The sequence below is a fragment of the Lynx canadensis genome, chromosome B2 (assembly GCF_007474595.2).
Source record: "Lynx canadensis isolate LIC74 chromosome B2, mLynCan4.pri.v2, whole genome shotgun sequence".
NCBI classification, from domain to species: Eukaryota; Metazoa; Chordata; class Mammalia; order Carnivora; family Felidae; genus Lynx; species Lynx canadensis.
The window spans coordinates 42,024,610-42,094,277 of NC_044307.1; the positions used below are offsets into that span (position 1 = coordinate 42,024,610).

Below are 69,668 nucleotides of genomic sequence, written 5' to 3' on the forward strand. Positions count from 1 at the left end.
TGCCATATCAATCAGGGCCCTTTCATCAGCCGGAAACAGCTGCACCCGGCTGTCCCGGCAAGTCCAGACGGGGGTTCCCTGCCCCTCCCAGCCTGCCCCTCTTGCCCCCCTTCCCCAGCTGACAGTCACTCTTACCCTTCCCCGGATGCAGGGGACAGGCTGGGGCAAGCTAGGGACACACTCAGTTTCCCTTCCCTGCTGCCCCTCCCTGGGGTGACACCACATCCTCCCTCCCCCCACCCCACCTGCCCTAAGTCCCCAGGACCTGGGGTGGGGGTAGGAGCTGGAGGGGTGGTCAGGAGAGGACTCCACAGGCGACTGACTGCAGCGGTCAGGCCTGAGCTCCTTACATGCTTTAACTAGAACCCTGGCACAGCAAGGTGGTGGGGAGACCCCAGAGCATGGGGTGCAGAAGGCATTTGTTCAGGGTCACACAGTAGCTAAGCTAATGCTAGAACCCAGAACTTCAGATGCTACTCTCCTTTCCTTACCCTGCAGCCTTCATTTCCCTGTGTATTGAAGGATTGCCAAGGAGTCTCCTGCTTCCCCTCTAGCTCTGATATTGGGGGCCTGCTCAGAATCTCTCCTCCCTCCCAGCTTATTTTCCCCTGCGGAGGTGCCTAGGCTTGCTGGTGGAGGTGGCTGGGGGTCGGGTGAAGGAAAAGGAACCTTCCACCAGGTTCAGCCTCTGTTTTCAACAAGAGCCTCCTGTGGACTAAGGGTCCGGAGGCAGTTTTGTGGGGAGTGCCCGCTTTGGGCAGTGGCCAGATTGGTTTTGCTGGGTTCACAGCTCAGTGGTCTGCCCATTGGATAATCCAGCCTGGAGTCTGACAGATGCCTGATATATTTGACTTCTGCCAGAATACGATTGTTTAAGGCAACCCCAAGGTGTGGGGAGGGTGTGTACGGCTATGGAGGCAATGACCCAGGAAGGACCCGTGAGGGTCAGAAATCAGGATTCCAGGTAGGGGAGGGCTGGCTGAGTCAAACTCAGAATCAGGTATCTGGGGGTCCAGACTGTGGTGTTGCCCTGGCCCAGCCCCCTCTGAGGATCAGGACCTAGGCTGGAGTGCAGAGGGGTCCCTAAGGCCTCAGGGAAATGGCTCTCTTCCCCCTCTGACTTCTGTTTCCTGCTTGAAGGAGTGCAAGGGCCTCACTATAGTAACAGCCAATGTCTTCCCTTTTGGCCAGCATCACCAGACACAGCTATCAGCGAGCTGGGGGAGGGAAGCTGTGGGAGTCTTGGGGTGTGCTCTGGGCTCCTGGGGCTCTTCTCTGGGCTCCATACCCCCCCTCTCCCCCACCCCAGGCTGTATGACTTTAGGTGAGTCACTGGGACTTGTTCTCTCCATCTGGACAATGGGTCTCTGCCCTGCCCTCTCTCGACCACAGGTGGGTGTGGAAATCTCTAGGAAGGAGAGGGTGGGTCTCTGGGACAAGATGGTCCTTCGGCACTTACCCACCCCTCACCCCAAAGCCTGAGGCAGCTGCCTCCAAAGAGACAATTGTCAACCCGTCCTGAGTCAGAACACCTCCATCTCCAGAGAACATCTGACACAGCAGCGGGCAGGCTGTGGCCCTGCCCTCGGAGAGTTTACTGTCATACCCAGCCAGCAGGTACAGGCTGGGGCAGACAGAGGCCCAATTTAGACCTGAGGAGGAGGGGATAGAGGAGCCCCCATAGCTACAGTCTGGACACATGGCTGGCCAGATACACCTGCCTTGTAAAACCACAGAAGGCCTTCCCGGACCAGCCCCAAAGGCAGCCGTGCCCTTTGTCCTTCTCTCATCTCTCTCTGCCTCTCCCTCACGGGCAGGGGAACGTCCTCTGTCTCCCAGCAGGCTGTGAGCACCGGCCGCTGCTGTCCTGGGGTCGAGCACAATGTCTGCCATGAGACATGCTCATTTGGTGCAGGCAGGGATGGCTGGTGGAACCTGACCCCTGCCTGCTTTCCTGTGCCCTGGACACAGCCTCTGGCTGGGGCTCCAATATTTCAGTAAAGGGGGATATTATGAGGTCACGGGCAAGTGTGTTTTGGGAGCCACGTAGGATCCAGAGGAAGAGAGGGTAAGAGAAACATTGTTTCATCCAGAGGAGGAGATGGGGTAGAAACTCAGAAGAAGGTTGAAGGTGGGGTGTTGGATCCCCTAAGAGATCCACTGGAGCTGTGGACCCTTCTCCTCCTTCCCGCAATCCTGAATCCTGTGAGGGTGGCGACTCCTCAGACGTAGACGGTTACTCCCAGGAAACTACGTCCCACATCCTTGCTGGCTCCCTGTCTGGCATGGGGGTTGTGGTCCCAGGACTCTGTCTTTGGGAGAAAGAGCCTGGTGCCTGGGGACTTACTTCTAAGTAAGACCTCTAAGAGAGGTCTTGAGGTCAAAGAAGCATAGTAAGGTCTGGCAGGGGTGCATGTGAGGGGGCGGGGGTCCGAAGATCTTGGACATGGGTAGGCCTGAGTGATGGGGGGTGACTTGGGTATTCCCTATTCTCACTCCTGCCCCTCACAAAAAGTTGCCAGACAGAATTCAGGGTTCCCAGTTAAATTTGAATTTCAGAGTCCTTGGCTCTGGGACCCCTTTCTGCATAAAGGAGGAGAGAATAAATAAATAATTAAAAAACTTTTTTGAAATGTTTATTTATTTTTGAGAGAGAGAGAGAGAGAGAGAGAGAGAGAGAGAGCAGGGGAAGAGCAGAGAGAGGGAGACACAGAATCTGAAGCAGGCTCCAGGCTCCGAGCTATGAGCACAGAGCCCGACGTGGGGCTCGAACCTACACACCGCGAGATCGTGACCTGAGCCGGAAGTCAGACGCTCAACTGACTGAGCCACCCAGGCGCCCCAATAACAAATAAGTTTTAGCACATCTCAAATATTGCATGGGACAATAGGTGTCCCGTATTTTTTATTTGCTAAACCCGGCAATCCTATCCCCACACCCACCATGGCCTTTGTCAGGGACACCTGTCTCCCCAAGGCTGCCTGCAAATGGGGAAGGCCCAGCTTCCAGTGGGCTGGCTGTCCTGCTCCCAGCCAGCCTGAGAAGGCCCTGTGCTGGCTCCGTGGCTGTTACTGCAGGTACAGACAGTGGCTGTGTGAGTGGCAAGGCAGGGTGTGTGTGGAATGGGGGAGGGGAACTGGGCAGTGGCCGAGCCAGAGAGACAAGGGAAAATTTTTCTGTGGGTTCTGTCTTGTCCCCTCCCCAGACTCACCACCACTGGGGCCCTGAGTCACTGGGGCAAGGGGATGGGACAGACCAAACTTTTCCACTCAGCCCCCAGCCCTGCAACATGGCTCACCTGATGGCCCCGCCCATAGAGGGAAATTCCAGTCCTAAATCCTGTCCGGAATTCTCACCCTGGCCAGCCAGCTCTGCACTGGGGGTTGGGGAACTACTGGGGCCAGGGCACACCTATGGGACTCCCTTCTGCATCAAGAAAAGAGTGGCTCGCTTAAGGAGAACTGGTGTGGGCACAGCTGGGGAGCGGTGGGGCTCGGTATGGGGGCGGCAGAGACGTGAAATCTGAGGCTGAGGCCAACACAATGTGTATAAAGGCACATTGAGGCCACTCTGGTTCAGCTGACACCAATTTAGACTGTCCCCAAACCCCGTGTGTGTGTGTGCGTGCGTGCGTGCATGCCCTTCTCACCCAATTGCTGGTGGTGGAGGGGGTGTAATTACAGAGCCGTTGCCAACATAAAGCCCATATTCTCTAGCCTGATGTTCAAGGCCCTTTGTGTTCAGACCTCAAGGCACCTTCCCATGGTTATCCACTGCTGCTCCTTTCGGTGCCCTGGGCTCCTGTCCAGGTCCTCAAACTCAGATGCCTTCCAGGGGCCAGACAGGTAACTGGGGACAAGGGAAGTGGACTGGACTGAAGGGGGAGGTGTGCTACTCAGCTTCTCAATGGTTGTTGCATTTCTGGAATTTAAGATTCCAAAGCCCGTCCTCCCCCACCCCCAGCCTCATTGTTTACCTTCTGGCTCTGGAGATGGACTGCGCCTTTTTCAAGGACGCCCTGCAGGCCAGTGCGGGGTGGGCCAGACAGAACACGTCTGAGGGCCCGGATGTGGTCCACGGGTGCCAGTTTGCAACCTCCCATCTGGCCAAATTGCACCTTTCCTGTTTCGTGTATATGCCCCTCCCACTCCTGCCTCTGTGCCTTTGCTTAAGCTGTTCCCTTGGCCTGGAATGCCCTCTGCCATCTCTGGGCATCCGAATCCCATCCATCCTTCAGAGTTCAGCTCACAGGCCACCTTCCCCATGAAGCCTCTATCACCCTTGCCTCGCACTTCCGGCCTTATGTTAAGGTTATTTATATTCCTGTTGAATCACCTGTCGGGGTTGGTTCTGTGGTCAGGTAACTTCTGACTGCCTGGCCCAGGGCAGCGTTCAATAAAGAATTGTTGAATGAACGTCAACCGGGCAAATGTAACCGCGTCCGGCTCCCCCGCTGCCCTGCAACCCCTTTAAGCCAGAATTGGGCTCAAGTCATGGCTCTGCCTATTTCCTATAGCTGGGTGACTTAGGGCAAGTCACTTGGAGGCTTAATTTCCTCATTTGTAAGATGGGTATGTTAATAGTATGTACATCTGATGATCGTCTGAAGAATAAACGTGCTAATGCATGAGAAGCACTGAGAAGTGTACCAGACACATCCGGTCATCACTCTTGTTATTACAAAGCTCCCATGCTGCCCTCCTCCACGAAGCCTTCCCCAGTCCTGCAGTCGGAATTAATCCCTTCCTCCATCGGGTTCCTACTGTACTTTGCCTTGTGTTATAATTAACAGTCTGTATTACTAACTCTTCCATCAGACTGTCACCTCTTGGAGGGTGGGGCTATGCCTCACTGATCTTTGGTTTTCTCAGTCATTCATGCGGCAGTTACTGAGTGCCTTCAAAAGCCAGGCACCGTGCCAGGGGGCTGGAGATAAGCCGGTGAAAGATACGTCCCTTATAGCACTTGGCTCTGTGTTGAGGTTATTGTTTGCAGACACCTCCTTCTGCTACCTAGTGTCTCCTTGCATCACTGGAAGTGGGCTGGAATGGGGTGGGCTAGAATGGGCTGGAAGGTCAAGGCCCAGCAAAGCCCAGGCTCAGCTGACCGCCGAGGGGCAGCTTTACCCCCAGTGTGGCCTTCTGTGCTAGGAGAGCAAGGTCGAGCTGGCAGTCAGGGAGCAGTGAGCAGGTTGGACATGGGGTGCCTCGGATCCTCCGGGTGAGGACTGAGATGGTGCTGACAGGTCCAGTGACTGAGCTGGGTGGAAACCCCCCAGCTTCTGGGTCAGCCCCCACTCCCTGCACTCCCGCATCCCCAGCTTTCACGTTAGGATTCACTACGTACACCCATGATGCAACCTGGACAGATAATTGTGAATCAGATGTGTACAAGCTCTAGAGCAGGCTCCTGAGTGTGACTTTAGCGAGATCCTTGGCCTCCCTGGGCCTCCATTTCGTCACAGGAGGAATTATGCGAGTTAATACCTCTATAGTTCTTTGCATTATTATGGGTTAGCTGCACTAGGTTGGGAGTTAGGAGCCCCAGGTCGATCCCTGGCCCACTCCCAATGCCCTTTGGGACCTCGGACAAGCCCTTTTCGCTGTGTGGGCCTGAGTCTCCCAGGCTGTAAGATCAGGAGTGGTATGTACTCATCTCCAAGGCTCCTCCCGCCTCTGAGAACCTTTGATCTTAAGATTCTCTCCCTGGGGTCCAGCCTCTGTAAGTGGGGTTTGCCCTCCCTATTTGTAGGGACCAACTTCTCCCTGACAAATGGGGAGTCGTTTCACTCATGTCTGAGGGGTCCCGGCCCCAATTCTCCAGTTCCAGCTTCAGTCTTGGGACTTGAGTTCCCAGTCCATGGCCTGAACCCCGAACTCCTCTTTCGCTGCCTCCATTTGCACATGGGACTAAGCTCAATGTCACCCGAGGAAGCAGTTGGGTCCCTGTGCCTGCACACCTCACCCTCCTACCCCTTTGCCGGGCCCACAGCCAGGGGGCAAGGAGAGAAGGGAAGGTACTTCTGAACTCACCTGCAGGGGTATGAAGCATGAGATGGGCAGGAGGGACAGCTTTGTCTTTAAGGGCCACAGCTGTAAGTGGGGATCTGAGAGTGTGGCTCTGGGAGGCCCTGCCTGAGTCCTGGTGGGCCATGGACAGGAGGGGCCGCCATTATGTATAGGTGGCCTCCCACTTGTACCTCAGCAGGCTTCCAAAGACAGGCGAGAGGGGTGGCGGTGCTGACAGTGGGCTCCCCTCCCCCACCCAGGCCAGAATGCAAGCTCTTTTTACTAACCCTCTAAGTCCCTGGTCCTCATTAAAGACCCTAATCCTCCGTCTGCCGGCTGCAGATTCAGAGGCCTCTACCCCCAGGTCTAGCGGGAAGGGGACAAACAACCATGGTTTCACTGGCCCTTCCCCCACCCCCACCCATAAGACTGGGCTTGGGCACCTGACTGAGTCGTCAACGGGCATCTGAGGGCCACCAGAACCCAGGGTAGAGCTTCTGGGAAGTAGAGGAGGGAGAAGACAGGCCTCTGAGGGGAGGAATCCTAAGAAAAGAGGGAAAAGAGGAGGAGGTGAAGGCAACGCTCTGACCAAGTGGGAGAGTCCCTGGCAAGCGACACTTCTCCCTTTCCCTCGCCCCTTGCCACCCTGGAGATCCCCCACTGAGGGATGCCTACAGGGCAAGCGTGGGCACCCAGGGCACCCTCATTTTCCTTGGGTTTCTCCAATAGGGCTGATCACTTCCTCCCTTGCTCTTGCCTCCCCTCCTGGGGCCTCCAAAGGCCAAGGGGAACACACACTCTAGCAGGTAAGCATAGCAAGTGCTGGAGGAGGCTGGGGCCAGCATTCACAACTGGCTCCTGGGCCAGGCTGGCAACGTTGCCATTGGCCTAGAGCTTCCTTGTGGATGTGGAGTAATCCTGTCCCTTCCCTTTTACCTCCTTTCCCCCTGGATGGCCGACAGCAGCTTCCTAGGGCTCTTCTTTGAATAATGCCTAAAGTGGGCTTCTTCGGGGGGCCCAAGGTTCTCGGGGCCCACCCATCCCCCAGTCTACTGGGTGCTAGCTGGGGGTGCTGGGCCAGGGATTGCTGGGGTCCCCGGGGAGAGAAGACAACCCATCCTTAGGCAGCTTCCAGACTGATGGGCTGAGACACAGGCCTGCAAACAGAAACGTGCACCGTGTGTCATCCACTATTGACTCAAAGGGGCAGGTGGTTAGTCATTAGACCATGGACATAATCAACTATATCTCATCAGCAGCAAGACACATGGTTAAGTAATGTGCCGCCAAAAAGGAAGAACACTGCTAATTAAACTATGACCCAGTGCCTTCTTGTTATTGATTGCAAGGCGCATCCTGATTTCAGTGATGTTAAAATGTCAAAAATGTGTGTCAGAGAACAAAAATAAAAGCTAAAAACATTTCTCTTGGACACACATTTTTTTCCCGCTTCTCCCAGCATTTACTTAGAAGGGTTGTTCTGAGGTTTATGAGATTAAGCATGTAAATCAGCACGGTGCCTGGCACATAGTCAACGGTCACGAAACGCTCTCCATCGTTGCTACTGCTATTACATGTACGTGGAAGTCCTTTTTGCTAATTTTGTACTGTTCAGAGGCCAAGGTCTCTGGGAACACAAGTGGCTAAAGGCAGAGGCGTCAGGAGAGCCGAGGAGGCAGCTTGGAGGAGGCACTATTCCATGGGTGAAATATACAGTGTACCTAGGGGGTTACAGTGTAATCCCCAAGGAGGCATCGGAAGGGGGCTGAGCCCAGAGACCCCTTTTGCCAGCCTCTCAGAGAAGCGCCATCCCGACTCATTACCCCTATCAATCAATCAGTCATTGGGTCAACTCATTCATTAAGACATTTATTGAGCACCTGTGCCTTCACAGGCACTGCTAAATCCCCTCCTCCAGCACCTCCCATGTGGCCCCAGCCTGGCCTCTGCCTGTTAGGACAATCCAGGCCTCAGCTATTTGAACTGGCACATCAAAGGCGGAATGGCCCTGACTCCTCATTAGGGGCTTTTTTTCCATGGATCGGCCAAGAAGGGCAGCTCCTCCCCTCTCGCCATCCCTAATCTCACCCACAACAGGGGAGGGCATCTTCATTTCCCAGACACTCCTAGGCTTTTGCAGATGCTATCCTCTCTGCCAGGACACCCTCAGCCGCGTTCTGTGTAAAGCCTCAGTCCCCTTTGTTACAAAGAGGGCTTTAAGCCTTTTCTCCAGGAAGCTTCTCTGAGAATGCCTGGCCCCCAGTCAGCTATTTCTTAGTGCCCTCGGGACCTAGTCTGTACCCTGCAAACTGAACCCTCGTGTGGTCTGGGCTTTTTTGCCTCTGTGTCCCAGTTCAGATGGCCAGATGGTTCAGGTGAACCATCAGATGGATCAGATGGCCACACAGGATAGGTGACCTGGCATTGGGATACTGCCCTCCTGACTTTATTCTGAGTTTTTATCTCCCAAACCCCTCTGGTGGGCTCCTGGGAATCAGACACTGTGACAGGCAGGAGTGGCCCTGCCCTCAGAGCCTTCTCAGCCTACGGGGCTATGGTATCCTCCTCTGTCACAACACACTCCTCGGATCTCCACCTCCTCCAGTGGGGACCCATCCTATGTCCCCCATCAGACTGGGGTATTCCTGTTGAGGGAGAGAGGCTGTATATGCTAAGCTCTTCAAGAGACCCTTGACTCCCCCCAGCCAGCCACAGAGCGCTCCCTAAACTCTGTCCCCTCTCTCCTACCCAAGCAGGCCCTCCGTTGTTTGTTGTTCAAGTGCAGACCCTAGGGGCCAAAGCCTTTCTCACACCCAGGACTGAGCTGTCCTGTCCTGTCCTTAGCTTTCCAAGAACAGGCTCCATTGAGTGCATATAGTTGTGAAATGATCCTGCTGGGCCCTCCAAGAGATGAGGCCATTTGTGGGCTGAGTGGGCCATTACAGGCTGCCAAGGGTCAGGCTGGGGTCCTGTGGGAGCCAGGGCTCAGGCCTCAGCCTTAGGGAGGGCCCATCTCCTCCCTGCATCAGCCTCTAGGAGCAGGGAGCTTTGGGGAGTGGGGAGCCAAGTCCCTCAGGCCTCCCTCCTACTTTCCTCCCCACTAGGGCTTCTCCAGAGGAGAAGACAGGAAGAAAAATAGACCTTCCTAGCTGTGGGGCGAAACTGGCCCCAGTGGGCCCGGTGCAAAATGAAAACGCAGGTCTCTCGTTCAACAGCAGAACATTACGCTGAGCATGGGGGCCGATCACACACATCCTGCTGGAGACACCCTAGGACTCCTGTGGCCAAGCCCCACACTGTCCCAAGGAGGGGTCTGTGGCCTGAGAGAGGCAGGGTCTTGGCCACTGGCACCCCGGAATGGAGCCTGGGACTCCTGCTCCCTGTCCAGTGCTCGTCCCTGGGCCCCACTGCCCTCGGAAGACCTTCTTCCTCCTGCCCTCCTTGCTTGCTTCTGAGCCTCCTGAAATGCTCTCTGTCCCTCACAATCTCCTTCTTCAAGGAGCCTTTCTTTCCTCTTTAGAGCAGTTTTACCTGCTGATTATTCCCATGCTTCTTACCCCTCCCAGGCTCATACACACAGCTCTACGCTTGAACTTCTCTCTTAATATGTTAGTCTATGTTAATGAGAGAGAACAGCCTCCTTCCTCCCGTGCCCACCAGCCTCTCCAGGTCTCCCTCCTCAGACTAGGAGCTCTCTGAGGACAGGGCAGGCCCTTCATTTGGACTGGGGGCTCCCTGGGGTTGGCAGTTCTGGGCCTCCCTCGAGGCTCTCCTCTGCTTGCCAAGCCGAGATCCTTCTGATGTTGCACTAAGGGGGTGACTGTGCCCTTATGTTGATACCCAGGTGGCTGTGTGTGTTGGGGGTGCTGCTCCTGGCTGTCTGCCACCTTCTCTGTCCTTTCCTGATCAGGGGCAGCAGATCCTGTGAGTGAGGTTGGTTGGGGGAAATGGAGTCAGGGGTGAGGGAAGGAAACAGGGGCAGCAGGAGGCAGTGTGGCTGCATATTCCTCCTGCCAGCAGGGCCCCAAAGGAGAGTGGGCCTCCCCCTCAGGGGTGTGAGGGAGGACGGCTGCTCTTGGGCTGGGGTCAGGGGGAGGGAGAGCAGCCACTCAGCTGAGGCCCGTCACTCAGAGGCAGGGTTTGTGGCATTTGGGCCAGCAGGGGAGAAGGGAGGGAATGTGAGGAATATCCTGACTCAGCAGTCGCCCCCCCCCCCCCCAGGGATGGGCGTTGGGGAGGACTGATTGCTGAGAACATGCAGACGGTGGAGGCCTGTCTGTCCCTCCCTCCCCCAATCCCTGATCTGAATCTGCCCGGCTGCGTTTGGGGAGGAGGCTGGGGACAGAGGTCAGAAACACTGGTGTGCCCCCAAAGATACTGGAGAGGCAAAGAAGGAAGTTGAGGGAGGGGGCTCTGGGTGTGTGTGTGTGTGTGTGTGTGTGTGTGTGTCTTTTGACCTTGTCATAGATGTTGTCATAGCTGTGACTATCAGCCAAGGAATGAACAGCCCTCTTCCCAAATGGAGAGGATTACTCCTCTGTGGGGACAAGGCAGGGGACAGTATGAGGGAAGGGTTTGGCTAAGGAGGGGTGTGGGAGAGGGGGAGGGGCATTAAACATGAAAGATGGTCGCCTGGACCCTGGGCCCAGTTGAGAGGGAGGTAAATGGAAGCTTGCTTTAGCAAATCAGGCGCTCCCTTCCCCAACGTGAACATAAGCTTGGTTAAGGCCGGGGCTGTCTCATAACTTCTCTTAATTATCTGACACCCCTCCACAGGGCTGGGTGCATAGTGGGCGTTCTGCCCAAGGCAGGTTTTGAGTACGCTTACATTATTTTTAAAGCGGTCTTGCAATAGCAGGTACCCCAAATTAAACTCACGCCCATAATCCCAGCTATTTACATTTCTTCTGGTACCTTCCAATGTCTTCGTAGGTTATACGCTTATGCAAGGCTGACTTATGTAAACTCAGCCTGAGTCAAGCTTTTCCAGAGGCCTTGGTGACCGAGAGCACTGGCTGACAGGGTGTAGACTCGCGTGTCACGCTCCTTGCTCCTTCACTCCGAAGTAACCCTTGTTCACGGGCACCCTCACTAGACGGGTTTCCGTCCCCCCACCCCGCCATGTTTACATTGCTGCCAAGCAGATACCTGCTTCATTTATCTCCTGATTTGAAAGGATTCTGACTGATATAAAAACAGACTTACATAAGATCTGCCACAATGGAACACTGACCTGATTTGGGCACTGCACGGGTACAGCAGGGGTTGGTTTTCATGTCCAGATCCCTGCTGTATCTGTAGCTGGAAAACCCTATGTTAACACTAAAAAGCTTTATGGAGCGCCTGGGTGGCTCAGTCGGTTAAGCGTCCGACTTCAGCTCAAGTCATGATCTCACGGTTCACGAGTTCGAGCCCTGCTTCGGGCTCTGCGCTGACAGCTCGGAGCCTGGAGCCTGCTTCGGATTCTGTGTCTCTCGCTCTCTCTGCCCTTCTGTCTCTCGTGCTCTGTCTCTCTCTCTCTCTCTCTCTCTCAAAAATAAACATTAAAAAATTAAAATAAATAAATGAATAAAAAGCGTCAAAATGTCACCGAACTCCAGAATATCGCCGAACTCAGACGACAGGTATCCATCATCTGAGAAAGTCTGTGAAGGCAGCAAGCTATGGTGGGGTCAGAGGAATAATCTGAGTGAATTGGCGTGCCATTGGTCTCCATAGAACGGACACAAGTTTGAACAACAATAGCAAAGGCATTGAGGGATAGTATTCATTCCACTTTGTGAACAAAGATGTTCCTGTTGTTATTTAAAGTGGAAGGATTAGGATCCATTGGGGGAAATCGTCCATAAGCTGGGTACGTGATGCCGCATTTAGCTGTCCTGTGCAGAACCATGGGGGGCAGGTGAGAAGTGGGAAGGCAAGACACTAGAACACAGCATTTTGCTCATGAAAATTCAGTGGTCCTTGGGGGAGGAGGGGGAGGGTGGGTGGCGGAGCTGTGCTGCGGTCTCGAGTGTGTAGGTGTTGGGAAGTCCATTCTGAGAGCAAGTGTGTTAGTGTCTGGTCTCAAGACCGGGGGGGGGGGCGGTGAGGTGTGGAGAGAGAGAGGCAGGCAGGGGCTAGATCCTGCAGACTCCCGTGCTGATGCTGAGCCCAGGCTCCTTATCCTTAGAGAGAAAGGAGAGCGCCTTCCTGGGTGCCCATGTGAGAGACAGCTGGGAAATTCTTCCCTGTGCTAACTGAGATCCCTTTTGCTGTAGTTTCTGACCATCCCGTCTTCGTTTCTCTCCATTATATATAATTGCTCACCGTGCCCAGGGCAGCTGAGTGTAGATCTTCAATCTGCAGTTCCAAACCCCAGATCTGGGCCTGAGGTCTGACAAGTCCCACAAGAGCTGCGGGGATTCTGAAGCGGGATATATAAGGTAGTCAGGGCCATCCAGAAAACCAGAGCCCAAAGTAGAACACAGTAGAGAAGCTGGGACCCCCTCCCACCTCCCTTCCCTGCTGTGGCCTCCTGCCTCCCTTAGGACCTAGTCTGTACCCTGCAAACAGAACCCTCCTATGGTCTGGGCTTCTTTTTTGCCTCTGTGTGTCCCAGCTCGGATGGCCAGATGCCGGCTGCACAGGATCAGGGGGCTGGAGGTGGTCACCCTAGGCGTCCCACATTTCTACAGCATCCTCCACTGGGTGCTTCTCTGAGAGCAACGTGCTGAGAGAGCACTTGTGGGGTGTGGGGGCGGGGGTGGAGGCAGGGGTCAGGGTGCATTTTAATTTCTCGTTAGCGATGACAGCTGTAGAACTCAAGCAATTAAGGAGGAAGACTCCCCCAGGATGCCAGAAGGCCAGCCCCCCAGCTGCGCGCATCTTCCTCCCTTCCTCCTTTTTCCATTACCCCCGCCCTTCCCCACTTGCACACACACACACACACACACACACACACGTGCGTGCGCGCGCGCACACACACGCACACACGCACACAGGCTTCCCTTCTCTGGGCTGGGGAAACTGTGGGCTACAATTGTGGGGAGGAAAGCATTGCAAAGGGGGCCCCTCCTCTGGGCTTCAGTAGTAGGAATCGAGCAAAGTAGGGAGAGGCTGTCAGATCCAGAAGATACCCTCTCCATCATTCAGTAGGGGGTGGGCTGGACTTGCGGAGAGGGGCCCACTCTCTTTGGGGTTGGTATTGAGGTTGGGGGCCTAAAAAATGACCAAGCCATAGTAGCCTTCCCTGTGCTTCTAGACTGAGTGACACCCTCCCACCCCAAGCCAGCCTGACACGTAGGGGTGCAGGAGAAGGGGCCTCAGGTGGGGAAGACAGTGAGAGAAGCTTTTCTTTTATTCTGTCAAGTTGTCCAGGGCATGGGGCGTCTCACAAATTTCCTGTCATCTCACTGGGGATTCCTTCCGGCCCCCCACTCTGGACCCTGTCCATTTTGTGGATTCTTGCTCTGTTCCTAGCTGTAGGGGGAGGTACACGTGTCCGATGCCATGCTTTTATTAACATCAGTCCTACCACATGGGCGGGGGTGTGTTTTTGGATGCAGGAACAAAGCTCTATATTCCCTATCAAAACATCTCCCTCCACCCACCAGCTGATACTTGAAACTCCACCAATTAACATTTGCTTTCTTTAAGACTGTCTCCTTGTTAAATTGCAAATTCTCTTGGGAAAGGAACCCCTTTAAAAGATCTGATAGCTGATATTGATAAATGGGTAACTGGGATGGGGGGCCCCGGTTCTTCAGGATTCTCTGGTGGCGAGGGGTTGGGACAGTAGGTTTAGAGAAAAGGATAGATGTGCTTCACAGCTTCCCCTTGCTTCTGAGTAAGTCTTTAGAGTGGCGGAGAATGACAACTCCTCTCTGACCTGAAAAAAAAAGGAAGCCTCCACATTCTCATGGTCATGACCATGATCACTGATAGCCCTCTACACGCATGGAACACCAGTGATGCTACAAAGATGCCTGACACGTGACCCTTGCTCTCAAGATGCTCACAGCCTGGTGTGGGACACTCAGCTCACCTGAGTGACCAGCGAGGAGCCTGTGGAGGTTTCAGAGAAAGGGCTTACATGTGCCGAGGATTCTCTTAGGGAGATTAGACAGGTAACAAGGAGGATTTGAGGAAGGGAAGAGGAGATGGTTCAAGGGAGAGCTGAAGAGGCCTAGTTAGGCTGATAGTGGTGGGACCAATGGCTTGGGCGTAAAATGCCATTGGGAGAGGCATTTTGGAAAGTGAATCTCCGGGACTCCAGCTATGGGGAAGATGGGAGAGGAAGGAATTGGGTGTGAGTCCAGGGTCCAGAGCTTGAGCACCTGGGTGATGGTGGTGTCACTGGCAGTGAAAGGGAAAGTCTGTTGGAGCTGTGTTTGGGTAGAAGGTGTGTTCTATTTCAGCCTAGTGCATTTGAAGATGTCATTCCCTCCCCCACCCCCCGCCCCAGAAGAGGGCAAGACTGAAGGCAAACCATGCATATACAGAGTATAATTTTTTTCTTCACTAGCTTCTACAGATACCAGGGGTTCTTCAAAGTGGCCAGTACAAGGGTCTAGACAATTTTCCCAAATAGCATGCCTTTGCTCAAAATGTTTTACCCATTTGTGGCCTAGTTCCCTGGGGTCCACTAGGCACTTGGCCCAGGCTTATGTTAAGGACATGTAGACTGTTGGGTTTATGCCTTCAGGGAGTTTACCATCTAATCGGGGTGACATTAAAGGAAAACTCATGAAAGGGCCTGCATATACCTGTGGCTTCCCATCATACTGAGTATATTAGTTGTCTGCTGTATAAGAAATGGCCACAAACTTAGCTCTCCTCAAAACGACATCCATTTATTAGCCCACAGTTCTGAAGGTCCCAAGTCTGGCATGGCGTAGCTGGGTTCTCTGCTTCTTACGGTATCAGAAGGCTGAAACCAAGCTGCCGGCTCGACGGAGTTTTTATCTGGAGGTTCCGGAGGGAAAATCCACTTCTAAGCTCCTTCTTATTGTTGGCAGAATCCTGTTTGTTGTGACTGAGAATTGAGACTTTATTTCCTTGCTGGCTTTCAGCCAGGGCTGCTTGAAGCTCCTGAAGGCTGCCTGAATTCCTTGCCACACGGCCCCCTCTGTCTTACAACAGTCATGGCACGTCAACCACTTCTCATGCTGTAGGTCTCTGACTTCCTCTTTGACCAAAGAAAACTCTTTGCTTTTTTGTCTTCTTAAAGTTTTTTTTTTTTTAATTTTTTTTTTTCAACGTTTATTTATTTTTGGGACAGAGAGAGACAGAGCATGAACGGGGGAGGGGCAGAGAGAGAGGGAGACACAGAATCGGAAACAGGCTCCAGGCTCTGAGCCATCAGCCCAGAGCCCGACGCGGGGCTCGAACTCCCGCACCGCGAGATCGTGACCTGGCTGAAGTCGGACGCTTAACCGACTGCGCCACCCAGGCGCCCCAAGTTTTTTTTTTTTAATTGCGGTAAAATATACATAACATAAAATTTACCGTCTTAACCATTTTACGTGTACAGCTCAGCCGTATTAAATACATTCAGAACATTGTGCAACCATCATCGCCATCCATCCCCAGAACTCTTTTCATTCTTTAAAGCTGAAACCCTGTCCCCATTAAACACTAACGCTCCATTCTCCCCTTCCCTGACCCCTGGTAACCACCATAGTACTTCCTGTCTCTATGATTTTGACTACTCTAAATACTTTGTATAAGTGGAATCAGACAGTATTTATCTTTTTGTGCCTGGCTTATGTTTAAAAAAATTTTTTTTTAATGTTTATTTATTTTTGACAGAGAGAGAGAGAGAGAGAGAGAGAGAGACAGAGCATGAGTGGGGGGAGGGGCAGAGAGAGAGGGAGACACAGAATCTGAAGCAGGCTCCAGGCTGTAAGCTGTCAGCACAGAGCCCGACAAGGGGCTCAAACTCATGGACCATGAGATCATGACCTGAGCCGAAGTCGGACGCTCAACCGACTGAGCCACCCAGGCGCCCCCTGGCTTATTTTGTTTAGTACGATGTCTTCAAGTTTCATCCATATTGTAGCATATTACAGAATTTCACCTCTTTGAAAACTTAAAAGTCTTTTTTATAATGTCTTTTAATTTATTTAACATTTTTTTAATGTTTATTTATTTTTGAGAGAGAGAGACAGAGACAGAGACAGAGAACAAGCAGGGAAGGGGCAGAGAGAAAGACAACAGAATCTGAAGCAGGCTCTAGGCTCCAAGTTGTCAGCATAGAGCCTGTTCAAGCCTGGGGCTTGAACTCAAGTGCAGTGAGATCATGACTTGAGCCAAAGTCAGGAGCTTAATCAATTGAGCCACCCAGGCGCCCCCGAATTTCCCCTCTTTTTAAGGCTGAATGGTATTCCATTGTGTGTAGAGACATTTGCTTGTCCATTCATCTATTTTTTTATTTAAAAATTTTTTAATTTATTTTTTTATTTTTTAAAGTTTACATCCAAATTAGTTAGCATATAGTGCAACAATGATTTCAGGGGTAGATTCCTTAGTGTCCCTTACCCATTTAGCCCATCGCCCCTCCCACAACACCTCCAGTAACCCTCTGTTTGTTCTCCATATTTAAGAGTCTCTTATGTTTTGTCCCCCTCCCTGTTTTTATATTCTTTTTGTTTCCCTTCCCTTATGTTCATCTGTTTTGTCTCTTGAAGTCCTCATATGCATGAAGTCATATGATATTTGTCTTTCTCTGACTAATTTCACTTAGCATAATACCCTCCAGTTCCATCCGTGTAGTTGCAAATGGCAAGATTTCATTCTTTTTGATTGCCGAGTAATACTCCATTGTATGTATATACCACATCTTCTTTATCCATTCATCCATCTGTGGACATTTGGGCTCTTTCCATACTTTGGCTATTGTTGATAGTGCTGCTAGAAACATGGGGTGCATGTGTCCCTTTGAAACAGCATACCTGTATCCCTTGGATAAATGCCTAGTAATACAATTGCTGGGTTGTAGGGTAATTCTATTTTTAGTTTTTGGAGGAACCTCCATATTGTTTTCCAGAGTGGCTGCACCAGCTTGCATTCCCACCAGCCATGCAAAAGAGATCCTCTTTCTCCGCATCCTCGCCAACATCTGTTGTTGCCTGAATTGTTAACGTTTGCCATTCTGACAGGTGTGAGGTGGTATCTCATTGTGGTTTGATTTGTATTTCCCTGATGATGAGTGATGTGGAGCATTTTTTCATGTGTCGGTTGGCCTTCTAGATGTCTTCTTTGGAGAAGTGTCTATTCATGTCTTTTGCCCATTTCTTCACTGGATTATTTGTTTTTTGGGTGTTGAGTTTGATAAGTTCTTTACAGATTTTGTATACTAATCCTTTATCTGATATGTCATTTGCAAATATCTTCTCCCATTCTGTCGGTTGCCTTTTAGTTTTGCTGATTGTTTCCTTCGCTGTGCAGAAGCTTTTTATTTTGATGAGGTCCCAGTAGTTCATTTTTGTTATTTAAATTTTTTAAATGTTTATTTATTTTTGAGAGAGAGAAAGAGAGAGAGAGCATGGGGGAGGGGCAGAGAGAGAGGGAGACACAGAATCTGAAGCAGGCTCCAGGCTCTGAGCTGTCAGCACAGAGCCTGACACAGGGCTCCAACTCACAAACTGTGAGATCATGACTTACGCTGAAGTCAGACGCAGAACCCACTGAGCCACCCTGGTGCCCCCATTCATCTATGGACTGATACTTGGGTTGTTTCCTTGTTTTAGCTATTATGAATAATGCTGCCATGAACACGAGTGTACAAATATCTTCTTGAGACCCTGCTTTCAATTCTTTCAGGTATATACCAAGAAGTGGGATTGCTGGATCATATGATTAATTGTGTTTAACGTTTTGAGGAACCTCCATACTGTTTTCCACAGTGGCCGCACCAGTTTGCATTCCCTCCAGCAGTGCACAAGGGCTCCAATTTCTCTACATCCTTGCCAACATTTATTTTCTGTTGCAAAAAAATTTCTTTTTGGTAATAGCCACCCTAATGGAAGTGAAGTGGTATCTCATTGTTGCTTTAATTTGCACGGCCCCAATGATTAGTGTTGTAAAGCGTCTTTTCATGTGCTTATTGGCCGTGTGTATGTTTTCTTTGGAGAGCTGTCTCGTCAAGTCTTTGGTCCATTTTTGAATTGTGTTGTTTTTTTTGAGAAAACTCTCTAGGGCTCTTGTGATTAGGTCAGGCCCGTTGGGATAAACTCCCATTTCTGGAGTCAACTGTGCCATATAACAGAAGCTAATCACAGGAGTGCAAGAGATCAGACTCACCATCCAGGGATTATAGTGTTCACCAGGGTTGGGGACTGCTGGGAGGCCATCTTAGAATCCTTCCTTCCACACTCAGAATTAAATATGAAGTTTCTACAGCAGCTAACAAGACTTCACGTGTTTTGACCCCTAGCTACCTCTCTCCCTGGCCATTTAGACGTTCTTACTTTCCCTCAAAAGACAAGCATGTTGTAACTCTAGGGACTTTGCACTTATTCTCTCAGTCTAGGGTGCTGTTCCTCAGACATTTCCATGGCCTTCTGCCTTATTTCCTTCAGGTTTCTGTACAGAGACAGCCTTTTGCTGATGCCATCTTAATCTCTATTCTTTCACCTTGCTTTATTTTTCTGCACAGCACTTATCACCACCTGATGTATTATATATGTATCTGTCCACTTATTTATTGCCTGTGTTCTCCAACTGGAAGTAAGCTCAGTGAGGGCATTAATTTTGTTTTCTTCACTACTCTACACCTAATGCCTGGAATAGTGCGTAACACATAGTAGGTTCTCAATAAATATCTGATGAATGAATAATTGGATGTGTTTTTATACCTACTGGGAGCCTTTGAACTGCAAAGGTTCTTCCACAGCACAAAATAGATGAAAAATTTTTCTTGCACTACTTTTGTTTCATCATTTAAAATTTTTAATAAATTTTAAAAACTTTAACTACAGCAAATTAAGCACAAAGTAAGCAGAAGAAAGATAAAGAAAAATTAAGTAGGAAGCAGAAAAACATTAGAAATAATCTGAAACTAAAAGCTGTTTTTTTCAAGATAATCAATAAAATTGATAAACCTTTAGCCAGATTGATCAGAAAAAAAGAGAACACACAAATTACAAATATCAAGAATGAAAATGGCATTTTCACTATAGATGATACAGGTACTAAAAAGATAAGAATATTGTGAGCTGTTTTACTCCAGTTAGTTCCATAACTTACATAAAATAAACAAATCCCTTAAAAATACTCAAGAAGAAATAGATAACCAGAATAGACCTATATCTATTTCCTAAAAACTGGATTTGTAGTTAAAGCTTTCCCACCAAGAAAACTCCAGGCCCAGATGGCTTAACTGATGAGCATTGCCAAACGTCTAATGAGGAAATAATACCAATTCTACACAAACTTTTTTAGAAAATTATAGAGGAGGGAATACTTCCAATTCATCCTATGAGGCCAACATTACTCTGATACCCAAACTAGACAAAGATACTACAAGAAAAGAAAGCCATAGATCAGTATCTCTCATGAGAATTGATGCAAAAATTCTCAACAAAATATTTGGAAATTGAATCTCACTCTTTCCTGCCTTCTATGATAATACATCATGACTAAGTGGGATTTATCCTAGGAATGCAAGGTTAGTACCATTAAAAAAATCAAGCAATATAATTCATCATATTTAAAAAGAAAACAAATGATCATCTTAATAGATGGAAGAAAAACATTTAACAAAATTCAATATGCATTCCCTCATAAAAGAATTTCAGCAAGTCAGGAATAGAAAGGATCTTCCACAACCTGATAATGAACCTCTGCAAAAGAAAACCTATGATGGTGAAAGATTGAACGTTTCCCCTCTAAGATCAGTAATAAGACAGGGTTGTCCACTCTTACTATGTCTTTTCAACATTGTACCAGAAATTCTAACCAGTACAGTAAGGCAAGAAAAAGAAATACAAGGTATTCGTATAGGAAAGGAAGAAGTAATACTGTCATTATTTGCTGATGACATGACCAACTGTGTAGAAAATCTGATGGAATATACAATGAAGCTACTAAAACTAAGAAATGGATTTAGTAAGGTTACAAGATACAAGATAGATATACAAAAATCAATTGTGTTCATATTAGTAGTGAACAATTTGACACTAAAATTAAAAAATACTTTATTATTATTATTATTTTATTTTTTTGAGAGAAAGAGAGAGAGGTGCAGAGGGAGAGAGAGAGAATCTTAAGCAGGCTCCATGCCCAGTGCAGAGCCTGATGCAGGGCTCAATCCCACCACAACCCAGTCATGACCTGAGCCAAAATCAAGAGTTGGATGCTCAACTGACTGAGTCATCCAGGTGTCCCTAAAAATAATACTTTTAAAAGCGATTATCGGGGCGCCTGGGTGGCGCAGTCGGTTAAGCGTCCGACTTCAACCAGGTCACGATCTCGCGGTCCGTGAGCTCGAGCCCCGCATCAGGCTCTGGGCTGATGGCTCAGAGCCTGGAGCCTGTTTCCGATTCTGTGTCTCCCTCTCTCTGCCCCTCCCCCGTTCATGCTCTGTCTCTCTCTGTCCCAAAAATAAATAAACGTTGAAAAAAAAAATAAAAAAAAAAAATAAAAAAAAAAAAGCGATTATCCATTGCCCTTGGATCTCAGTTCTTCAGTTCTGGGACATTTTCTTACATTATGTCATTAATGATATCTTTCCCTTAGTTGTTCTGTTTCTTCTACTATTTGGATATTATTGCCTGAACTGGTCCTCTCATTTTATTGTATATTCATTCATATTTTTATTTTTTATTTTTGTTTTTTTTTTACTTCTTTAAATTTAATTTTTTAAAAATTTACATCCAAATTAGTTAGCATATAGTACACCAATATGCTGTATTGAGGTCTGAAAAGCTGGTTGGGAACTCTAAGAGTGTGTGTGTGTGTGTGTGTGTGTGTGTGTGTTTAGTTTGTCATCTGTGAGCCTCACACTAGGGTGATCTGACTGCATATTTCATTTTGAAGCCTCTTATGCTAGTATCTTGGGTCTTTTCTTCCTTTCAGGTTAGTCAGATTCCACAGAAATGCACCCTCCGGTTTCCTGCCTGAAAGACAAAAGCCAGTTTTCTGGTATTCCAGGGGGCCTGGGTCCCAGCATCCACCATGTGAACATTTTCAGTAAGATATATCTGCTCTCAGTGTCCTGGGGTTCCTTGTCCAAACACCTCCCATTTCCCCCTCACCAGGGAATAAACCTAGAGCCCTTTGCCTGGCTGTGTGAGGTAGGGAAAGAATCTGAGGAAAGAATCTGACTGCTTTTAAAAAACACTTTGGAACAATCCTCTTTATTTACTCAATTCAATTCCCACTTCCAGAGGTAACTGCCATCACTATTTCCTGAGCCTTCTAGAAATTCTAGGGTGTAGACTAGGTGGTTATGGTATTCCCCACCACCTGCTTTCTAGCTTCCAAAATTTTGTTGCTGTTATCTTCTGTCCCATTCTTCCCGTCCCCGTGGGTGTATGCCTTAAAAAGCAAAATCAAATGGAAAGAAAAATGTAGAGAGCCTTTAACTTTGCTTTAGTGGCATTTCAGGAAAGGAGCGAAGTGGACACAAGTGTTCAGGTGGCTATCTTTTCCTGGAAGTCCCTTAATCCATTATTAGAGGCTTTAATTATTGCCAATTCCATGTAATCATACTAAAAGAACAGACCACGTGTGCTCTGCTCAGGTGCTAACCTATACTTTCCAAGAGGGCAGGAACCGTGTGAGTTTGCTTTACTGTGGCGTTTCATTCCCTTGAGCAGGGCCTGGTATGTAAAAAGATATCAATAAATATTTACCAAATTTATGAATCAACAAATAAACAAATGAGCTGCCTTCAGAACCTTTATTGCACTGAAAAATTTCCTCAATGATGTCAAGACTTCATCTTGGGGAACGGAATAGTATGTGGAAATAACCAAAAGTTGTTTAGTGCCAAGATGTGTGAACTAGGGGAGTGAGCAAAGTAAGCAGGTAATAACAACACCTTTTTTTGGGTCCAAAACAGGGTGTGGCACCAAGTTATGAGATTGATTTCCTTGTTTGGTGTACAATGAAATCTGAGGTCAATTCACTAAAGGAAGTAAATGTTACATGATTTTAGGGCAAGCCATTTGAGCTGCCAAAGATTCTGCCTTCCCTTTCAGAAGAAATAAAGTTGAACCAGATGAGCTATTACTGCCTTCTTGGCCATGGGGTTTGATGATTCTACGTCTCTGGGGGCTGAGGTATGATTGGAGGGGCAAGAGAGTGCTGAATTCTGATTCTCTGGGACGTGCATCCTGGTAGGCAAGAGGGAAGGGTTGTCGGGAGATGCTGCTTCTCTGAAGCCAAAGTGGGGTTCAGAATCTGGCCACCGCTACCCAGCTTGAAATGCCAACACTAACAGCTCCAAATGTGTATCATGCACTCACTCCATGCCAGCCATTGAGCCCTACACATGTTGCCTCATTAGGTCCTTGCCATAGTCCTATGGGGTTGGTGGTCTTATTAAATCCCCATTTTCGGGGCGCCTGGGTGGCACAGTCGGTTAAGCGTCCGACTTCGGCTCAGGTCATGATCTTGCCCCGCTTCGGGCTCTGTGCTGACAGCTCAGAGCCTGGAGCCTGTTTCAGATTCTGTGTTTCCCTCTCTCTCGGACCCTCCTCTGTTCATACTCTGTCTCTCTCTGTCTCAAAAATAAATAAATGTTAAAAAAAATTTTAAAAATAAATCCCCATTTTCCAGGTAAGGAAGTTAAGTCACAGGGAGAAGAATATGGTGTAGACATTCCAAGTCAACCGAGGCCCAGAATGACTAGAGGGAGATGGCAAAGGAGGATGGATACCTGAAGGGAATATATTCCCCATTGCCAGATTTTATTATAAAAACTGGGGAATGGGGCACCTGGGTGGCTCAATCGGTTAAGCGTCGGACTTCAGCTCAGGTCATGAACTCATGGTTCGTGAGTTTGAGCCCAACATCAGGCTCTGTGCTGACAGCTCAGAGCCTGGAGCCTGCTTTGGATTCTGTCTCTCTCTCTCTCTGCCCCTCCCCTGCTCTCACTCTGTCTTTCTCTAAAATAAATAAACATTAAAATAAAAAAAAATCACAAAAAACTGGGGATTGATGAAGCATATGTGAAAATCAGCCGGTGGGTGGTCTTCTGGTGGTTACTCCATGTTATCTTTGCTGACTGACCAGCAAATATTGATAATTAAATTTTGTCCATTTAATTATCAAAAAGATGCTTAATTGTTGACCAACAAAGAGAAAAACAATAAAAGTTTCTCCTATAGACAGTTGAAATAGAGCTAGGATCAACCGGAACATTCTGGTGATTGATCAATCAATCAAGGTAAGTGATTTTTCTGACTCACTCTGGGATGAATATTGTTTTAACCCTATTGGTACCTCTTCCTTTGATGACTGAGGCTCTTTGGCCTCGCTCTGAACAATGTGTGATGGGACGTGACCCCAGGGGACTCTGATTTGAAATCCTGAAAGCATTCGACTGAAGTTCTTGTACCGCCTTGTTTTATTGTTATTTCCATCTTTGATCACAAAAAGGAAATTCTGGCTTTTGGTTCATTCTTCTCTTTAAACCACAGTGGTTAAGAGTGTAGGCTCTGGAACCAGATAGACCTGAGTTTAAATCCCAGCTTTCTTGTTTATTTGCTGGATGATTTTAGGCAAGTTACTTAAATTCTAAGCTGTAATTTTACAAGGTTAACGTGGGGAGTCACGAGAAAAAATATAAGGCACGTAGTAGGAATGCAATCAAAGGCAGCATTTACCATTATTACCATCATCATTCAGGGACTCTACATATGGATGTCTACACCTCCAGGTCTGTACTAGTCCTTAGGCTGAGGTGTGGGATGTACAGATCATGGACAAATATAGTTCTTCCTATGTAAGGGTGCTTGGAGACACACATGCGTGTGCGCACGCACACACACACACACACACACACACGACTCCCTCACAAAATTAAATGATCAGCATTGATCCACAACATGAAGCTTGCGAGGGCTAGACAGCTAATGCTGTAGGAGTTTTGGGGAGACTACTGAGTGGAAATGTTCCAGAAAGTCTTATTTTAAGAGGTGAGATTTCATGGCTGGCGAGACCGGGATGAAGAAATAAGCAACGTGCGTTTGGGGCTGTCAGAAGACCTGTCTGACTAGAGTGGGATGTGTGTGTGTGTGTGTGTGTGTGTGTGTGTGTGTGTGTGTGTGTAGGCAATGGGGAGAAGGTTGTAAAGTAAACTGGGGCTACACACTATTGTATTACTAATAACACTGGGAATAGCTAGCAACATTTATTTAGTGCAGACCAGATGCTTATGCTACACCCTTTGCATATATGACCTCATTTGATGCTCACTCCGACCTCGTTAGGTATTATGATAGGTGTAGGTACTATTATCACAAGTTTTCAAGAAAACCGAGGCTCAGAGAGGTTGGCTAACTTGCCCAAGGACACATAGCTAGAAATTGGCAGACCCACATGGGATCTGAATGCACAAATACACACAGACACTGACACAGACAGACCCACACAGGGGCCCAGGCTCAGGCAACAGACAGTTGTCTCCCTTTTCATTCTTTGCTCCCCTCCCCTCTAGCTGAGTTAAGGGCTAGTTCTTCCCTTTGAGGGGTCCTGTGTGACAAAGTAACCCCTCTGCTCAACTATGCTACCTCTGCCTCAAATATTCCTGTGGTTTTAGTCCCCAGGACAGGCCGCTAAGACGGCAGGGCTGGGACTGAGATGAGGGAGCGAGGTGACAGGGTGAAGTATTTAAGAAGGTGCCCGCTGTCAGGGCCAACCTTGAACTTTGTGTCCTAGTTGCCTCACTAGCCTTACCCTAGTTTTGACACTGCAAGGGGGTGGGGGGCTTTGCAGCTTTGCTGTGTGGGCCAAGAAGCCCCTCCTTATTCCAAGGGCAGGTGGGAATTCCCAGGGCCCAGGCCACTGCTCTCCTTTCTGTCCCCAAATGAGCAGCGGGATAATCTCAGATTGGTCTCAGATAATCTTTCCACTGTTCAAACCCATCCTTGTTCAGCGTGCCCCAGGCCCAGCTGGTTTCTGCATCCTCTAAGCATCAGTCCTCTCAGGCCTGGCCCATACTCTCCAATGCCAGGTTGCAGTCTCCAGCGGGGCACCGCCTTCCCCTGGGGCAGTGGGTGAGGGGGCAGATGGTTGGTCCCAGGGGTCTGTTCAGAGAGCCACCATGGGTATGCCCCAGGGGCCGGGAGTCCAGCACTGCTCTCCCGCGCCCTCTAGAGGCTTGGGGTGGCACTGGGTGAGGTACCTAGGAGGGGTCCTGGTTGAGGAGGGGGCCCTGGGCCTCCAAGAATGTCTGGAAGGTGTCCACAATCAGACGCAGCTTCATTTGAAGCCCACTGCTGGAAGATGCCCAGCAAGTTTGTGCTCTCAGCTCAGGAGAAAGAGGTTCAAGGCCTCCCACCTCTGTCTGTGTGTGGAGGGTCCTTCCTCCTATACGCCAGAGAAGAAGCTCCCTAGCCTGTACCCAGCCAGCCCAGCAGGATGACCCCTCTCCATTTTCACCTTCCCCTTTCGCAGCCTTAAAGAGGCGGGAGGCTTCCCCCTGCCATCCCTGGGGAGGCGTGGAGACAACTCCTCAGATAGCCAGGGGTCCCCTGAGGAGCATTAGGCCAGGAGGGGCAGAGGGGTGAGGAGTGTGTCCAAGGTGGCTTGGTGAGGACAGAGTGTGGGAAGATGGGAGAAATCTTCAACTCCTGGCCTGGTAGGACGGACAGAGAAGGAAGAGAGTGGTGACGTGGGGAGAGCCAGCCTGGCTGGCCTTTCCAGCCTGGAAGACTGGGTGCTGGGGACCCGGGCCTCCAGAGGGGACTGGGCAGGGCCGACCCAGCTTCCTTGTAATACACAGGCATAAATCATCGGCAGCTCAGCACATCTCCTCACATCAACGTACCCCAGCCTCACCTCAAATTGTCCATTATTTGGTTGAGGTATCCGGGGGGGCTTGGCCCTACCCTCTTGCTCATCCTTCCCCTTCCCCGGTCCTCACTGCAGTAAAGAGGAAGGGCCTTCCTTCCTGGGTGGTTTTTCAGCATCCGTTCCCTGAGATTCCTGGGTGCAGGACAGAGGAGGAGGCATGAGTCACAAAATTGTCCTATCTGTCCAAGTAAAGAGCAAGGGAAGACACTTTCATGGTCTACCAGCTGCCCCCAGGTGAGAGGTGGGATGACACCCAGAGAAAAAGCAGGTCTGGCCTGAGCACCCCAGCACTCTCGGGGGAAGGAAGGGCCCTTGTCCTCACAGTCTGTCCTGTGGACACACCCCCAGCCTTATCTCCCCAATGCCTGGTCCAGGCTCAGTGGGTGTCATCTCTACTTCTCAAACTGTGGCTCTTTGCTCCTCTACCTAAGCTGATGTCACAGTGGCAGTGCAGGACCTGCCCCAATGAGGATGTGTTGTGCCCGGAGTGGGGCTGGGGGTGCCCAGGGCACGGAGTCCTGGGCTGAGGCTCCCTCTCATCCCCTCCCACCAGGAAGGGTCTTTCTCTCCATTTCCCACAAACACTTGCTTTGCCACTCGACAGCCTTCTCATTCCATTCCCTTGCTGCCCTGCTCTCGGCCCCACCACACCCCTGACAAATTCCTTCCCCCACTTCAGCTCTCAGATTGGAGGCATGGGTACCCCACCCATCTCGCAAAGGGGGTGCCTGGGAGCTGACACCCTGTCTCGCCCTCTCCTGCTTCCTCTCCCACTCCCTGACAGTTCATCCAGGCCAGGAATGGGCCTAGAAGTCTCTAGATAAACATACCACGGCTATCATGCCATACATCCCCCAGAGAAGATGAGTTTGGTGGGCCTCTGCTTATATAACTGAAATCCTTCTTGTTGCAATCCCAGCTGTTGTGGTTGATGGTGATAGGCAAACCTGGGCTGTTGGTCAGACAACGGACCGAAGAGTTTGTTCTCTGTCTCCCTGTTCACCTGTGTTCCAGTAATCTTTATAAACATCTCTAAAAGGTGGTCCCAGACGGTGCTCTCTGGTTCTCCCTGGTCCTCTCTCCATACCTTTCAGTTCCAGAGGCCACAGGCCGAGTCCACAGCTCTCACTCAGCCTTACTGCTTCCTCCCCATCCCCTATGGCTATGGGCTGGGAGCCCGACAAGGGCTTCAGAAATCAGTCACCCCTTCACTCTAAAGAGAGGACTCTGAGGCCAGAGATGGGCAGTGCCTTACTTCAGGTCACACCGCACGGCAGTGACACTTCTTGGTTTTGAACTCAGGTGCTGCGACCCCTGGCCACAGCCCCGAGCATGGATATATATCCAAGGAGCTGCTCAAGGAGCAGCGGTGTTTAATGGCAGGGCTTCAGAGACGCGATTTGTTATGAGGGGCTCTCAAGGTGACTCTTGTGGTGGTTTTGGGAGAGAGTTTTCAGGGGACGCCCAGCCTCTGTAGCTCTGGGTGGGGAAGGCGCCATGACCCAGGTCAGCTTGCCTGGAACAGCTGGATTTCTGGGAACTCTCCTCTCTTCTCTGTGGGGCCCTGTCTCGGGTGGTAGTGGCAGTGGTGGGGGTGGAGTTGGGGGTGGGGGTGGTGTGTGTGTGTGTGTGTGCGTGTGTGTGTGCGCGCATATGTGTGTGGTTTATTAGTTCTTGTGGCCTTCAGCTTGGAGAACTGAGGAGCTACAGAAAGGAAGAGGTTTTGGTGGATAAGTGGTGGGGACGAGGGTCACACAGTGGGGGAGGAGCAGCTTCCCCCCTCCCCCCAACGTAAGATTCACTGTACTTACCTCTGTCCTCTTTCAAGCTGCAGGTCATGCCTGGGGGGGGGGGGCTTAGGGGAAGGGGTTTGGCGCCCCTCACTGTACTTGTGGCTCTCTCAAGTTGCCGCACCAGCTCCGCTGGCACCCGTGCCACCCAGATGGGTGTCCCATCTCCTCAGAAATCTGCCTTTTGCAGGCTCTCCCTTAGTCCCTGGAGGCCCAGTGGGAATTGAGGAGATGTGAAGACTGCCTATCTTCCTACCTTGTCCCCCATTGCCCAACCTGCCCCCCTCCCCCAGCAGTGGATGGGGGCTAGGGAGCAGTAACCTCGCAGGGGCCTCTGAGAAGCTGAGGCTTTAGACAGGCATACAGGAACACTCAGCCAACAGGACGGTCCGGGATGTTCCGTGGGACAGTGGGGACAGGCAGAAAGGACGGAGGGAGGACAGGAGAGGAATGGAGATATCCAAAGAAAGAGAGGGAGAGGAAGAAAAGGAAAATGTTCTGAGTAATTATAGCTGTCGGTGATCTGGGCACTTGGGGTTGGGATTCCAGCCGAGGGCTAGGGCTGGCTGTGTCTGCCATTTTTTCAACAGTGGCTGGAACCCACGAGCGGTGACATCCCTGCTATGTTGGGTGTGGACTATATTTATGTACAGAAAGGTGGGGAGCCCTGGCCTGGTCTTCCCAGGAGCGGAGGAGACATGGAGGCAGGTAGACCAGGGCCCCAGACAGGCCTCGTGCTCGGCTGGGAACGGTACATTCCAGCCTAGAGTGGAGAGTGGACTGGGGCAGGACATTCGGCTGGTGTGCCCCAGTAAGGCCATCTGGTCTAAATAGCTGATGTTCCAGCAGCTGGTCCCCCCTACTCCCCATCCTTCTGGGTGCCTCTCCGGTTACCCCAGTCCCTTCCCGGGTCCCCTGGACCTCCCCACAGTCTAGAACCCTGGGGTGTTACATGTGGCCCGGCCTGTGCCCCCAGCTCTATGTGAACTAGTGCCTGAGCCATAAATGGTCGTTAAATATTTTGGCCACCACTCTCAGCTGGGGTGTGGGGACTGGTCCTCGTGGAGTTGACCAGGGCCAGGTCCTGGGACTTGGGGAAGCTAGCAGCAGACACAGCAGCCTGGAGCGTGCGCTACCTCACCTCTCCTGACGCTTCCAGCTGTGTTTCAGAAGGATATGGGTCTGAGTGGGTTGACATCTAGGGCGATGTAGGCAGGACCATCGCTCCAGGGGCCCCCAGGGGAGCACGGTTCACACCAGCTGTGCCCTCTGCAGGGCGCTGCCTGGAATGAGGGAGCCCCTTCATGTGGGAAAGAGAAGCAAACAACCAAACCCTGGGCCGAGCAGCTGACCTGCTCCACATGCATAGGACCCCTCCCTGGCACTGCCTGGCTCCCCATTTAGCCGGTCAGCTCTTGGGGGCTGAAGCCCCACTTCCCCTAGAGGTGCCTGGCTCAGGGCTTTGCCCTGATGAAGTGAGTGAGTAGCCCTTGGAGAAATAAAAAGGGCACCAAGCTGTGAGTCAAGAAATCCGAGCTCAGGTCTTGCCTCTCTGTAGCTGTATGGCTTTGGACCACTCTGGACCTCATTTTGCTCATCTGGTCGGCGAAGGGATTTTCAAACTTCTTCAGTAGTGGAGCCTTTTCTTCCAATGACATCTCAAGTGAAACTCTAATAAATAAGGCAGATAAAACTGGGTGTGCTGTGTCTGCCCATTCCCGCAGCCTTCCCCCCCGCCCCATCTCTTAGGACCTCCCGAGGCTCCCAGGAACCTGGTCTGATGTTCTCCTGACATGGATACCTCTTGACCAATTGTCTGCTTCACGGGTTATCTTGAGGATATTAGGCCAGGCTGCTACTGGAAGCTGAGGGGAGGTCTCCCCCACTCTCTGTGGCCTGCCCTGCACTTCTGGGTCTGGGAAGGCAGGCAGGATGGTGGGAGTGCCTTCTCTCATGGGGCCAATCATTAACTGACTTTATCTTTGTGAACCATCCTGGGGGTGGCCTGGGTCATGGGCCAAGCTTCTGGCCCAGGCCGAAGGGATCACTGGGAGAGGAGGGAAGGGACCCTTCCTGTTAAGAGGCGGGATACCTGCCTCTTTCCCCACCCCCCCTAGGATTTTTCTGAGGAACCCACAGTGTAGCCAATTCAGTGACAACCTGGTGACACAGTTGCTCTGAAAAGGTTGTGACACAGTTGCTCTGAAGAAAGGCTAAAGAAGGAACGAAGCCGACATATCCTTCACCCCTAGTCATCTCTGGCATCTTCCTTCCTTCCTTCCTTTCTCCTTTTCCTTCCTTCTTTCTTTCTTCTTTCTTTCGTTTTTTTTTCCTTCCTTTTCTTCCTTCCTTCCTCTTTGTTCTTTTCCTTCTTTCTTTCTTTTCCTTCCCTTCCTTCCTTCCTTCCTTCCTTCCTTCCTTCCTTCCTTCCTTCCTTTTCTTTTCCTTCCTTCCTCTCTTTCTTTCCTTCCTTCCTTCCTTCCTTCTCTCTCTGCCTCCTTCTTCTCATTCTCCTCCTCCTTCTTTTTTTTTTTAAGTTTATTTATTTATTTTTTTTTGAGACAGAGAAAGAGAGCACAAAGAGGAGTGGTAGAAAGAATCCCAAGCAGGCTCCACACTGTCAGCACAGAGCCCGATGCAGGACTTGAACCCATGAACCGTGAGATCATGATCGGAGCTGAAATCAAGAGTCAGATGCTTAACTGACTGAGCCACCCAGGCGCCCTTTCTTCTTCTTTACAGGGAGATGGGATAAACCCATTTCCCTAATTTTTTTCTGTTTGACTTTAGTCAGATGATAGTGAGTTTGTATTCTCTGAGTTTGCTCACTCATGGGGGTAGGGACAGAGAAAGGGAAGGGAAGTAACATGTATGTGATACTTGCTTTAGACCAGGAGCTTTGCTTATATTCACAGTCTCCATTTATTTTCTTACTACCCTGGGAGGTACAGCACCACAACTCCCATTTCACAGATGAGGAAACCAGGGCTCAGGCAGATGATGTGACTTGTTCAAAGTCTCCAGGCTTGGATGGGTGGACCAAGATTGAGTCCAGCCTGTGTGGCTTTTTCCATTACATGCCATGGGGGTGTAGGGGTGGGGCAGGGTAGCTGGTGGGGGCTTTTCACAGTGAGGATTCACCAAGCCAGTGTCTTTTCAAAAAGGACAGAGATTCTAGTGTCCCAGGTAGGAGAGGAAGCAGTTCCCTACCTGCTGGGATTGGAGACGTTCCCTGGAACCACATCTCCTCTCCACCACTTGGTACTGTGCCCCAGATTTCACCCATCTTTGAATTAAGCATTGTCCTCTCCAAGGGGAGCCTTTCAAAATACACAGCCCCCTGGAAGATGTGACATTTTATATAAGTGATCTCAGTTGGAGTGTTTGATGGAGCTGTAACAGAGCCTTAAAGCTTAGGGAGTATAACCTCATGCTTTTACCTAGGAGGATCTTGAGGTCCAAAAAGGGACTGACTTGGCCAAGGTCACATGGCATGCAGCAGACTTGACTTCTCCTGGTGCTGTTTCCAGGTCTCTGCATGTCTGTGATAGGCAGACAGGAGACCTCTGGGCACCTGTTGGGGGGTAGGGAGGGGACAAAGCTGGAGAAAATCTCTTTCTGCTTTGTGCCCTGCCCCAGCTGAGTGGCACTGTGCTTGTCATGGGCTGGTGTCCTCTGCCCTCTTCCTCTCACTCCTGGGCAAACAACAACAGTGCTAAATGTGCAAGCTGGACCTACCTCTAGTGTCTCCTTGTTTGTTTAAATTCTCTGGCAGAGACATCCTGTCCCAGAGGGCGGGGAAATCAGTGTGGGGCTCACCCCCTGAGGGAGGTGCATTGTCCCTGTGGGCTTTGGCTGGGAATGTTTCTGAAGAAGCCCTAATCCCCTGCCCTACCTAGCCTCAAAGTCTCTATCACCCCCAGAGGAGTACTGGGAGAGCCTTGTGAGCCATCAGAATCCTCCAGACCTCGCTTCCCCTGCCTGCTCTTTATCCCTGTCCACTCAGCGGGCCAAACTCTGCTCTTCTATCTACACTCAAGTGTCCCCTCCTCCAGGAAGCCTTCTCCTACTCCCAGCAGTTACAGTGGCCCCCTCAGAGAGTTTTTATTTTCAGTTTACCCTGTGGTTCTTCCAGACAGAAAGCCCCTTCCACATTGTTGTAGCCCCAGGGTCCAGCCAACTCTGCCTTCATAGCACCTTGTGCCTCTCTCTTAGGGCCTCTTTCCTAATCCACCTGCCAGTGTAGCTGTGTGTTTACCTGTCCGCATACAGCAACTCTCCAAGGCAGGCATTTGCACTCCTGTCTTACAGACGAGGGGAACTGTGGGTCAGAGAGGCTGAGTAACTCGCCTAAGGTCACTCAGCTAAAGAATGGCAGCCAGGAGTGCCACTTGTGTCCATTTGGATCCAAAGGCCCTGCACTTTCCACTGCCTACTCCGGTGTCCCTGTATCTCCTATAGTCAGCAAGGTGTCTGATGCCTGGTCGGCCTTGGGAAAGAGCCACGATGGGACAAGGCTCCGCTCCCAGGCAGGGCCCAGGTCTCAAGGGAGAGTACAGCTTTAGGACCTTAGTGGCCACCTCTTGCCACCACTCTTCCCAGCAGAGGGGCCCCCTCCAAGACTGAGTGGGGGTGTATGAACAGGAGCTGCAATGGGCAGGATGGGGGCCAGATTTTGAGGGGCAGCAAAGACTGGGTGTCAGGAAGTGAACATGTCTGGGGCTGGCAGGGAGAAGCCATCCAGGGGCTGTGAAACTGAGGCCTGTAAAGGACAGGCATAGACTTGGCTGATAGGGACGAGGACTGGCGTGGGCCGGCATGCTCCCCCCCGCTGGTGACCCTGCCCCGCGCCTCTGCCCCTTCTCCTGCTTGCTCGCCATCCCTCTTCCCTCCCCTTTTTCAGACTGACTTCTCCGGGGGAGTTAACCTCTTGGGCTTTCTCCGCTCCAATCTCGTTACCAGTCAGCATCCTTGCCTATCATGACCCCACGTCAAACCTCCAGCTCCAGATTGGGGCGCGAAGTTGGGAGAGAAAGGGGCCCTTCTTCCTTGCTTTTGCTTTGTCTTTCCATTGCTTTGTTGCCAAGACATAGTGGTAGAGAGAGGACAGGGGTGGGGGGAGAAAGAGACAGAGACAGAGAGATTGACTTACCAATGGAGAGAGGGAATTGAAGGGAACCACTCCAATTCTCTCTCCTTCAATCCAACACGTTGGTATTCCTGCCCTTCCAGGGGATCCGATCTGTGTCCGGTTAGGTGTCTGGGAGTCAGGGGATGGTGTGAGGGAGGAGACCTTTCTTCCATCACAGCGGAACCACCTGGAGAAATGTTTGGGCAACAGCAAGAATCAGCAACTCTCTCCTCTCCTTGTTTCCTCACTTCGGAGGGGCTCTGTCCCTTCATCCGAGGGTTTGGAGGTTAATTGCCCACACCCACACAGGCAAGAGCTTCCCTGAACATCAGAGTAACAGGACGTTAGGACAAAGTACAACTATTGTGCCTTGGGCCTCATCACTACTTCTTTTGTCTGGGGCCACTGTTGGCTCCTGGCCACCTTTCACGCTCTTCTCTACCCCCACCCCCACCCCTCTCCTCACTTCCCCCTCACCTGGAACACCTTCCCCTTCCTCTTTGGCTCCTTTTGAACTGTCTCAGAGCCATAAGCTGAGACTGCCCTGGTCCTGAGGTGGGGCCCTCTGAGTGGGGCAGAGGATGCCCTTGGAGGGGACCCAGCACGACCTCTGTCTGGGCTGCTCTCTGCTCCGTGCCTCACCCCCCCATGTTGTTAGGTGACCTTGGGTCCTTCTGTGTGCTTGGGATTCTCTGGGGGTTCAGTGTGTCCTGGGACTCCCAGCCCTTCAGCGACCTGTGGAGGGAGCATGTTGGGGGGATTAAGTCTGTCAGAGGAGATGGTGCTGGAAAGACACGATGTGGTCTACCGATTGTTGATTTGCATTCCTGATTCTGTGTCCTTCGTCCCCTTTTTTGGCGACCCAGGTGTGTCGGGCTCTCAATGCGATGCTCACGTGGGCACTGGCCGGGTATTGTACATCATTACAGCGTATTGTCGGGAAAGCTGGTGACACCGCCCTGGGGGATAGCATCCAGAGTTGACCCTCCTCTGAGTCACCACCAGGCTGTGTCTCTGAAATGAAGGGCGGGGCTGGGAGACCCCTCCCCACCAATGAAGCTTGCTCAAAAGCTCCTCAGGTCAGGGTGCAGTTCGGCCCCCTCATTCCCTTGGTTCCCTGGGCCAAGCCCACAGAGGAGGGAATCTCACATAGGTAGCTGAAACACACCTTGCTGAATACCACCAAGGGGGATGTTTGGGTCAGTTTGGGGAGAGCCCTGGGATTATTATGACAATGACACCCACCTCCACCTTGGAACCCCTCCATTCTCCTCTCCAATTCAGGGTCTTTTACTATGACCCCTTCTTCTGGCCCCTGAGGGGCCAGGGAAGGCTGAGGTGAGAAGGATGCCGTGGAGGGGACCAGGGTGAGCCCCTGCTCGTGCTGCTGGGAGACTCTGTCCTGGGCTCTGCCTGCTCCTTTGCTCTGCAGGGGTGAGGGAGGGGATCTCTGCCAAAGCCCCCACACACCTTGTGCTCTGGTTGCACTAGATGTAGACCAGGTTGGAAGGAGGATGTTTAAGGGCTTCGCTTCTATCTTCCATGCAGAGCTTGGAGCATGGAGCCTAGGTAAGGAGGGGGGCCCTGAGCCAGCAAATAAACATTTCCTAACTGGAAAGAGACCTCGTCCCTGTGCTGGGGAGCCTGCCAGGTGGTTCAGGCAGGACTGGAGGCATGAATGATGGAAAGGGTAGGATGGGATGGGGGTGGGCAGCCCTTCTGCTCATAGGGGCATCAGGACACCAGTCGTGTGGAACTGGGCTACTAAAAAGGTAACCTAGCACCATGTGCTTAGGCAGGGGGTTGGCTGAGTAACCTCCCAGGATCGTTTGGTCAATTTGGGGGATGCCGTCACAGTCCAGTTCTCAGCCCCGGCACTCACAGAGGCTACATCAGCCCTGGGCCTGGCACTGATCTGGATTCATAATGAGACTGGTTGGTCCCTCTCTTCCCTCAGGTATCAGAACCCCCTCTTTGTTCCCTGGGGGGAACCTGGGAGCTATTGGGTCAAAGCCCAACCAGGAATTTTTCCAGGCTGGTTCCTATATGCAAGGGTGGGGTGGGGGGCCTCGGGAGCACTCAGGGAAGACCGGGGGAGTTGGGGGAGAAGGGAGCTTTGAAGGAAGGGGGGGACTGGGGGAAAGAGGAGAGAGGCTGCCAGCTGGGAGAAGTAGGCAAGGGACCCTGGGGGTCTAGGGGTACCAAGGAGAAACCCCAATTCTGTTCAGAAGATGAGCTAAGAGCCTGGGCTGGGGCTGATAGAAGGCTTGGCCCCCAGCCTGGTGGGAGCTCCGGGCAGCTGGCCTACAGACGTTCCTTAGCGTTGGTGAGTAGGTTTGAATCATCACTTAGGCCCTGGCCTCCATCCGCCCCCACCAGCCCCCTGGCCTCAGTTCCCTGGCAACATCTGGGGTTGGGGGGGAGAGCAGGAACAAGGGCTTCTGTCTGCCCGGCTGCCTCTCCCTTTGGGCTCTGCCAGACTCCACAGTGCATACGTGGGCTCCAACAGGTCCTCTTTCCTCTGGGCCACTGACTAACCCCAGAACCACACGGCTTCCCATTTTCAGCCCCACAAACTTAGTGCCAAATAATTTTCCCCAGGAAAGTCTCCCTGGACACTTCCCAAAGGACCCCAGTCACCCCAGTCTGTTGGCTGTAGCTCACTCTGATGTCAGCAGGCCAGATGAGGTCTCCAGATGGGCACATTGTCCACATGGGTACATCATGTCTCCTGTGCCCAGCATTGGGCTCGCTGCACACGGGTCCATTCGAGTCCCAAACATGCCTCTGTTAGGGAGGTCAGAAACGAGGGAGTCAGGGGTAGTGTCCCTCCACCCTCTTCCTGAAGCCCATTCCCTCTTAAGCCAGAGCTGGGGTGTGCGGGCAGTAGTCACTAGGGGGCGCTCGGCCACCACAGGGAAGCTGGTGAACTTGGGAGAGCAGAGTCTGCGTGAGTGAGGACGCGTGTGTCAGTGTGAGTGTGTGTGTGGGGGGGGGGGGCGGGCTGAGAGTGCTGGAGTGGGAAGAAGGCCAGGGGTCACCCCAGGATTCCAATAGATCTGTATGTCCTTCTCCCCACCCGTCCCTATCCGACTCCCTGCCCGCCCCGACGCCCCTCCCTCCAATATTCCCAGCAAAGAAGGAATAGCTCTCGAGCCCTGTCCGCACATAACCTCACTTTCCTGTTCCCTTCCCCCCAATACCACGCGGGCGTGTGTGTGTCTGGGCAAAGGGGGGCGGATGGGTAATTTTCGGGCTGTGAACCTAGGTGGGGGTCGAGCTTCCCCTTTACGGGTAGGGGGGCAGGCTTTGCTACACGTCCCAGGGGAAGGCCCGAGGGGCACGCGGGGCAGCGGGAGAGGCGCCGAGACTGGGCCTGTCCCCGCCCCCAGGGCGTTCCAAGGGCGGGGTCCAGGCGGGGACAAGCCGGGTCTGATTTTTAAGCGGCCGCTAGTGGTGAGGAGCGCAGAGGCTTGGGGCAGCCGGGCTGCGAGGAGGCCGCGGCGCGGGGGGCGAGTGGAGCCGGCGGCAGCGGCGCTGGGTCGGGAGGCGCAGCGGCGAGGCGGACGAACCGGCGGGGTCACTAGCCAGAGGTCTCCGCACTGGAATTCGATATTCATTTATCCAGGGTTTACCCTCCTCTTTTTTTTCTTAAGCAATTTTAAATATCCACATTTTTTCCCGTTTTAATTTATTTTTGCTTCCCATTCCCCGCTTAAATCGGGCCGACCGTTTGGGGAGATTGCTCCTTTACTTCTCCAAATCACTTCGGATTTTGGAAACCAGCAGAGAGAAGAAAGAGGTAGCAAGAGCTCCAGAGAGAAGTCGAGGAAGAGAGAGAGACGGGGTCAGAGAGCGCGCGCAGGCGAGCGAGCAACGACAGGGACAGGGGCAAAGTGAGTGACCTGCTTTTGGGGGTGACCGCCAGAGCGCGGCGTGAGCCCTCCCCCTTGGGATCCTGCATCGGACCAGCAGCGCTGACGGACAGACAGACAGACACCGCCCCCCGCCCCAGCGCCCACCTCCTCCCCGGCCGGCGGCCGAGGGTGGACGCGGCGGCGAGCCGCGGGCAAGAGCCGGAGCCCGCGCCTGGAGGCGGGGTGGAGGGGGTCGGGGCTCGCGGCATTGCAGTGAAACTTTTCGTCCAACTTCTGGGTTGTTCTCGCTCCGGAGGAGCCGTGGTCCGCGCCGGGGCAGCCGAGCCGAGCGGAACCGGGAGAAGTGCTAGCCCGGGCCGGGAGGAGCCGCAGTCGGAGGAGGGGGAGGAGGAAGAAGAGAAGGAAGAGGAGAGGGGGCCGCGGTGGCGACTCGGAGCTCGGAAGCCGGGCTCATGGACGGGTGAGGCGGCTGTGTGCGCAGACAGTGCCCCAGCCGCGCGCGCGACCCAGGCCCTGGCCCGGGCCTCGGCTCCGGGAGGAAGAGGAGCCCGCCTAGGCGCCGAGGAGAGCGGGCCGCCCCGCAGCCCGAGCCGGAGAGGGAGCGCTAGCCGCGCCGGCCCCGGCCGGGCCTCCGAAACCATGAACTTTCTGCTCTCTTGGGTGCATTGGAGCCTTGCCTTGCTGCTCTACCTCCACCATGCCAAGGTAAGCGGCCGTGCCCACCAGGCGTCGCGGGCCGCTTGGAGCGCCTCTCCCCGCTGGGGACGTGCGTGCGAGCGCGCGCGTGGGGGCTCCGTACCCCACGAGGGTCCTTGGGCACCGGGCGCGCGGCTACCCCCTCAATCCTCGTACGTGTAGGGGGAGGGGGCGCGCGCTAGGTGGGAGGGCACCAGGATAGAATCTCACCGCCCACGCGGGCCCTGCCCACCCACCAGAGTCACCGCACGTACGATCTGGGCCGACCAGCGGAGGGCGGGAGCCGGAGGAGGAGGCCGAGGGGGCTGGGCTTGCGCTGCCGCCGGCGGCTGAAGTTTGCTCCTGGCCGCTGGTCCCCGACGAACTGGAAGTCCGGGCAGCGGGGGCGGGAGCCGGAGCCCAACGGGCAGGGGGGTGCCCAGACCTTGGACCGAGGGAGGGCTGAGAGCGTGGAGGGGGCAGGGCGCGGGCGAGAGAGGGGGCTTGCTGTCACTGCAGCTCGATCTCTTCGGCCCTCGCCACGAGTTTGAGAAAAGTTTCGGGGTGGATTGCCGAGGGGACCCCCGGTCTCCGCCGGGCCACCTGCGCCAAGGCACCCCCGCCCGTCCCCGCTCGCGTCCCGCTCGGTGCCCGCCCTCCCCCGCCCGGCCGGGCGCGCGCGGCGCGGAGCCGATTACATCAGCCCGGGCCTGGCCGGCCGCGTGTTCCCGGAGCCTCGGCGGCCCGAGCGGGGAGCCCCGGGCGGCGAGCGGCGCCCCTCCCCCCGCCGGCCCTCCACGGGAAGGTGACCTCTCGAGGTATCCCTAGCCAGAGGATCTGGAGAACCCCCCCCCCCCCACCGTCCCCAGCCCCTAGCCCTCTCCTGTGCTAGGAGGAAATTTCTTGACACCCCTTCCCCATTTCTTCCCTAAAGTGGAGACAAGCCCCTGCCACCTTTCTACTTTTCACTACCCTCTGATGAGAAGACCCGTGTAACCCGCCTCTGACCCCAGCGGCCAGGGAAAGGATGATCACTGTCAGAGGTCGGGGTGCAAGGGCCCACCCTGGTGCTTTGTCAGACTACCTAAAGTCCGGACTCGGTGACAGTCTGCTTTGCTCCCCTCCCCCACACTTCCGAGCTGTGCCTTTAGCTTTTATGGGGATGGGCTAAGGGAGGAATTAAATAGTGTCATTATTCCACTTTACACTTTTTGGAAAAATGGCTTAAATTTTGCTGTGATATGGATAGTGTGGGACCAGCTTTCCCCGCACCTTTGGAAGGAGCTCCTGCCAGCCTTGCAAACACACTTTGTCCTGGTGAAATAGGGGGTGTTGGAGCAGGAGCAGGTGGTTTTTTGGAACTCCAAACTTGCCCACCCAACTTGCTTCTCAGAGTCACAGAAGGGGTCCTTTTATGCTCTTCTCTTGTACCTTTCCTCAGCCAGAGTCCCCTTGGAGAGAGGCAGAAGGAAGGAAATGGGCTGGGGTCCCTGCTGCCACTCTGAGTTCCTCAGACGCTGGCACAAAGGCCTTGGCTCCAGGCCTCCAAGGAGGGGGGGGGGAGGGGGAGGAATGGCAGCCTGGCCACACTGTGACCTTCAGAGGCCCCCAGAGAAGGGCACCTGGCCTCTCCCTGCCTAGAGCCACCCCTCCCAGTGCCCCCTGGCCTTGGAGGGGGTTAAGAAGTTTCTGTCCCCTTTCCTCATTGGGGCCCAAGAGGAGCGGAGGACATAGAGAGAACATTGGCAGAAGGAAACCAGAGGGTATCGTTGGGATGGGTGAGAGGCAAAGTGGAGACTCCAGGGGGTCCCTGAGGGAGAGCTGCAATGGAAGTCTATCCAGCTGGGATCCTGGAAACTGTTACCTGACCTTGGCCCTAGGGACAAGGCTGGGGGATCTGGGGTGCCCTGGGGATGTGTGGGAAGGAGACAGACAGACAGACAGACAGTGAGACTCTGTCAGGGGGGTCTGCAGTTCCGTGGGCTGGAGTACAGTTCTGCTGCTGGGGATCTGCCCCCAAAGAAGGGCAAGTGAGGTGGCCAGCTGGTGAGAACCAAAGGCCTCCTTGAAGGGCTGGGAGAAGCCTTTGCCTGCTCCTAGCTGTCAGGTCCACATGGTTGGGCTTGTTGACCTTCACAGCTTGTGGGGAGGGGAGGAATGATCTCGTGGGGGTGGGGAGGGATGGGGAGGATAGGGGAAGCCTCAGGCCTAGGAGGTGCAGGGGGCCCCCTAGGGGCTGGGTAGTGCTAAGGCATAGAAGGCTTTCCTGGTTGCCTTTGAGGAGAGTGCACAGCCAGGTGAGAGGGGCTTGGGACCCCCTCAGTCTGGGAGGGAGAAGAAACCAGAGAGTGAGGTGGGAGTGTGAGGCTTGGGGCTCTGGAGATACATTCAGGCTCTGGGGAGATTTGTGTGCTGGGAGCAATGGGCTCTCCCCTCCTGCAGGGTTTCCTCCCTGGTTTTACCATCTAGACAACCTGTGGGTTTGCTGAATATACCTGAGGATATCTGCTGAATGTTCCCGAGGAAGGAGGAGTTTGGATGGGGGAGGGTGGTTGGCGCCCTTCGTTCCTCTGCACCCCCCCGCCCTCCCCAGCACCAGCTCACCCTGGTATTTGTCATGTCAGCAAGAGAAGGTCACCATGTTGTTTTTCTCGCCCCCAGTCTTTCCTTCCTGCCTCAGTCCAAATTTGTCCTCCTATTTGACCTTAATACTTACCGTGGCTTTGGACCAGGGAGTCAGGGGTCTGAGAAAATTAACTTAACTCAGCAATGGACCGTTGTGGCCAGGGGTGTGTGTGGGCGGGGGATGGGGAGTGGGGGGGAGCTAGGAGGGAGGTAATGTGGGGAAGGGGCGGGGACCTGGACAGCACAGCATTCTGGTGTTTTTCTCCTGTATTTTTAGTTTCCCACCCCCCAATATCTGCTTAGTTTCTTTCTTCCTTCAGAATTAGAGCAGTGCAGGGGTGGAGGGCATGCTCTGTGCTGTGGGGAGCCCTGCAGGTGCCTTGTTCCACCCAGCAGCCTTGGAGAAGCCAGAGGCTGCCGCCTGGGCGGGTGGCTGGGCCTTTGCATCCTGCTCATGCCCGTGTTTTGCTCTTTGTTTTGTCCTCAGTGGTCCCAGGCTGCACCCATGGCAGATGGAGAGCACAAACCCCACGAAGGTGAGTCCCCCTGGCTCTTGGGTGGGGTACCTGTCTCCCCAGGGGATGGGTGGGGAGGACCAATTCCTTTCTTTCAGGGCTATGGGGGCAGGAAGGGGTGCAGGGATGGGGATCAAGAAGGGAAGAGGGGAGCACCATGAGAGTAACCCTTTGTTCTGGAGGACTCTCTTTCCTAGTCAGGCCTCTGCTACAAATAGGACGTGTTGCCTTTTCCTTCTGCTCTTTCCAGTAAAATTTTACTTGGAGAGGCAGCCGTGAGCACAGACCAGGAAGGCAGTGTTCAAAGATCCCTGGTGTCAAGGGAGGTGTCCCTTGTCCCACCTGCCCTCAGGGGAGGATGGGTATTCTCTGTCACATCCAACCCAGCTGCATCACACCTGTGGGGCCTCTGTGGAGGGGGCTGTGACCCTTGCTGTCCAGTGAACTAGCTGTGCGTGAGCTGGAGGTGCAGGGGGGCCCCACCTCGTAGGACCCCTCCCCACAGTCTGCATTCCTTAGCGGGTGGAGAGAAGGCCCTACAATCTCCTCTGCCCTCTGGGTGGGATGGGTTTAGGTGCTGTGAACTTCCCTCGTGGGCCAGCAGAGGGCTGGCTGTAGCTCCCAGGTGCCCCGCCCCCTGCCCAACTAGAGTCCGCCTGCCTTTTGTTCCTCTGTGGTTTGGAGCCGGGACCCTCCCATTTCTCCAGGGAAGCCCTGGCTCTCCCCCAACACTGAATGCGGCCTCTGCTTCAGCCTGGGGGAGGAATGCCTGATGCCACTCCCCCAGCTCCCCACCCCTGAGGAGAGAAGGCCCTGGGGTCTTCCTTGGGGCTCGTTTTCTGACCCAAATCCAGCGTGGCCCAGGGTAGTGGCCAGGGGCGGTGTTTGCACTCCCTGGTGATGCCCAGCCGGTTCTGCCTCCTTCCCTCAGGAGCTCTTTCCTTGGCCCGGGGCCTGGCTTCCCAGCCACTCCACAGCTTGTGCCACTCATAGCTCCTGGCTCCCAGTGTGTGCCCACCCGCCATCGGTCTCTCGGTGGTCTCTGTGGTCTGGGAGAGGCAAGCAAATGGTCTTTGTTTGCTTGGGGAAAAGATTGTCTTCAAGAAATAAGGAAAAGCAAGACAGCTTGATGTTGGAGTAGACGTATGTTTATGGCCTGTGCAGAAGTGGGACGGTTTTCCTTAGAGGCAGTGGCTGGGGCGTGAAGGGTTTGGGTGAGGTTCTCGCCTCTACCTTCCTCCGCCGCACGGCCCTTAGGGATTCCAGGGAGCTTTTCCAAGGAATTCCTCGCCTGTGTCTTTTTAGCTTCAGCAACCCACGGCCACGGCCCAGGCCAGACCTTTCTGCTTTCCTGTCTTGGGTGGGGCCCCAAACCTGGCCACCTGTGTCCCCAGCCATAACACAGTGTCAGGTCAAGAATTCTTCAGTCATCTTCGATATAGACTTGGATTAGAAAAGGGCTTCTTCAGATCCCTGGGCTTCATTCTTTTTGAAGGTGCTTTGCCTTAACCCCTCTGAGGGTGGAGGAGAGAATTCTATGCCTGTTGTCTGCATAGGGGAAGTAGATCTCAGGCAAGGCCAGGGACTATCCTGCTGTTGTCACAACTGTGGCCTTCCCCTCAGCTCCCAAATTTCAACCCACCTATTGTGTATATGCCCCTCAACCCTGCTCCCCGGGGCTCATCTTCCTTTACCCTCTGGAGGGAGGGGGAGGCTCAGCTTGTTTCTGGGAGAGGCAGGCTAGGAGGCGGCCCTTCACATGCCTTGGTGAGGTTCCAGACTGTTACCTGGGCTGACAAAGAATGCTTATTCACAGGGCTGGAAAGGGAAGACAAAACCCCACATTTCAGCCTCGCTCTCAGTGTCTTTAAACATGCCCCCCCCCCCCCCGCCAACCCATTTACACAGATGTGCAGTCTGAGGCCCAGAGAGGGAGGAACTGGCCCAAGGTTACACCAAGTCATGGCCTGAGCTTGGACTACTTCATGGCCTGGGTGCTGCTCCTTCTTCCTGTGCAGGGGAAATACATTTCAGGGACAGGATTACTGTGTGGTGTGTGTGTGTGTGTGTGTGTGTGTGTGTGTGTGTGTCAGAGAGAAAGGGAGAGAGGGAGAGTGGCAGTCTGGGCCACAATTTGGAGTCCTCAGTCCAGGTCCTGATTGCATCTATTCTCAAGGACCCCGCCCCTGTGGCCTAGAATTACCCCTTCATGCTCCAGTGCACCCCAGGCTCCACGGCCGGCCTGGGAAGCTGTCTTTACCCTGCTCTTCCTCCAGATCAGCTTCTAGAAACGCTCCGTGGCTGCAATGGCAGCACCGTTTTTTCCATGATGCAAGCAGTTTGCCCTCTTGGGCGGGGTTATCGGTGGCTGGCAGGGCCTGCATAGTGTGCCCACCCACTGCCACCTGCTGATTCCCGGCTGGCCCAGGCCCTGTGCTGATGCTTACCGCTTTCCCAGCCTGCGTCTGGGGAGGGGTCTGGCAGGTGGCACAGCGCCCCCTGCGGTGCTTCCCCTCTGTTTTCACACGATGTCGCTTGCCTTGGGAAGGCTTCCATGGCAGAACTGATTTGAACTCTTAACGCTTAGCGAAGTGTGGCCTTGGGGCGAGTTACTCAGCCTCTCTGAACCTCCAGTTCCCTCTTGGTAAAATGGGCCTCCTACTGGAACCTGATGGTGTCGTGCAGGGAGAATTGTTGGCCATGAAAACTATGGGCTACTGCACACCTTGCTCAGCATATAATAAGTGCTCATTAATTGGCTGTTGGGGTGGAGGGTGGTGTGGCAGAGGTCGTAGGAAAACGGGAAGTAGGTTTGCCAAGCTGGCTGTCACCCCTCAACAAGTAAACTCGTGCTCGAACTGTGTCCTGGCATCGAGGCTGACCCAAGAATGCGCTCGGCTGTCATGGCGAGGCAGCGGGATCACATGTGGCAGGTTATCTCTGGCAGAACCTGACAGCCTGGTGTGATCTTTGGAATAAAACCAGGCCTTCATCAGTGCTGATGGTGGAAAGCTTAGGGAAGGATGCCAACCACAGCCGGAGGGACCTGGGTTAGAGTTTTGGAAGGACCGGCCCGAAAGTGGGCACCTCTCACAGGCACTCTGAGGGGCGGCCTTCCCAAGCTGGGTGGAGTTAGTAGCCGGCCATCTCGCGTGTGACCTGCTGGGCTCACGTGTCACCCCATCCCACGCAGTGGTGAAGTTCATGGATGTCTACCAGCGCAGCTACTGCCGTCCCATCGAGACCCTGGTGGACATCTTCCAGGAGTACCCTGATGAGATTGAGTATATCTTCAAGCCATCCTGCGTGCCCCTGATGCGATGCGGGGGCTGTTGCAATGACGAGGGCCTGGAGTGTGTGCCCACGGAGGAGTTCAACATCACCATGCAGGTGGGCATCGGCAGGGAGCGGGGGTGGGAGGGGGGGTTAGACTTGGGGAACAGGTGGTCCCAGGCCCTTTGCTGGGCAGCTCTTGAGAGGAGGAGCCAGACTTGACTTGCTCCGCTCCTGCCCCTGGGTCCGTCGCAGGGACGTGTGGGGGAGTCTTGCTTTCTTTGGAGAAAAAGATGCCTACATTCCCCAGTCCCACAGGGGCTGACGCCTGTGACAGGAGGCCTTCTCTTCCTCTCTTGGAGGAAGAGGGCCCTTCCTCTTTGGGGGCTCTATCTGGGAAGCTGGATGAGCCTGGTCCATGGAGAGGTTTAAAAGCCAGTTGTTTGGTGCTTCGCAGCGACAGGGCACATCTCAGCTTGAACAGGGTGGGAGGGAGCTCTGAGACCCCAGGGAGGGTGGCTCTTGGGTAGCTACCAGGGATGAGGGTAAAGCCTAGAGGAAATAAAAGGAGGGGAGGGATTGGGACCGGTGAGAACCCAGGACCTGAATTCCCAGCCTGGCCAACCCGTGCAGCCATGTCTGCCCTCAAGAAGAACAGGGGCTCCTTGAGATCAGCAGGGTTGGGGACGTTGGGGTGGGCCCGAGGCTCTTTCTGGCGGAGCCCCTGGTCCCTCCTACCTCTGTCCCCCACCCCTGCTCTGTAGAACCCCTGGGTGCTGAGTGGCAAGAGCCATGGGGTGTCCCATCTGGGTATGGCTGGCTGGGTCACTAACCTCTGTGATCTGCTTCCTTTCCCTCTAGATTATGCGGATCAAACCTCATCAAGGCCAGCACATAGGGGAGATGAGCTTCCTACAGCATAGCAAATGTGAATGCAGGTGAGGATGGGGTCACGGGCTCATTCGTTCAGCACGTGGCGGCGGGGTTGAGCACGTGCCACGTGTTGGCCCATGTCCACCTTCCCACTGTGGCACCTTGGGCGACTTTTTACCTCACTGTGCCTCAGTGTCTACATCTGGAAACGGGCATAATAACGCTAGGTACCCCATAGCATCGTTAGAAGGATTAAATGCGTTAGTTTGCGTCAAGAGATTAAAAGTGCGTTGATATGTCATAGTAGTATGTGACTCTTCTTGTTGGTCTCATCACCATCTCAACCCTTCTCTGTTTTGTTCTTCTCTTTTTCTCTGCCCGCTGCAGACCAAAGAAAGATAGAGCGAAAGAAAAGTAAGTAGCCATGACTTTAGCTCCTCTCCCTCTCCTTGGCCCGTTATCTTGGTTTGGGGTTCTTGGCTTCCTCTGTCGGGGGGGGGGGGCGGTGTGTGTGGGGGGTTCTGATGGCTTCACTGGGTCAGGGAGTTGGTCTCCTGAGGACTTGTGGTGGTAGTAGTGGGATTGAGCAGACTCGAGGATTATGTCTCTAGAATTAGGGACAAAACCCAGCCTGGAGCCTGGAGCTTCCTTTGGAAGAGACAATGCATTCCAGGTCTCCGGGTCATTCCTGGCCGGGACTTGAAGTTTTGGTGTGTCAGGGGGCAGTGCGGACACTGGGTCCCTGGCTTGCTCTAGTCTCCCATCACCCACCGCAGGGAGAGGGAGTAGGTGACAGAGAGACCTTTTGTGTGCCAGGGGAAACGGCCTCTTACGGCGGCCGCTGTGGTGGCGCAGTTGGACTTGGGTCCGGCTGAGATGTTTCCTTGGTGATGCCCTCCTGTAGCAGTGAGGCAGGCCAGAGACACTCAGCCCTCCTGGCCAGGGAGAAGTGAGTTGAATGTTGGTCATTTTCTGAGGCTTCCAGTTGCTCAGTGTGGAGGGTTGGGTCAGGATGGAGCAGGGGGGCATAGTCTGGGGGCAGTGAGGCTTCAAAACTGGGTGAGCAACTGGCAAGGGGGCAGGCCTGCAGGGAAAGAGAATGAGAGAGAGCACCTGTGCCCTTTCCTCCCCCACCTCACCATCCCGTCTGCCCCCAAAGCTCTAGGGACATAGAAACTCCTAGGCCCCAGCCCCTTACCTCTTCCCTAAGTCCCCAACTTCCAGAATTGCTGTGGCTACCAGAGCAGTGGTTTGGGAGAGCAGGCTCAGAGAGAGAGAGCGAGAGAGAGTGAGTTTGTGTGTGTGTGTGTAGACCTTCCCCTTTCCCAGCGCTTTCTCCTGGAGGGAATAGTCTGGCCCTTCTTCTCAGTGCCTTCCCCTCATTTCTTCCCCATGTGGCAGACATTCTGGGCATCCTCTGGCCTGGCAGGTGTGGAGAGTGCTGGTTCCCTTGAGGGGGACAGGCTTCAGCCTGCCCCCCTTGCCGGTTTCCCAAATGCCTGCTTTGCCCACAGGGAGAGTGGGGGGCTCGCCTGGGCTCGGAAGAGAGTCTGGTGAGATGGTGTAGCAGGCTTTGACAGGCTGGGGAGAGAACTCCCTGCCAAGTAACGCCCAGGCTCCTCCTCCCATGCCTCCCTAACTCCCACCCCACCCTACCGCCTGCCTGGGGCTCTGAGGGCACCCGTCCCCGCCTCTCCGCCCAGGGTATGGCTGGGCAGGCTGGCGCCTTTCATGTGCCGCCCTTGGTCTTGTGCCAGCTCCCAATGTAGCTCCCCCCCCCCCCCCCCCCCCCCCCACACTGGGATTTGCAGAGGCGGGGCCCCTGGAGAGACCCCTTTGCTGTTGCACTGGGAAATGAAGGCAGGTGCCTGAAGCACAGCCTGCCACCCCCCACCTCTGCTCCCATCGCATCAAGTCTCTGCCCTCCCCAAACTCTGGCCTACCTTTTACAGTCCCTGACCTTCAGGGTCACACTTGCACAGGGTTCTGGACAAAGATCCTGCCCAGGGGGCTTTGTCCCCTGCCAGGAGCTGCCAGGAGCATGCAGGCCTTTGGGTCCTGTGCCCTCCACCCAGCCTCTGCTTCCCATCCAAGCATTGCCGGAGGCTGGGTTGGCCACCCTAGGGTGGCCAAAACGAGAAGAAGGAGCCATTGAGTGTCTGCTACCCCAGCCTGTGCGTGTGTGTTCGTGTGCAAGCTCTTTCCTGGAGTTCCCTAGCCTCCCGATGCCTCGTTCCGGGAAGTGTGCCCTCCTCACTGCTTCTTTTCCTCTCCCCTTCCCCCTCGCTCTCTCTTTGTCTGTCTCTGTTTTTTTATTTTCCAGAAAATCAGTTCGAGGAAAGGGAAAGGGGCAAAAAAGAAAGCGCAAGAAATCCCGGTATAAATCCTGGAGCGTGTACGTGGTGCCTCCGCTGTCTCATTGCCTGGAGCCTCCCTGGCCCCCAATCAAAGTCCCGCCTGCAGGACCCCCTAACCCTGCCCCTGCCTTCCTCTCCCGGCTTTCCTCCTCCTCTCCCCCCAGTGTCTCTCTCTCACTCTCGCTCCACTAATTGGCACCAGTGGCTAGACCTGGTGGTGGTGGTGCTGGTCCGGGGTCGGGGTGGGCAGGTGGGCAGAGCGGGCCTGGGGGATTCAAGGAGGGGACACCGGCTTGGCTGGGCACCACCTTTCTCTCACCCACTGGGCACTGGTGGCGGGCCCACGTTGGCACGGGTGCCAGGCACTGGTGCCTGCTCACCCAACTGGTTTCCGCTGCTCCAGGCTTCTGCACTTGTCTGGAAGCTGAGGGTGGTGGGGAGGGCAGACGTGGCACGAGGAAGGGGCGCGAATGACGTGAGGCAGTGTATTGTCATCTGAGGGTGGGGTCAGGCACCATATGGCAGCCCCTTCTCGTGGATTTGGGGCCTCTGGAGGGGAGCCCCCTATTCTGGTCGAACCCACGGCACTCAAAGAAACCTCCCTGTCGGTTTGGAGGCTCTTCCTCTGGGTCGGAGGCTGTGGTGGGCCCTTTGGTCACCAGTGGCCTGGCCGTGGGCGCTGCCTCCGGGCTTGGCCTGCCGACGTATCCCACTTCGGCCCACCTTTGGTGGAGGGGCCTGGGCGTGAGTCCTTGCACGGGGAGAAGGCGGCTCAGATTGCTGTCGCCAGCAGGTGGAGAGTCAATGTGTGCTCCTTCTGGGGTGGTGGCTGTTGGGGGCCCTGTGGCTCAAGGCTTGTACTTGTCCCCAGGGGACAGCAGTCCCCTTATGGTGGCCCTCTCCTTGCACTCTCTGCCCATCTATGTCTGCCTCTTCCTGCAGGCAGGCTTCCTAGCCAGTGCTGCCTCTTTCCGCCGCTCTCTCTGTCTTCTGCTGCAGCACTTGGATCCTTCCAGGGCATGGAAGGGTATGGGGGCCAACAAGCTGGGTGGGGGCGTAGCTGCAGACTGTTAGGGGGTGTTGCATGGTTTTTTTTTTTTTTTTTTCTCTCTCTCTCTGCTGATGCTCTAGCTTAGATGTCTTTCCTTTTGCCTTTTTGCAGTCCCTGTGGGCCTTGCTCAGAGCGGAGAAAGCATTTGTTTGTACAAGATCCGCAGACGTGTAAATGTTCCTGCAAAAACACAGACTCGCGTTGCAAGGCGAGGCAGCTTGAGTTAAACGAACGTACTTGCAGGTTGGTTCCCAGAGGGGGAGCGAGTCAGAGAGGGGCTTCACACAGAGACCGGGAGAGAAAGGAAGAGAGAGAGAGAGTGCGCACGGGCGCATCTGAGAGGGGCCAGCTGCTTGCTCGGCTTCTAGCTGCCTGCCTGGTGACTGACCTCTGCCTTCTCTGCTCGCAAGGCCCCTGTGGTGGGCAGCAGGTGCTGGCCTGGCCTGGGAGGGCCTGTTCAGAGGTGGCCCTGGTTGCCTGAGGGGGCAGGCTGGTGTGGCTTAATGTGATGGTGTGGACGCAGGCTGAGTGTTGTGTCCTGTGGTCCTGAGGCGTCCTGTGGTGGCTGTTGGTCCTGATGTCGTTAGTACTACCTTTGCTGCTAGTATCGGGGGCCCTTCCTGGTGCGGGGGACGCTGCCGTCTACCAAGTGCAAACACTCTCGGGGGCCTTGCCACCACCCTCTGGAGTCCGCACCGCTGGGCATCTCATCCCCTTGGTGTCTCTCATAGGGGCAGGTCTGAGTCCCTCCTAGACTGGGGTCCCAGAGGGCACAGGCTCTGGCTGTTGGTTTAGGGTGGTTAAGATATTTAACATTTGGGGACACTAGATACCTTTCATACTCCAGTAGTCATGGTGACAGCCTCAAACAACCCACATATTTCCAGATGCCCCCAGGATGGGGTGGGGGGTGGGACGTGCCCACTTTCCTTTTTTTTTTTTTTTTTTTTTTATGTTTTTTTTATTTATTTCTGAGAAAGAGAGAGTGCGAGCGGGGGAGGGGCAGAGAGAGAGAGGGAGACGCAGAAACAGAAGCAGGCTCCAGGCTCCGAGCTGTCAGCACAGAGCCCGAGGCAGGGCTTGAACTCGTGAGCCATGAGATCATGACCTGAGCCAAAGTTGGACGCTTTAACCGACTGAGCCACCCAGGTGCCCTGGCGTGCCCACTTTCCTGACATTAGATTGTGAACTCCTCACGGCAGGGCCTGGCTTTTATTCACCTGTGTAACCCTCCAGGCCTCTGTACCACTGTCCTTTGACCACAGTGAGGACCTAGAAAGTGGCAAGTGTGCAAGTGAATATATGACTGAGTTCAGGGGGGAAGGTCAGGAGCACAGAGCCCTGACAGTTTGGCTGGCAATCTTGATGCCTTGAATGGAGCTTGTACCAGTCCGGCCTGGGCACAAAGGCTGGGAGCCCTCTGGGCCAGTGTAAACTTCACCTAGTGGGGGGCTTATGGGGACTCCTGGGCAGGGTCAGGGTACCCCCAGCTAGTCCAGATGTTCCATTATCAAAGTTCTTAGAATGTGCTTGCCTCCCCCACCCCCGTGTTCGTGTGGCTTGTGGATGTTCTGGGGGCGCTGGGGATGAGGCCCTGGGGTGTTTGTGCAGACTTCTGTCTGTCTTGGTAGTATGTGAAGACAGGAAGTGTATATGAGTGCTGGGCTTGGGCTCTGCCCACCTCCAGGGTCTGATGAGGGGTCTCCACATGCCCCAGGGGCCTCAGGGTAGATAAGGGACTTGTCATTTTAGGATTTCTGTGGTGATGATTCTGCAGAGAGATGTCTGGGATGGGGTGTCTGAAGTGACCTGGGGGCTGACAGAAGTCACCCCAACCTCTAGAGCCCTCCCCTGTAAGGGGGAGCTTCAGTACCCCAAATTGGAGGCTTAGGATCCTCATTCCCAGGCTCTCAGAAGGGCAGGGCCAGTTGTGATCTCTCATAGTAGAGAAGGTAAAAGATAATCAGCCCAGGAGCCAGGGGCATGACGAGAAAGTTCTTGGCGTCCCCTCTGCTTAGACAGGAGCTCTCACAGTCGATGATCGTCTCTCCCCCACCATCAATTACACAGCACGTGGGAAAGGAGGGGCACCCCGGTACCTGAGGCCTGCTGCTGCCAACATGCTCAAGAAAGATGGGGCCTGCAGCCGGAGCCTGGAGGGGAGGGCGTGGTGATGGGAGATGTGTCCCTCCCCGCCTCTCTGGCTCCCGCTCCCGTGGGAGCCTCACTTTCCTGGGGGCAGCCCCACCCCTTGCTTGGGGTCCTCTCCCCACTCTGTTGTCCAAACCAGCCCCATAGAGGCAGAGCTGAAACCCCTCTTTCTGCGGGGACTCTTTGTTGACTAACTCGGTCCAACTTTGGTCACCACTAGCTCTGAAATGTCAAGCAGGGACTGTTCTTTAGTTCGTGCTCATTTGTTGCCTGTGATGAAATGTCCCCTCGTCCTTGTCTTGTCTCGACTAGACTGTAAGCTCTGGAGGGCAGATGGGAGTCTGGACGTAGCTACTGTTCCAGCGGGGCCTCCGTGGGCAGGGGCTGGCTCTCCCCTCAACGCTGGGCTCCTCCGGGCAGAACGATGCTTTCACCTTCCTCTCTGCTGCAGGGACTCGGGCTCCCAGGAAGGGGAGGCTGCCTGCCTCACCGCCGCGTCCCCTCGCCTGGCCCTAACCCCCGGCCTCTGTTTCCCATCTCCCGCAGATGTGACAAGCCCAGGCGGTGAGCCGGGCTGGAAGAAGGAGCCTCCCTCAGGGTTTCGGGAACCAGACCTCTCACCAGGAAAGACTGATACAGAACGACTGACACAGAAACCACGCCGCCGCCACGACCACCACCACACCGCCATCATCGTCAACAGAACAATCCTTAATCCAGAAACCTGAAATGAAGGAAGAGGAGACTCTGCGCAGAGCACTTTGGGTCCGGAGGCCGAGACTCCGGCAGAAGCATTCCCGGGCAGGTGACCAAGCACGGTCCCTCTTGGAATTGGATCGCCATTTTATTTTTCTTGCTGCTAAATCACCAAGCCCGGAAGATTAGAGAGTTTTATTTCTGGGATTCCTGTAGACACACCCACCCACATACATACATTTATATATATATATATTATATATATAAAAATAAATATATATATTTTATATATATATAAAATATATATATTCTTTTTTTAAATTAACATTGCTAATGTTATTGGTGTCTTCACTGGATGTATTTGACTGCTGTGGACTTGAGTTGGGAGGAGAATGTCCCCACCCAGATCCCAACAGGGAAGAGGATGGGAGGAGAGACTCTGGCATGATCTTTTGGTCCCTCTCGGGAAGGCCAGGGTCCCCTCCCCTGCCCAGAAGCGTGCATGGCCAGGGCATGGGGGCAAATTTGGCCTGCTTTTGGGAACACCGACAAACCCAGCCCTGGCCCTAAGCCTCTACCCCGAGTCACATGGACAGACGACAGGTACAGGGACGAGGACGCTGGCTCTGACCAGGAGTTTGGGGAGCCTCAGGACACTGCTGTACTTTGGGGATCCTCTCCACATGCTGCACGGGCATCTTGCCCCCAGGGGCACTGCCTGCAAGATTCAGGAGACTGGGCAGCCTTCACCTCGTCTTCACTTGCTCTGAGATGCCCAGGAGGCTGCTGACAGATGTCTTGGCGAAGAGAAGAGAGACATTGATGGAGGAAGGGCCGCCTGGTGACAGCTTGTCCTCCAAGGGAAGGGCCTCCTGCCCTTCCCGGGTGCAGCCCAGGAGGGCCTGATGTCCTCAGACCATTGAAACCACTAGTTCTGTCCCCCCCCAGGAGACCTGGCTGTGTGTGTGTGAGTGGTTAACCTTCCTCTGTCCCCAGACCCGACCCTTCCCGCGGCACAGAGAGACAGGGCAGGATCCACGTGCCCACCGTGGAGGCAGAGAAAAGAGAAAGTGTTTTATATATGATACTTATTTAATACCCCTTTTTAATTAGAAATTAAAACAGTTAATTTAATTAAAGAGTAGGGTTTTTTTCAGTATTCTTGGTTAATATTTAATTTCAACTATTTATGAGATGTATCTCTTCTTGCTGTCTCTTGCACTCTTATTTGTACTGGTCTTTGTGTATAAAATTCATGTTTCCAATCTCTCTTTCCCTGATCGGGGACAGTCACTAGCTTGTCCTGAACAGATATTTAATTTTGCTAACACTCAGCTCTGCCCTCCCCTTTTCCCTGGTTCCCCACCACACATTCCTTTGAAATAAGGTTTCAATATACATCTACATACTATATATATATTTGGCAACTTGCGTTTTTGTGTATATATATATATATATATATATATGTTTATGTATATATGTGATTCTGATAAAATAGACATGGCTATTCTGTTTTTTATATGTAAAAACAAAACAAGAAAAAATAGAGAATTCTACATACTAAATCTCTCTCCTTTTTTAATTTTAATATTTGTTATCATTTATTTATTGGTGCTACTGTTTATCCGTAATAATTGTGGGAAAAAAGATATTAACATCACATCTTTGTCTCTAGTACAGTTTTTCGAGATATTCCGTAGTACATATTTATTTTTAAACAACAACAAAGAAATACAGATATATCTTAAAAAAAGCATTTTGTATTAAAGAATTTAATTCTGATCTCAAAGCTCCTCCTGGTTTCTCCTTCTCCATTGGGTCCTTGTTCTGGACTCCCTCCTGCCCCCTTTCTCTCCTCCCTTGGGGAAAGTGGCATTTTGTCTTAGGTCTGGGAAAAGGGTCCCAGGTAGGTAGGCGATGGCATGGCCCATCTTGTTGTGCTGGGGGCCAGGGTGCTTCCATTCTGGCTGAGCTGGTCCTGGGGGACCCCGTTCACCCTCTGCCATGATGTGGGGGGGATGGGCTCTGAAATGGGGGGAAGGAGAGACAGCACCTTAGACAGGAGCAAGGGCCTACCGGGAGCAGTGCTGCCTTCAGGAATCACATGATCCAGGCCCGGTCCTTTGGTTGAGGAAGGAACCGGCCATGTGTCTGAGCTTACTGCCCCGGGGGACAGGAGAGGGCTGAGTTTGGCTATGTGCCCTTGGCTGCAGTAGGCTAGGGAGTGGTAAGGGGGTGCTCACGGGGGCCTGTGACTCCACGGTGTTGTTAAGTTTTACATAGAGGGTCCGGGAGTTCCTTGAGCCCTTGGGAAATGGACTCACAGCCCTGGTTGTTCCTGAGAGGACTCCCCACCCCGTCTTGCTGCATAGGCCCTTCTCTCCTGCGGTCCTGGCCAGGGCAGAAGCTGTCTGGGTCTTTGGCATTTATGAGCAATGCTACCAAATCCATTTCCTCCTGCCTCTCTTTTATTCCTTCAAATCGTATTTACTGGGCCAGCTACCACGCTAGGGGCACGGATGCTGTTATAAATAAGATGATTCTGCTCCTCAACGATCTGGTGAGGGTGGGTGGGCGAGGAGTCACAGAAACAGTCTATAAATCTGTCGGTAGAAAGATACATAAGACGTGAGCGGGCATCTGATCCAGCTTGGCTGAATCTGGGGTCTTCTCTTGACCTGACCTCTTGGTAGCCCCATAAAGAATGGGCAGGAGAAGACAGAACAGGGAGGGGGGGAGGTTGAAGTAGATGGTCCAGGCGGAAGGGATGGTATGAGCAAAGGTATGAGAGGGGACTCAGGTGCATAGGGGTGAGGGATATTGACAGGAGAGGGGCAGGGTTAGCTTACAGGGAGTCTGCAATGCCAAGAGGCTCTGGCCTGTCGGGGATGAGCAGCATTTGAGGGGTTTTAAAAGGAGCACCCCAGCAGTGGGTCAGGAGGCAGGGAGGCCCAAAGGAGGCTGTTGCACCCCTCCAGGGGGAGGTGCTGAGGGGGTGGTGGTGACTTCTGCCTCTCCTGGCTACATTGTGAGGAAGACAGAAGGCAAGGCCCCTGACCCACAGAGCTTTTGATCTAGCAGCCACGCATCACACCTGCCGGCTTTTCCATTGGTTAACACAGAATCCACACCATAGCCCCGTGAGATAGAGGCTCTTGTCATCCCAAGTGAATATTTGCTGGAGCCTTCTAAACTGGCCTCCCAATTCTCCTCTCGCCACCGCCCCCCCCTTAAGTTGATTCTCACACAACAGCCAAAGTGAGCCTGTTAAACTGTGAGCCAAATCATGTCACCATTTGGCTCAAAACTCTGCAGAGACTCTATTTTACTCAGAGGAAAAAACAAAAGTTTACACAACAGCCTGAAAAGACCCTGTACTCTCCGGGCAGCCTCTACCTCCCTGCCTCTATGACTTCTGATCTGCCTTGGTCACTCAGCTCAACTACACTGGCCTCTCTGTTCCTCAGACTGCAGGCGCTCTCCCACCTCAGGGCCTTTGCACAGGCTGTCCCCTTTTCTTGGAGCACTCTTCTCCTAGATGGGGCAACGTGTGGCTCTCTTACTTTCAGTCTTGTTACCTTTTCAGTGAGGCTACCTTGACCACCGCGTTTACAACCAACACCCCTTCCTCACTCTGCACTTGGATGCTCCTTTTCACCATCCCTTCTTTTTTCTTACAGCGTGTGCCATCTTCTCGCTTACTCTAGAACTGAGAGGTCTAGTAGAACTGTAACGTGAGCCACATGTGTAATTTGAAATTTTCTAGGAGCCAGATTTAAAAAGTTAAAAAGAAACAGGTGAAATTAATTAAAAAAAAACGCTTTTTTTTAGGGCATTTATTTTTTGAGAGAGAGAGAGAGAGAGAGAGAGAGAGAGCGAGAGCAGGGGAGGGGCAGAGAGAATACTAAGCAGGCTCTGCACTGGCAGCTTAGAGCCCGATGTGGGGCTCGAACCCACGAGGTCACGTCCTGAGCCGAAATCAAGAGTCAGACACTCAACTGACTGAGCCACAGGCACCCCCGGGAGAAATTAACTTTAATAATATATTTTACTTAACCCCAACATATCTAAAAATACCATTCCAACATTTAATCAATATAAAAATTATTAAGGAGAGATTTCACTTTTGTGTGGTACAAAATCTCTGAATCTGCTGTGTATTTTGTTCTTATCACACACCGCAGTTGGGAACAGCCACATTTCAAGGGCTCAATATACACATGTGGCTAGTGGCTACCATTTTGGACCACGTGGCTCTAAAATTTCCTTTCTCTTTTGTCTGCCTCCCCCCTGACCCCCCCGCCACTCCCACTGGAATGCAGGCCACTCGAGGGCAGAGACTTTTGTCTGTTTTGTTCATCATTGTACCTCCAGCACCTAGAACAGTGCCTGGAACATAATTCATCCTCAGTTCACGTTTTTCAAGTGACTGCAAAACTGAGGCCTGGTGACTGAGGGTTTCATACCAAGGCTGTGGAGGTGAGTGAGGCCAGCAATGGTGGGGGTGGTTGGTGGAGGGGCTGACAGGTAGAGATGTGAACAGGGCTGGGCAAAGAGGGGACTCAGAGTAGGTGGTAGGGATTAGGGTCAGAGGCCTGTTGGTCAATGCCAGGCACTGTTTCCTCCTTTTAGCCACCCTGGAGATGGGGCTCATTATTTCTGCTTGGCAGATGGGAAGCAGGAGGCTCAGAGAAGGTAAATAACATGCCCGAATTTATGCACAGCCAGTAAATGGTCAAGCCAGAATTTAAACCAGCTTTCCTGACTCCAATTCTAGTGCTCTTTCCACCACACCATGGTTGCCCCAGGCTAAGGCAGAGCATCAACAAATAAAAATGAATCGTCTAGACTGAATACAAACAGCCAGAAGAAAAGTGGGACAGGGGGAGGATGTGGTGGTGGCCAAACCCAGGCTGAAATCCAGAGTTCCCCAAGTGTGGTAAGGCAAGGCAAGGCAAGATATGTCTCTAGGGGCTGGGGCTTGTCATTGGAAGATCCGAAACCTAAGCACGAAAGAAATTGCAACATGCAGACTTGGAGGAGAGAAGCAGTCTTTAAATAGACTATGGGGAAAAGAAGGCTAAAATGAAAATACTGCATCCCCCGGTTGTATAAGACCTGCTCATCCCCCACCCCAGAGGAAGGCCCAGTGCCAAGCTATCCCTGCTCATCTCCCCCTCGGGATTCACACCCTCCCCTCTGGCCTGACCACTTTTTTCCCTGGACATATCCACTTCCCTCCTGCAAGGAAGCTGGGTAGATTTATACAGACCTTGGTGATTCTGCATCAGTTTCATGTTAAGACCATTTTGGTGGCCTGTGTGCAAACATGGCTGCCAACTGTTCTTCCCATCCCTGTGCACACGTGTCGCTCCTCCCATCAAGAAGTAGAGTCTGTTTTCCTCCTTTGAATCTGGGCTGGCTGTATGACTTGCTTTGACTAGGAGGATGTGCCGAAAGAGCTGTTCTTGGACTTTTAGCCCTAGACTTTCAGGGACATTACAGTTTCCATTTTGTCCTCTTGGAAGGCAGCCGCCATGTTGTAAGGAAGCCCAACTACCATGTTGGAGAGAAAGGCCATGCAGAGAGACAGAGAGAGGCTGAGGCAGGAATGCTTCCCAGCTATTCCAACCACCCCAGGTTGAGGCACCAGACATATGAGCGAGGTCATTTTGGACTCTCTAGGCTTAAGGGAGCTGCTCTTGCCAACAACCATCTGTTGCCCAAATGTACACAGTTGTGAACAAATACATGGACTGTTGCTGTTTCAAGCTGTGAAGTTTTGGGATGGGTGTTACCTAGCGATTATAAATCATCCAACTAAACCATCACATCCTAGTGCTTGGACCTTTGTCCGTTCCTATCCATAGGGTTTTATTGGTATGTGTGATGGTCTCAGGGGGTAGAGCGAGGTTCAAGAAAGGAGGGATGTAGATATAACAGAATCAGAGACCAGGGGTCTGCCCTGGTAGGAAGCCTGGTGGGAAGAGTCAGGACAAGTGCTGCCCCAGGCAGGACAAAGTATTGTCCAATTTTGGGGGTGAGGAGAGCAAGTCAGTTCTAATGAGATCTCACCGGGAGAAAGTGGGCCTCATCTACAGCATGAGGGGAGAGGCTAGAGGATAAGAACAGGCTGAGAGAGAAGCATGAGGAATTTGAAGGAAAAACCTGTGGCATCTTTTCCTTCCCTTCCCTCCTTTCTCCCTCCCATCCTCAAGCATTTATGGAATACCAGGCATATGTGCTGTGCCTGGTATAGAATGACCTCTCTTTCACTAGGGGTGGCTTTAGCATAACACCAGCCTAGAGATGGGGGGTGGAGGAGGTGATCCTTGAGAGGCCCTGCAGGGCTGGACTCAGAATTGTTGGGAGAGAGACAACTCAGCCACATCCACGGGACATCATCCATCAGGACTCGGGAAATAGGGGAGGGGAGGGAAGGAATCAGTAAATATTTATAATATTTATAATCTGCCTGGAAAGGGAAAATGCAAGGCAAAGATAGGACCTGGCTGAGCATCTGCAGAGGAAGGGATGGAAGCCAATCGGAAGGGGGAAGAGCTCGAACGGCGGGGAGCAGTTGTTCAACGGCAAAGGAACCATCAGGCCTAGGAGCCTATGGAAGGAGGGTGGGGCCTGGGTCTCCTCAGGACAAGAGGGCTGAGATCTGAAACAGATTTTAAAAGGTCATTTTTGCCTTTTTTTTTTTTGAAAGTTTATTTATTTATTTTGAGACAGAGAGAGAGGAAGGGAGGGAGGGAGAGCACAAATGGGGGAGGTGCAGGGAGAGAGAGAGAGAGAGAGAGAGAGAGAGAATCCCAAGCAGGCTCCGTGCTGTCAGTGCAGAACCAGACCCGGGCTCAAACTCACGAGACTGTGAGATCATGACCTGAGGTAAAATCAAGAGTTGGACACTCAACCGACTGAGCCATCCCGGTGCCCCGGTTGTATTTGCCTTTGATGGTGGCGGGGTGGAAGGGGGGTAGCCTATTAATGAAAGAAGTAAAGTACTGCCCTCAGGTAGCTCCCAGTCTGAGGGGGTGACATGGCCCTTGCCCTCAGGTTGCGCCCTGTCCTCACAGAACTTCTGGTCTCAGGGAGGAGACAGAAGCCCTTCCAGCAGACGTTTCGTTGTCGATTAAGATGGAAACCACTCTCAAGAAGGCACTCCCTTGCCTTCATCTGGCCTGGTAGATGTTTGGAAACACCGGGTATCCGTGTCTGAGGAACTCTTTTCAGGGCCTGCACCCTTCTCCTTCTCTCTTCTCCCAACACACATTTACAGTCCCGCAAGGCTTCTCTTCCCACTTGTTAAGAGGCGAGCATAGCTCACCAGCCTGGGCCCTGACACACATCCCCTGTCAGCCTCTGGGTCTGGCTCCAAGTGGGACAGAAGCCAGCATGTGTCCTCCTCCTGGGGCCCTGCTTGTCTCCTCTGCTGGGGAGGTCTGAGAACCCCATTCACCACCTCCTCAGGCTGCAGGGAGACAGTGTCCCTGTTCCCCACCCTGTTTACAGCTATGCCATCATCGTAGGACTGGAAGTCTCTTGAGGCAACGGAGTGATGGTCTGTGAGGCCCTGCCTGGTGCCTCTGCAGAGCCCATCTGGGTTGCCCTGAGCCCCACCAAGACTTTGGACAGATCTAGGTTAGAATCCTGTGTCTGCCACTGGCTAAATTTCTTCTCTGGGCCTTAACTTTCTCTTCTCTAAGATGGGGACAATCACACCAGCATTGTGAGGTGGTGTTGATGTGTGAAAGCTAATATAGTGCTCAAGGTTGTGCTCAAAGCCGGTCTTTCTAATTATGCTGTTATGTCTAGTCCCCACGTCAATGCCCTTTTCTTCTCTGAGTTCCTACTTTGGTATAATTTGGTTGTTTTTCTCCCTCCTCACTTTTAAAATTTTAAACTGAAATCCCATAGCTGGGGTTTATACCAATCTTTGTTAAGTTTAGGGCCTTCCTCTCTCACTGAGGAGTGAGGCAAGCCAGGGCAGATTCAGCCCAGAGCCCAGGAGTGGAGAAGCTGGGTTGTCCTGAGGGGAGGGAGGGTGTGGAGAGAGACCTCCTGGCCAGGGATGATGCCCTGTGGCTCCAAACCCAGGGCCAGGCACAAGGTGGGCATGCCATCAGTATTTGAGAAGTTAATGAGCCAATGAACAGGACCAGAGCACAAGGCCATTCTTGTGTTGGGGGTGTGTTCCCCCAAACACACCAAGAGCCTCCAGTCTGAAAGAGGATGCCTGTGTCCACCCTTCTCTACACAGCTGGGCTTTGGGCAGAAAACCTGGAGGCCTGAGGCAGGGCTGCCCGGGCCAGCTGCTCTCAAACCGTTCCCAGCTTACATCTGAGGGGTCCACAGTGGAGGAGGCTCTCGGAGGTCCATCTCAGAAGCACCCCAAGATTACAGTCCTGTTGTTCCAGGATCTTTGGGGGACAGGGTTTGTGGTACAGGTATGGGGAAAGATCTCTGGGATTGGGGCAGGGAGAGGAAGGCTTTCCCTGGGACTCTCAGAGCTGGAAGCTTCCATTTCCCAAGGAGGCCGCAGGAGGATGTCTTCTGGGGAAATATTCAGGGAGAGGGTTCGAGGCTCTTTTTGCCTCTGACAAAGGAACCTGCATCCCCACTCTAGTTCCCTCTGCTCCCTTCCCTTAGGCTTCCCTCCCAGCGAATCCACCCTTACTCCCCTTCATCCGGCTTGAGAAAGGGAGAGGGTGGCTGGGCCTGCATTTAGGGCGTGCTGAGGCTAGGATCGGTGGGGGAAGGCCTTCCGCTGGCAGGACACCCTCGAGGCATCCTCTCACCCAGGGCTAGACAGGTCTTCCTCCACACAAGCATATCCACAGGCTCGCACACATGCAAGTGTGACAGGGGTCACCCCTCCCAGTCACGGGGCGGCCGCCTGGTTGGGTAAGGGCTCCCAGGGCAGGGGCTGTGAGGCCCAGCTGAGGGATCTGTCTTCTCAGGATGAGCCCCTGTGGGGCTGGGGGGGTGGAGGGGGGGGGTGCTGACCTGGCTCTAATTCTGTGACCCAGAGCTGTCCTGTGGGAGCGACTGACTATTCTGCAATAGTCACCTCATGGATATTAATAACCTTCTATCTGGCAGCCACAGAATTGATAACGCCTGGTCACTTTTGGTCCTGCCTGGCCTGACCGTCTGGGTTCAAATCCCAGCTGCTAATTCTGCATCCCCGCTGTCCAAAACCCAAACCTAAAACATAGCTCCAACCCTGACAGCCTCTAAATCGTGTCACAGGGCAAAATTACCTTTTTGAGCCTTAGTCGTTGTCTGTTAAACAGGTACCATGACTTGGGGCGCCTGGGTGGCTCAGTCGGTTGGGCTTCCGACTTTGGCCCAGGTCATGATCTCGCGGTTCGTGAGTTCGAGCCCCATGTCGGGCTCTGTGCTGACAGCTCAGAGCCTGGAGCCTGCTTTGGATTCTGTGTCTCCTCTCTCTCCGACCCTCCCCCGTTCATGCTCTGTCTCAAAAATAAATAAACATTAAATAAAAATTAAAAAACAAAAACCAGTACCATTACACCTAAGGATCAGAGAAATGTGATCCCTGGGGGAAGGGTGAGTGACTGGCATGTTGTGAGTGCCCAGAAAAGGTCGTCAGTTGTCACTATCGTGACTGGGCACAGGGTGGTGGGAAGAGAGCATTGGGATCCAACAGAGCCTGGCTCCGCTTTTCCCATCAGTAGCATTTTCTGGCTATCTGACTCCGGGCAAGTGATTGACCTCTCTGGGCCTCATTGTCTCTACCTGTGAAATGGGCACGATACTACCTTTCTCCCAGGTGTTAATGTGGATTAAGTTAGATAAGGGAATATAAAGTGATTACCACTTAAGGGGGGGGGCTCAATAAATATAGTACTTGTTGAATGAAAGAATGAACATGAATCACACTGCTCTGTCAGGGTCCCAAAGGGGTGGGACAGATTCTCCGTCATCAGCCCGGGTGCTCCCTGAGGAAGGGGGTGCAACTTCTGGGCTTGCTTCCTTGAGGCTCATCTACAGAACCCAACGAGGCTCAGCATTTCAGATGATTTATTCCCTTGGTCCGTATGGAATGCGGAAACAGCCCGTGTAGAAACCCACAAGGGAAGACAGAAACAGCTTTTCCTTTCCTCTTAGTAACGGGGGACAAGCAGGGCCTGGGACCCAGCCCTTAGCTCTGCTCCCGGGCCTGGGAGAGGGGATGTTTGTGCCCGCAGAGGTTATGAGAGCATCAGGGCATGCCTTCCTGGTGAGGCCAGTGGGCTCACCCCCTTTCCTTCTGGCTGTGGCTGCTTCAGCCACACCCTTGGCACTGCCCAACTCTAGCAGCCATACTAAAAGCCCAAACTGTGGGGGAGGGAGGCGTGTTGGGGGCTGCAGGGAGGAAGGAGGGCAGAAGAGACATGAGCGGGGCGGGGTGGGGGGGGGGGAAGAGCTCAGCTTGATGCTGGTAAAACCCTCCCCCAGGCCCCATGACTTCAGAGAAACTGCCCACAGATGCCGGTGGTGTGCCTGGCCCAGCCGTTGGTTTGTGCCTAAAAGGAAGTTTCCCCGAAGACTCTCTTATCTCAACCGGCCTGGTGCAGCTGCCGAGAAGGAACGAAGGAAACAATTTGCTCCCTGGCCCATCACCACATGCCCACTCCAAAGGCTCTTCCTGGCTTTCTGTGTCCCCGCCACACTTCTGAGGGAGGGAGGGGAGGCGGCTACTCAAGCTGGGGGTGTTTACGGGTCTGAGAGCTGCCTGCTGGCAGCTGAGAAGGTTCTAAGGGACTCTCGTTTCTGCCCCCCCCCCGCCGAACAGTACCGGGTACCTGGAGACCTCAGCTTCTCCTGCTGTCCGTTAGTCCTACTGGTCAGCCTGGCCCTTTCATGCCACGTCAGTCCTGGACGTGGGGTTGCCCGACACAGCAAATAAAAACACAGGACGCTCAGTTAAATCTTCATTGTCTGAAATTCAAATCCAACTGAGCATCCTGTACTTAGTCTGGCAACGCTACCTGAAAGGAGTGGCTGGAAACTTCCCCCTAGGTGATTCCTTCAGGTGCTTTGATGTTTCTCTCCTTCCTCCTCATCCTTCTTGTGGCTTTGCCAGTGAGGTTCCCAGTGTAGACACTGCATTTGGGTCCCTGTTCTGGAGATGTCCATAATTTCTGCCTGCAGAAAGCCATGTGAAACAAATCAGGAGCTGTCTGAGGGCAGAGGCAGTGTCTCCCTCCTCAGACTAGGGGCTCCCTGAGAGGGAGGGGCTTTGTGTCACCACTCCCTGGCCCCCCGCCCCCCGGCCCCATCAGACTGGAAGCCTCTGTTTCTCCTCCCCATCATGATCGGGACCATTCTCTGGAGGAACTGAAACTGACCCCCAGGCCTGACCCTTTCTGTAGGCTCAATAGTCTTGAGTGCTGGGGCCTGGGGGAGTCCTGGCAGAGCCCGTTACTCAGCAAACCTCCATCTCCTCTCTTCTGATGGTCCGCCAGTGGTAATCCTCTCCCCCGGCCTTGTTTTTTCAGGCAGTGGTCTCAAGAAATCCCCGGGATCTGGAAGCTTACAGTGGAAATTCTGCTGTGGGAGCCTACTGAGCTCTGGCTGGGGCCAGGTCACAGAGCAGCCCTGTGACCTTGGGCAGGCTCTGGTTCCTCTTAGGGCCTCAATGTCTCTACAGGTACAATGGCAAGGTATCTAGCCTGCTGACCTTGGAGTAGTGTTTTCCAAACTGCAAACTGTGATCTGTCGGTGGGACATGAGGTCATTTTAGTGGTTTGCAACCAGTATTATGCTTTTTCTTAAATCTGAAAGAGAACAGAGGGGCACCTGTGTGGCTCAGTACGTTAAGCATCTGGCTCTTGATTTCGGCTCAGGTCATGATTTCGAGTTTCATGAGACTGAGCCCCACATTGGGCTCTGTGTTGACAGCACAGAATCTGCTTGGGATTCTCTCTCTCTCTCCTTCTCTCTCTGCCCCTCCCCCGTGCTCCCAACCCCCCTTCAAAATAAATAAATTTAAGAAAAAAGAATTAAAAAAATGCAGACAGGCTTGCACGCAGTAAGGATAGATATTGTTTGTTGAAGCTCTTGAAATATGTGTGTTCGTATGTGTTCAGGGGTCGCAGTGTAGGATGTATTTTTTCCCTTGGGTTATGGTAAAACAAAATGTTGGGAAGACAGTACCTTAGAAGGTATTGTGACAGAAGGTGGCAGGGGCAGTTGGAGACCCTGAAGTGGGTGTCTGCTACTTTTCTACCTCCTGGGTGCCAGATTGGCTGGCCACCCCCTCTCTGGGCTCTCTTTCACTCTCCTGGTCGGCCATCGTCCTGCTGGCGTCTGTGGGCCCAGACCCATGCTCCCCAGAGACCAGGTCATCTCCCGGCTGAGAGCCCTCAGGGGCCTGGTCTGGTCCCCTGGCCAATGCCACAGAAGAAGGTACTGGGATCCTCAGCCTGCCCAGCTGCCTGTCTCTGCCCAACAGTAATACTGTATTGGGAAACCGAAGCTCTGGCCAAATGGAGAAACACTGCTCCCTCCCTAGCTTTCCCAACTTCCCTCCACCCTACCAGGCCTAACACTCATTAACCCCTTCCTGGGGACTGGGGGAGGGGCCTTCTTCAGGGGTGGTGGGGTCTGGGTGGGTGGACAGGACAGAGAGGGTGAGGGCCTGGGGACCCTCTGCTGTGCTGACAAATCTCTGGCTTTCTGAAACTCACGGCTCTGTCTTTCCTCTGGGGAATAATATCCAGGTGTGACCCATATTCTGGGGGAGAATTTGAGGATGAAACAGGAGGAAGTTGGGAAAGACCTGGCAGATTGCTAGGATGTTATATCCCTGCTTGCCTCTATCTCTGTGGGTGCTGTCATCCTGGGGGCCAACGCACCTAGGGTAAAACAGGCAGAATGGGAATAGAGCCTGGAGTTGGGTCAGGCTCAGTCAAGGAGGGGAAGATTTGGTTTGGGGGGAAAAAAAAAAAAGGTAAAACCAGAAGCTTGGGGTGCCTGGGTGGCGCAGTCGGTTAAGCGTCCGACTTCAGCCAGGTCACGATCTCGCGGTCCGTGAGTTCGAGCCCCGCGTCGGGCTCTGTGCTGACGGCTCAGAGCCTGGAGCCTGTTTCCGATTCTGTGTCTCCCTCTCTCTCTGCCCCTCCCCCGTTCATGCTCTGTCTCTCTCTGTCCCAAAAATAAATAAACGTTGAAAAAAAAAAAAACCAGAAGCTCTTAACCTGTGGGCTTTCAGTTTGAGGGAAAGAACCATCTTGTCTCAGGTCACCAGTTTGAGGGAGGGGATACAGTCCTTCCCTCAGGGAACCCCAGTCTGAGGGGGAGACACAGCCCTGCCTTCAAGGAGCCTCAGTCTGAGGGGAGACAGCCCTGCCCTCAGGGAGCCCCAGTCTGAGGGGAGACAGCCCTGCCTTCAAGGAGCCCCAGTCTGAGGGAGGAGACACAGCCCTGCCCTCAAGGAGCCCCAGTTTGAGGGGGAGACCTAGCCCTGCCCTCAGGGAAGCCCATTTTGAGGGGGAGGCCTGTGGAAGTCTATCTCCTTGATCCTTCTCCTTAGGATGGTGGCGACAGCAGGGCCCTGGAGGCTCTGAGCTGGCTGGTTTGACGAAGAGTATGGCAGGGCATTACTATCCTTTTCCCTGCAGTGTTTGCCTGTAGCCTCAGGAGCGGTATGGTCTGGAGAATGCCAGGGAAGAGTCCTTTCCCTCGGCCATACCCACCATCACCCTGCTAGCTCTCCCCATCACTGGCTGACTACAGGTCTGAAACCACTTCATTAAATCCCTCCTTAGATTTAGGGCTAGAAGGGATGTTGGAGGTCTGTGAGTCCCAGATCAGAGGAGGAAACTGAGGCCTAAAAAAGGGAAGGAATGCTTCCTGAGGTCATACAAGGAAGTAACTGCAGACCCTAACTCCCAGGCATGTGCTCTGGGCTAGATGGAGACTCTGGGGGATGTGGGTCCACTCAGCACATGCGTGAGTGGGAAGGCACTGTGACCGTGTGTGTGTGTGTGTGTGTGCGTGTGAAGGCGGAAGGGGTCCAGTACAAGATGCTCTGGGTCCTCTGTGAGCAGATGGGGGTCTTCCGTGAGGGGACTGGCTATCTCTGTCTCGGGGCAGGGAGGGCAGGGACAGGCCTGTACCAGGGACACTGGACAGGTCTTATACATACCATCCCCATGCCAAGGCCACCCGGCCCAACCCTCTTGGGACCGAGGGCAGAGGCCGATGAGTCACAGATGACTCAGGTGCTGGAGGCCACAGCCACGCGTGGCACATGATAGCCGAGAAGAGCTGGGCCTGTTCCTGGACAGATTGGTGACCCGGGAGGCTGACACTGTGAGTCTCCTTTCCTAGAGGACACCCAGTCAGAGCTTTGAGGCTGGGCCCCTGTGGTGGGGCTCTCCTTTCCCCCTGCATCTTTGATCCACTGGCCGCCCAAGCGGTCCTCTAGGGGGACAGAGGCGGAACTGTACCGAGCTGTCCCTGCTCCCCCCCGAGGTATAGGGTTAGGGTTGCTCTTAATGGGAGAGAGTTTTCCCCGCCCCTGTGGAACCAGCACTCAGCGGCGCCCTGCCCTGCCCTGCCCCTGCCCTTAGACGGTGTCAGAAACTCCACAGCCTTGACCCGCTGCTTGATCCTAAGGCCTGGGCCACAGGATGAGACAGTGTGGGGCATAGACAGCATCCCGGGTTTGGGGAGGGGCAGACTGGGGATGGGAAGTCTCGGCCTGGCAGGGCATGCCCCAGGGTCTCCGTCCACCTGAGACACCCTCCTGATTACAGGGTGAGCAGCCACGACCAGACACTGTAATCTGCTATCCTCCCTCCCGCCAAGGGCCTGTGGCAGCCTTTCCGAGTGCTTTTTTCCAACTGTTTCTTAAGAACTCTGGGAAGGGGGAAGCCCTCATCCCCATGGGGTGAGGCCAAAGATAAAAAGAGGTGAGGAGAAGAAGGAGGGAGATGAGGACAGAGGGAGGGTCAGCGAGGGGGTGGGGGAGGAAAGAGGGAGGGAGGGAGAGAGGATGAGGAGCAGAAAGGAGGGGTGAAGGGAGAAGAGAGAGGTGCAGTTCGACAGCAGAAGGCTTTCTCGGGTTGACAGACTGAGGAAGGGGGGGAAGGGAGGATGTCCATTCTCTGTCCCTCAGATCCCGGCTTAGATGCTCTTCCTTGGAGAAACCCACTCACCTCATGGCCTCAAGCAGCAGCCTCCTCCGCCATCACTTTCTACAATTACACCCTTTAGCGAGGAAAGGGTGGCTCAGATCTTGTCACTTTGGAGCTCAAATCCCTGCGGCAGCTCCTCATTTCCCTCAGAGTAAAGCCCTCACGTGGCCCTCAAGCACCTCCATGATCCCTTCCGGGACTGGCTGCCTCTCTGATTTCCATTTCCAGCTCCTCCCCTTCCATTGCTTTAACCCCACTGGCCTCCTTACTGTCCTTCAATCAGATCTCGCCTGCTCCTGCACCAGGACCTCTGCACGACCTTTCTCCTCTGCCTGGAATGTTTTTCTCCAGATATCTACAGGACTTACTCCCTCACCATCTTTCAGGGTTTTGCTCAAACAGCACCTTCAAAATGAATCCTCTCCCGAGCCACCTGTTTAAAATGGCAACATTACCCACCCCACCCCCCCATCTCTTACCTTACCCTTTTGCCTAAACGTTGATCCCTTCCTAACGCTCTCACATTATAAAACGCACTTACTTGTTACGTGCACTGTGTGTTGTCGGTCTCCCCGCAGCCAACTAGAATTTAAGTTCCACGAGGGCAAGTATCTCCGTCTGTTTCGTTCACTGATGTATCTCTTAAGTCCCTGGAACAGCACCCAACACATAGTAGGTGCTCATTTTATGGAGGGAGTGACTAGCACTTACCCTGTTGGAGGGACCTGTTCTCTCTGCCTCTATCACTTATCCCCACTCACCCATCAATGTCTCTGTTTATAATCTGTCCCCCCACCTGGAATAACAGTTCCACGAGAGCTGGGGCCTTGTCTACCTTCTTCCCTGGTGTGATCCTGGCACCTCTTGGGCACAGAGTAGGCACTCAGTAAATATTTGATGGAAGGGACCTGAGGTGGAGACCAGGGAGAGTAGGAAGGCAGGACAGTGACCAGGAACAGACCCCTATGGGGGGTGGGGGTGGGGGGGTATTCCTGCAGAAGAGGATACAGGGGTATCCATCGGTCACTCGGAGGCCCCTTAAGAATCCCCCATTCTGAGTGGGGGACATACTCATCCAGGCCTGTACACACACACACACACACACACACACACACACTCCAGGATGATCACACATCTGTGTACACAGCAGAGAGGGGGAAAAAAGGCCAGAAACTGTACGGCCAGGTTGATGATGGCATCAGCCTTAACCCCTGGGGGCTTTCTGGAGGAGGTGGCCTAGTGCTAGAGTGGCACATGAGGAAGACCATCTGACAACGCCAGTCAGAAGTAGACAAGGACCATGTGGAGGAACTGGGGTGGGGTAGAAAGAGGAAGGATGTGGCCGGGGTCAGCAGAGGCCTCAGGCAGAGCTGAGGCAGGGCTGAGATGGGCTGGTCCAGACCCCAAGGGCTTAGGTTTGGGGTTCAATGGGGCCTTACAAGATACAGAGGCGGAGGAAGAGGCTGGGTTTCCCAACCTGAATCCCTAGAGGAGGAATCTGTCGCCTTTCTCTGGGGTCTGCACGAACAAGCACAGGGGAGACGGTCAGCGTCGCCCTGCAACGCAGGAGGCTCCCAAGGGGAGCTCTGGTCGCAGGGTCTAAAGCCCGTGTCTCCCTCAGAAGGTGGCACCGAGAGTGTGGTTTCGTATTTGATCCCAGCTGGTAGTTTTTTTCCAGTAAAAAGAAACTGTTGGCTTATAAAAAAGAACCGTGCCCAAATCCAAATAATTGCACTTGTGTAACACGAAAATGGGCTGAGAGGGCGAGCAAGAGTTAAAGAACCACAAACACCAGGCATGAGGCTGTTCTGCCAGCCCCACTGCCCCTCTCCTTTGGCCCGAGGGGGAGGCCTGGCCGCCTGCCGCACGGTGTGGAAAACCCAGAAGGAAAACAATTTTGAAATTCTACTTGTGATGGATACACTTCTGGCCATTTTGGCCATTTTTCAGAGCCAGGCCTCTTCTTCCCCATCCTCAGTCACAACCTCCTTTGAATTCTTTAAAAGGCTCTACCTTTTGTTGTCATGTGGGCTCACTGTTATATAGCACATTAAATGGAACAGGTTTGCGAGCAAAGGACATTGAGCTTTTTTCCTGAAATATGACTGGTAACCCTTGGCTTCCCTTGTAACCTGTGACTTTCCTATACCTGTAAATGGTCCTGCCGCCCCCATGTCGCTCAGGCCCAAAGCCTGGCTTTCGTATTTGATCTCCGCTTTTGCTTTATCCCCACGTCCAAATCCATCAGCAATCCTGGGGCCTGTTTGACTTCAAAAATATTTCCGTCACTTGTCCACTCTTCCCACCATCTCTCCTGGGTTTTGTGGCTTCCTTGTTCCTCTCCGGTGCCTCCAATTCTGGCTGCTCCCGGCAGCCAGGATAAGCTTGGACACAACACGTGGGATCATGCTGTCTCTCTGCCTAAACCCTCCACACTCGAGCCTGCCTTCCTCACCTGCCTCCTGACCACCGCTTCCTCCTCGAGGCCCTTCTCGCCTCCTGTACACACTGATCCCTCTGTTCCTTGAACGTATCAGTTTCATGTCTGCCTTAGGGACTTTGCACTTGCTGTTCCCTCCTTCCGGAACATTCTGGCTCCACCCCTTTGCATGGATGCCTCCTCCTCACCTTTAGGACTTGGCTCAAATATCACCTCCTCCAAGAGGCTTCCCCTGAGCACCTCCTCTTGACAACATCACTTACATCCACAATTATGTCACTTTTTAGTTTCTCTGGCTAAGTTAATTTTATTTGTTTACTTGTTTCTTGTCTTTCTCCCTCTCTAGGATTCCAGGAGAGCAGGAACCTCGTCTGGGTGATTTACCACTACATGCTCATGTCTAGCGTTTGGGGTTCAATACGTATTTGTTAAATGAATGAATGAACGAACGAATGTTCCGACTCTGCCTTTGCTAAACTTGTAGGGATTTTGCAACTTCTCTTACATAGTCAGGAGCTTGGTAATCTGTGTGCGCTCTCATTCCAAGGATTTTAGGCTTGCCTGGCCAATCAAGTCACAGCTCATCAACTCTTGGTGGTCCCACCCCTGCCAGCAGGGCAGAGAGCACAAGGTAGGTTCTCGGGGCACACTTGTGGGACTGAGCTGGTTACCTCAGCCTGGCTCCTGTATTGATTATCCGTGTGACTTCCAGCAAGTCAGTATATCTTTTGTTGTTTATATTCCACGTCTGGAAAGATAAAGAGGTTTGTACAGATAGTCTCTAAGATTCTGTTTGACTTTCAAGGAGCAGGATGAATTAACTAGCTTAGGGAGGTTTTGCGCATTGGGAATGGGTGAGGGTAGGGAGAGGATGTGAGCAGTTTGGAGGAGGGCTCAGACAGGACTTCCTTCCCAGGGCCTTGAGGCCTGGCTTTGGGGGACTCTTTGGCTGAGATTTGCTCCCCCAAGTTTAGGATTTGCCCTTTGTAGTTTCCTGTTTCCTTGGGGCTGTGACCATGGAAGCATGGCTTCAGGACCG

At 53.2% G+C, this 69,668-nt stretch overlaps 1 protein-coding gene and 1 long non-coding RNA gene across 3 annotated transcripts; one reads left to right on the plus strand and one right to left on the minus strand.

Annotated features, from left to right (window-relative positions):
* Positions 1 to 30,728: 30,728 nt before the first annotated feature.
* LOC116738091 lies at positions 30,729 to 35,718 on the minus strand. 2 transcript variants are annotated; one of them, XR_004343690.1, is made up of 4 exons: positions 35,602 to 35,718; positions 32,959 to 33,124; positions 31,247 to 31,380; positions 30,729 to 31,146 (listed from the first exon to the last, which is right to left on the minus strand). It is a non-coding gene; the product is annotated as an uncharacterized LOC116738091 (long non-coding RNA). The 2 variants fall into 2 exon arrangements; XR_004343689.1 differs by having other exon boundaries at positions 30,729 to 31,380.
* Positions 35,719 to 36,177: 459 nt separating this feature from the next.
* Positions 36,178 to 52,820, plus strand: VEGFA (vascular endothelial growth factor A). Its single transcript, XM_030317073.1, has 9 exons — positions 36,178 to 36,231; positions 36,744 to 37,520; positions 40,603 to 40,651; positions 43,824 to 44,020; positions 44,765 to 44,841; positions 45,164 to 45,190; positions 47,100 to 47,171; positions 48,296 to 48,427; positions 50,882 to 52,820. Exons 1-9 carry the CDS (start codon positions 36,178 to 36,180, stop codon positions 50,901 to 50,903), a joined length of 1,407 nt encoding a protein of 468 aa, XP_030172933.1. The 3' UTR covers positions 50,904 to 52,820.
* The last annotated feature ends 16,848 nt before the right edge of the window (positions 52,821 to 69,668 follow it).

What these genes read in the sequence shown, in the direction of transcription:
- VEGFA (XM_030317073.1), top strand. Translation starts at nt 36,178, where the DNA reads ATGGGTAATTTTCGGGCTGTGAACCTAGGTGGGGGTCGAGCTTCCCCT. An exon ending in TCTACCTCCACCATGCCAAG is followed by an intron (nt 37,521 to 40,602) that starts GTAAGCGGCCGT and finishes TTTTGTCCTCAG; the next exon opens with TGGTCCCAGGCTGCACCCAT. An exon ending in TTAAACGAACGTACTTGCAG is followed by an intron (nt 48,428 to 50,881) that starts GTTGGTTCCCAG and finishes CATCTCCCGCAG; the next exon opens with ATGTGACAAGCCCAGGCGGT.